At 50.1% G+C, this 66,273-nt stretch overlaps 1 protein-coding gene across 1 annotated transcript; it reads left to right on the top strand.

Moving 5' to 3' along the window:
• The first annotated feature begins 13,950 nt into the window (after window positions 1-13,950).
• SLC6A17 (solute carrier family 6 member 17) lies at window positions 13,951-60,672 on the top strand. The gene is made up of 12 exons (XM_037004837.2): window positions 13,951-14,386; window positions 29,851-30,222; window positions 35,762-35,919; window positions 37,681-37,807; window positions 38,574-38,755; window positions 40,450-40,560; window positions 51,637-51,878; window positions 52,145-52,337; window positions 53,727-53,919; window positions 54,457-54,616; window positions 56,241-56,403; window positions 56,800-60,672. Exons 2-12 carry the CDS (start codon window positions 29,919-29,921, stop codon window positions 57,166-57,168), a joined length of 2,202 nt encoding a protein of 733 aa, XP_036860732.1. The 5' UTR covers window positions 13,951-14,386; window positions 29,851-29,918; the 3' UTR covers window positions 57,169-60,672.
• The last annotated feature ends 5,601 nt before the right edge of the window (window positions 60,673-66,273 follow it).

Here is a 66,273-nt window from a genome sequence, read left to right as displayed (position 1 = left end):
AGGCAACTGCCTTGTAAAATCCTTCCACAAGCCAGGCATTTTTCAATCATGATCTCCATCTTTCACAACTCTTATTTAAAGTAGGTAATGTTATCCCGTTTTACAGGTAAGCAGCCAAGGCCCAGAGAGTCTAAATAAGCTCCACAAAGCCACACAAGTGAGTGACAGAACAGGAGTCAGTTAGGTCTGTCTCCATAGCGGTGTTCTGCCTGCATCACTCTACTAAATGCCAGCCCACACTGAAGGAATTTGTGCCTCCATTCAATGGCCCCTGCTGTGAGCCAGGGGAGGGGTTTGTAGAAATGGGGTGGGCATCATCTCTGGACTCCAGCAGCTGGCAGTCTTGGTAAGGTAAACACACACGGTGTGGGTGCCCAGCTGGTTGGGAAGCACACAGGAAACATGGCTTAGCACATGGCTCTGCACAGCCTCCCTCTGAATTTGAGTGACCTCAGAATAACTGCTCTTACCCTTTGAGGTTGTGGATGGGCTGTTAGGCTGGCTAACAGTTGATGGGGTCGGGGCAGGCGGAGTGCCCTGTCCTCAGCTCCCTGGAGACTGTGCAGGTGAAGAATAGGGGAGACAGAGCCTTGCTCAGGGGCACTCCAGCTGCTGCCAGTCTCCATCCAGCATGGTGGATTTTAACCTCTGTTCCAAGGCTGGATGGCATCAGATGTCTGCTTTTGTTCTCTCTCACCTTCAGGATTATTTCGTGTAAGAGTTTTTCTTCTCTGAATCCATCTCCTCCTGGGCCCTCTGCTGCTGGCTGCTAAGCCCATGTGATGGAACCATCAGCTCTACTTTCTGCGGTGTCCTATCCCAGGACTTGGTCAGTGTTTCTTCCTCAGCCCACCCCAGTAGAGCACTGTCCACCCTGCACAGCCAGGTCCCATCCCAACCAGAATCCCCCAAGAATGCTACTCTCCATCCACCTGTCAAGCTATGCTCTTCTCCTTACCTCCTCCTGGAGGTCTTCCCTGATTTTGGTGTGCCACCCTAACTGGAGCACAGCTGTTGGTTAACAAAATTCTTCTCTATCTGCTTATCCACATGTACCTAAGCCTGGCAGCTCTGCGAGGGCAGGAAGCATTCCTTCCCTGCCTCTTCATCTCAACCCCAGCACGGAGCAAGGAAAGGTGCAGGGTATGGTGATTGAGGGTTTCAGCTGGCTGGGGGCAGATAAGGGACATTCCGATCAAAAAAAGATTTCCATAGATTACTAAGCATACATCTGGCTCTGCCTGGCACTGCAGGACTTCTCATGATTTGTTAGCCTCTGTTTCTGCGTTTATCAGCCATGGGGTTAGGGCAGGTCTTGCCACAGACTAATGAGCTCTGTTCTCACCTTCCTCAGAGGACCTATGACTCCACTGGGTGGGATAACCTGGGAGCAAAGGTACCTAAATTCCTACTCACCAGAGTCACACATACATCTCTGGGCCCCCCACAGCTCCCAGCCAGGAGCTGAGCCCTAGTTAGGTGGAGAAGAGCTTGTTAATAACACACACTGTGGTTCTTGTTCTAGTTTTGCAACTGACTGGCTGTGACCTTGGACAAGTCATGCCACCTTTCTGGGCCTGGTTGTCTTTATCTGACAGCAAGGGTCATAGCCTGGAGGATTGTTAAGGTGACTTCCAGCTCTGAACTTTTGCTTCTCTGACTCATAGGCAAGGATGTCTATGCTTCTGGAATAAAAATGTTTCTCTCCTGACAGCCAGCTTAGGGAGATCAATAATTCTGTCGACGCATCCTTGCAGTAAGGCTGGAGCTCTGCAGTCTCCCCCAAGACTGGACACGTTATCTTTATTCATCATTCACCCCCTGTCTCCCTCTCCTTGGCCCTCTCTCCAGCCCCCCTTCACCACCCTGCCCCCAACCCAGGATGCTGCAACCTGCCATGAATGAAGAGTGACTGGTCACATGGCCTGGTAGCCATGGTGATGGATCCCCGCAGCCGAGGTAGGCATCAAGTCACATGAGAACCCCGGAAAACTGGCTGAGGTATTTATAGAAGCAGGCTGGTGCTTTTATGGAAGTGGGTTTATATTTGACTCTGGTACTGAGAGCTCCATGCTGGCCCTGAGGCCAGAAAGGTTTTGCATCTCATTCCCCTCCCCATGGTTGGTGGGGCAAATGGCCTCCTCCTTTCCTGTCAGGGCCTGGCACATTGCCCTCCACAGCCCACTCTCAGCAGATGCTGCTCTTACTGGAACAGAACCATCCCCCCTTCTGTTTACATTGAATGATGCTTCCTCCCCAGCTGGGAGTTTGGGACCCCAAGATGCTGGGCATGTGGGCAATTTGGAACACCCTCCTTCACCACGCCTCCATGTATAAACAAGAGGAAAATCTTTGCTACTCTCAGTAAATATTAGAAGATACTGTGATTACTCAAATCCTTTGCCACTTCTTTCTTCCTTTAAAATTTGGACTGAGCTCGTAATGGGAGGAAGTATCCATCTGAGCAAGATTTGGAAGGGTTCAGCCACTGGCTCTCCATGTTCCAGAAAAGCAAGTTAATGTTAACAGGAACTATTGTTTATTGATATAACTTGATATATGTTATCTCATTTAATCCTTATATACCTTACAACATAGATAATGCTGTTACCCCCATTTTACAGATGAGGACAAGGAGCTCCCAGTCAGACTGAGAACCTGGATCACCTGATTCCAGTCTGTGCTCTGCCCACTGTGCCTGCTGCAGAGAGCAGTGGAGTGTGCCTGAAGGGAGGGCACAGGAGGGGAGGTAGAGGCCAAGGAGAGAGCAGCAGAAAGGGGCACTGTAGAGGAGCAAGGAGCCATGTATTTTGTTATTTTAATGAACAGGCAATACATGCACATGGTCAAAACAAAGTTAAAACAAAACTGAAGTAAGTCCAATCCTAGGCTTCCCTTCCCAGGATCCTCCAACCCCCTGGCCCCCTCCGTAGAGGAAGCCACTGTGGCCAATTTCAGGTGTTCCCTTTCCAGAGGTCTCATGTGCATGTAGAAGCAGGTGTGGCCATAGCAAATATACATGACACAGACATATGGTATACAATTCAAAAGGTGCATGATGAAAAGTAGGTCTTTCTTCCTAGCCATGCACTTCCTCATGCTAAGAGCAAGCTATTATCAGTTTCTTAATGTATCATTCCAGAAATATGTTATGCCTCTACAAGTACACACAGCATGCACAACTGGTCACACCCTCTCTGCACTAGTCTGCATCTTTTTTTAATTTAACAATAGAGTTTGGAGACATTTCCAAATCAGAACATATAGAGCAGACTTGTTCATTTTAATGGCTGCAAAGCATTTAATTGTGTGGAGGTATCATAAATTATTTAAAGAGTTCCTTGTTGATAGACACCTAAATTGTTTCTATTTTTTAAAATTACAAGCACTGTTGCAAGGAGTATCTTTAAATGAATGTCTTTAAACAAATACATGTGCAAAATGAGTATGTACCTTCAAAATTTTGATATGTCCTAATAGGCAATGGGTATATGACTTCATAATTTTGGTGAATATGATCTAATTATCTTTCACAGAAATTGTACAATTGAACTCTTCTCCCATTAGCAATATGTGTGTTATCAACCTCTTTAAAAAAATTCGTTTGTCAACATAATACATAGGAAATGTTATCTCATTATTTTTCAATTAGCATTTCTCCTATGGTGAATGAAATTGTACATCTTTTTATATGTGTAAGTGCCACTTGTATTTTCTTTCCTATGAACTCTCTATTCATATCCTTCTGTCTTTTTCTTACTGATTTTTAGGAACTCTTTTTATATTAAAGAAATACTTCCCCCACTTTTTGAAGAGTGTCTCAGCAGATATCTCTAAACACCCACTATATGGCAGGACTCTCCTAGGCCCTGGGGATATGGTGATTGTCTAGTTGGGGAGCAGACAACAAGCAAAGAAACAAGAAAGTGAATTGAGTGCCAGATGGTGGCAAGTGATTTGGAGAACAATAATAGAGGAGGAGGTAAAAAGGGTCCAGTGATAATATCATACTTAGGAAGGTCTTCCCCACCCAACATTATAACAGTTTTTTTTCTGTGTTTTCTTTTAGTACTTTTATGGTTTCATTAAAAGTATATATTTTAGACTCTTCAAAGGACAAATGTCTGACTTTGAAGATCTCTCTCTTTTATGTTTGCTTTCCTATTTCATTAATTTCTACATTGTCTTTATCATTTCCTTCCTTCTGTTTTCTTTGGTCTATTTTACAAGTTCTTGAGATGGTTGCTTCACTGATTTTCAATCTTTCTTCTCTAATAAGCTATTTAAGGCTATAATATCCCCCTAAACACTGCTTTTTGTGCATTCCTGTGGTTTACTTTTTTATATTTATTAATCTTGATACATCTACATTTTGGTGTAAGGAGCAAGGAAGGGATTCAAATTTACTTCTTTTCAGGGGTCCAAACCAATATCATTTATTAAAAATCCATCTTTCCCCTACATTCTTGAAATATACTTTTTACTTTTTATCTTATTCTAAATGACTGAATCTGGGTTTATTTCTGGACTTTGTGTTTTGCCTCATGCATTTCTCATGACTAGGACCATACTAATTTAGACTTGTAGCTTTATAATATGCTTTCTCCCCTGGTGGGTGAGTTCCCCACACTGTACCCATGATTCTCCCTTGTCATAATTTGCCTGGCTATTCTTGCTTCTTTCATTTTCCATGTGAATCTTAGAATTAGCTTGTCTGGTCAAAAGGAAAAATGAAAACCCTTTTGTTATTTTCATTGAAGTCAACTTAAAATTATAGATTAATTTAGAGAGAATTAACATTTATTATGTTTTGTCTACCGATCAAAGAACATGTCACTTCTTCTGTTCAAACTTTCTTTTGGACCTCTCAGTAGCATTTGGAGATTTTCTTCATGTAGGTTTTACACACATCATTTAGAGTTTATTTCTAAGTGTTTTTCTTTTTTTATTGTTGCTGTTGTAACTGAAGCATTTCTTGTATCTTACTGGTTGTTTTTTCTGAAGGTTATAGATATTTCACAGGCTAATGTCTCTTCCAGCCACTTTACTGAATCATATTGTTGTTTACGTTTTTTAGTTGTGAATTATTTTTAAATGAAGCTTTCAGCCTTTAAGGGAAGATGCAGATTCTATTTTAAAGCTCTCAGGGTAAGTGGCTATTTAATGAGTCAATGAATTAGTAAGTGGAGGATGCTTAGAGTGGTGCCTGGCATATCTTATGAGCTACCGCTAATAGCAACAATGACAATACTGCCTAGAATTTACATAGTGTTTTATCTCATTTAATCCTTACAATGACCCCATGTGGTTAGAAAACACATAATTATTTCCACTTTGCAGATAAAGAATATGAAGGTCAGAGATATTAAGCGAATTGTCAAAGGTCACCTGGCAAGGTAGTGCTGGCTCAGGACCTGGGTTTATCTGTATACATCACTGTCTCAGGAAAAGAGAAGGAGGCAAGCCTTTCTGTAAAGTGAAGCATTCCTTTAGAATCACCCATCCCCAGAGGTCTGTTTTGATTTGTATTCTGGATGTTCATGCAGGGATGTGTTTGATAAGTCCTGCTTGATAAGGACTCTATGGAGTCAGCTTCCTAGGCCACTAACTTCCAATAAACAAAAGATCGGGGTGCCTTTGGTGTTGGTCCATGTTGATGTGGCCCTGCTCATTCCCGTGGGGAGCTGTCCATTCCTCCCTTCATCACCATGCTCGATGGCCTAGTGTTGTCAGGGGAGAGGAGGCACCAGGTGGCTCAGAGGGTCCCAGCAGAGGAGGGTGAGGTAGTGAGTAGGGGAAAGAATTTGGAGCCCTTCTTGGGTCCTCCAGACACTCTGACCTCTCGCTGCCTCGCTCCCCTCATACCTGTCCTCCTGCACTCCCCTCACCTCCCCCTGACATGGCCCACCACTGGGGTTCTCAGAGCCTGGAGTGAGGCTTCCACTTTACAGACTGAGAGTTGAGGTCAGGAATAAAGAGACTCTTGGAGCTGTTGGGAGATGGAACCTGGGATTAGAAACTGGGGCCCCCTCTCAGAGAAGAGGGATGCTCCTGAAGGCCTCTGGGGTTGCCAGCTCCCATTTAAGTCTAAACAGGGAGTCATCCCCATCGTGCCATCCTCAAGCTCCAACGCTTTCAGTGACTCCTTTGACCTTCTGGCATGAGCAGAGGCTTTCAGGCCTAACACAGGAGGTCTCCATATTAGAGGACCCAGCTCACCTCCTGGCTTCACCTCTCATTTGGCCCCAAAGCCACAGCTTCTAATGGCCCTGCTGGATCCAAACTGAGGTCTGTGAGGCTGGGGACCCGGCAAATTCCTTCACATGCTTTTCCCTGCTAGCTCTCTATTTCTTCACAGTGGTCCTCTAGATGAAGCTAGATGGACTTGCTAGATTCATCCCTTCATTGGAAAACTATAGTTCTATTAAGCAAGCCTAAGCTGATTTAGCAGCCATTTCACATTGTGGCTTTAGGATTGTAGCTTGAAATAAACTGAAAGTCCAGTTATTTTTCATGTAAACTTTGATAGAACTGAAAATGATAAACTTTAAGAAGAAAAGTGAAACAGAAATGTAAAAGGTAATGAACTCATCTGTGTTGTTACTTGAACCAGATTCTTACTTGAACCATACACATATACATATATATACATACATAAGAGAGAAAGAACCTATTTCTTCTTCCAAGCATAATAGAGCAAAAAGTGACTGAATACCAACCCCTTGGTGCTAATGAAGTTCCTTTTCAGTGCTTTAGCAAGCATGCCTTTCTTTTTTTGTCTAGATGGAGTTCATTGTTGCTTCTCACCTCTGGGGCTTTGGGGCTTTTGTTAAGCTCCAGCCTCTACAGAGGAAAGTTGTTTGGGTTCTTAACACCTGCTAATTGTCTTTGGCTGATGGTGTAAATCCTGCCTCTGAGTTCAGCCATGAGCTGACTGAGTTTAGCACAGTGCCTGACACAGAGTAGCTTTCCCCAAATAGGATTCAGCTGGACTTGAAAAGCAGGCCACGGCACGTGGACAGGGGCAGGTGGGCTCAGAATGGGTGGAAGGGCTGCTGTCCCCCACGGTCGGCCCCAGATGGGCCAGGTGAGGAGGGCAGCTGCCTGCTGTCCACTGACCTGCCCTAGGGTAGTCCCTTCCTGGTTCAGGTCCCCACGGCCCCCTCTTTAACACGTGGCTCAGGTTCGGACAGTTGACCTTCTATACATCTGGGTTTGCAAGGCAGAGCTGCTTTCCTTGGCTCAAGTTCTGTTCTACTGACACAGGACTCCTGGACAGAGCACTCTGGTCTCAAGCACCCCCTTCCACGCCTCTGGCCTAGCTCCCCGCTGTGTCATCATCATCGGCCTCACTGTCGCCATCCTCATCATTGCAGCAGCAGGGGTTTACCTGCACTGAGTCCTCTGAGGAAGACACTATTATTATCGCCTAGTATTACCCTGTTATTACTGAGAACTCTGTGGTCCTGAGAGGTCCCAAGCTAGTAGTAAAGGGGTGGAACTGTGAGCCTGGAACCCCACTGCAGGGACGAGTATTTAACCACATGTTCAGGGGTTCCTGCCCTGCCCCACACTGCTCCCTAACGCCTGCCTCTCAGAGCTCACACCTCACTCTCTAGGACTGCATTTCAGCTAAGATGCTTCATTTCTTCTGCTGACTCCAGCTGATTGCTGAGATGATGAAGCCAAGTAGGGTCTCAGTGGAAAAGCAAACCACCATTTGTTAGGGATGCGGCCATGGGCAAGGAAAAGGAAGGAAGGCAACAGGAATACCAAGGACACTGGCAGCCTTAGAGACCCTCAGGGCTCATGCTCTAGGTTCCAGTCACCATTTCCCCCAGGAGTTACATTGACATTGGCCTCTTCTTTCAGGTAAAATTCCACGTGCCCACAGGGATTGGCTTTATCCTCAGAGGCCATAATAGGATACTCATTTCTCACAGAGCCGCAACAAGCCTGGCACTGATTCTAAAGATACACTCATGCAGTATCAGTGGTGTGTGGGGACTCTCTGAGCTGTGTTTCAGATTTTGAACCCTAATCCGGTAAGGTTTGCTCATCTTTGCTGATCAACACAATTACTGTGGGAGGATGGGGTTCCTATGATGGCAACGGGAAGAGGCCCATCTACTGCTTCTAAGTCAGGGGTGAGGGGGCTCTCCACGGTGTGAGCTGCATGATGTCACTGACTTTCTTGCTTCTTCCATACTTACTTGACAATTACATGGCAGTTCTGGTTTTTCATTGCTGTGTAACAAATCACCATAAAACTTGGTGCATTAAGACAACAATTATTTTCCTCTCTTCTGTGTCTTCTGTGGGTCAGGCACTTGGGAAGGACCTAGCTGGGCAGTCTGTCTCTCTTCATGCAGCATCAGCTATGGGGACTTGGTTGGCCTGGATGACCTGCTTCCAAGATGACTCACTCACATGGCTGGCAAGGTGGTGCTGTGAGGGTCAGGAGCTCAGCCAGGCCATGGGCTGGTGGCTGCCTCTCCACACGGGCCTCTGTGGGCTACCTGGGCTTCCTCACAGAATGGTGGTCAGGTTCCAGGAATAAGCATCCTGAGAGAGAGAATGGAAGCTGGAATTTTCTTCCGGTCTGGGTGTAGAAATAGGCACAACATTCCTTCTCCTACTCAAGTGGTCACAGAGCCCAGATTCAAAAAGAGGAGATGTAGACTTCCCTTCATAAAGAAAACATGATCAATGAATTTTGGGGCCATTTAGAAAAACATTCACCCTGGAAAAACTCTAATAATTGTGCCACTCAGAACAGAGTAAAGGTCATATCTTAGCTTCTATGCATTGAAGATACTCAGAAACACAAACAACTTAGGTGAGCTGCAACTTGGGTTTCCCTCTGTGTTCGGAAAAGCTGTGACCAATGCTTCCTGTATCATTTTACTACTTGATGCACCTGGGAGTGGTTCCTAAGATTCCTGTGCATAGAGACAAGAATTAGGAACATTACCTCAGTGTCTTTCTTTTCAGGAAGACAGGCTTGGGTGGAAGGGGGAAAGCTGAGGAGGGGAGGTTAACCAGTAAATGTATTTCCTCCTTCAGGCAGGACAGGTATAGAGAAGAAAGGGCGAGATCATTGTGCTGGACCCGCCGTGTTTGACCAGGCTGATGGCCTGGAAGCTTTGACTGGGTACCTCTCATGTGTAAGTCCCTGTGTTGGGGATGTGAGGTATGGAGAGATGACTAAGAAAAGATCCAGCCCTGTAAGCAGTCATTCTCTAATCTAAGAAGCAAGGCACCAACATATGAGGGGGAACCTACATTCTAAGGCCCTAAAGGTCAAGATTGAGAGCAAGGACGCGATGGAGCTTACTGTATGATGTGGAGATTATTTCACCACACTAAGCTTTCATTCTCCCATTAGTAAAATGGGGATACTGATAGTACTTAACTCATAATATTTACTACCATAATTTACATATATTTCTATAGGTCTGGTAAAAGGAAGGGTCTGTTTCCTAGATGTTCAGAGGAGAGGCAGTCACTGGGAGCGGGAAGGTTCAGGAAGATTTCATGGAGGAAACCTTACTTGCCGTTTCTGCCTGAGGGCCTTCAGTGGGGCTTCCTGCCCACCACCCCACACATAGTGTCACCAAGGATACCTTTCAGGCTTCAGACTTCTTAACTTTGCAGCAGATTTCACTGTGGACTGCCTTGTCCTTCTCAACACACGGTCTTCACACGGTCCTCTCACCTCTTGGCTCTTCCTGTCTGTCTTCTTTCAGGACCTTTCTTGCTCCTCCCACTCCTTAGGGGGAAGCCCTGCCCAGGGTTCCTCTCCACCGCCCTCTGTGCATTTCCTCCGGAGGGGTGTCTTTGCTGTGCGTCATGTCTCCTTCAGGTTTGTGACTTTCTAAGTCTGAGTCTCCAGCCTGCTTTCCTGTGCTCTGTGCCTATATTCCTGACCACACTCTATTTTCTCAGCAGATCTGTATGGAGAGCCCACTCTGTGCTGAAGGTGGACACAGTCTCTGCCCGTGCCTTTGTTTATATATCAGCCAGAGAGGTGGTCACTCAGAGCCAGTCACACCCTGATGTACTTAATTCCAGTCATGCCAGGGGCTACCAAGGAGAAGAAATGCCCACCTGGGAGGCTGACTGAATTCTTCTGCATGGTCAGGAGAGGCATGAATGAGGGCTTGAAGGGAACTCTGTGGGTAGGTGGGCAGGGAAGGAGGGAAGAGGGAGAGGGGGACTTAGAGACTTCCCGGCAGAGAGGACACATGGGCTGAAGGGTGAGTCAGGAAGGAGTGGGCGAGCGGGAGAGCCGAGAGAAGGTCAGTGTGGGCAGTGGGCTGCCAGGAAGGCCATGGGAGAGGGGTGTGAGATGAGGCCAAGGAATGAGGACAGACACGTTCAAGATGTGCACTAAACTCTGAGAGCTTGGGAAGGGTGTGACATATCTGTGCTTCTAGAAACTCACGCTTGCTGCTATGTGTAGAGAATGGGCAAGCCTGGAGGCGGGCTTAGGAGGTGGCTATGAACAAGACAAGAATTAGGAACAGGTGGATAATCATTACAGTTTGGACTAGGGTTGTGAGAGCAGAATGAAGGAGAAGTGGCCAGGTTCTTGAGGTGGGGTTAGGACATAAAGTCTCCAGGACGTCATGATGGATTTTATGAAGGAGTGAGGAAGAGGGAGGCTCAAAGGTGACGGCTGGATTCCTGTGGCTCAGCTGTTCACGGAGTCAGGGGGCCCTGCGGGAGGAGTGAGAGGCAGAATGTCGAATGTTTTACAAGGTAGATATTTGAACGTTGAATTTATTGCTAATACATCTGTGTTGGGGGTGATTCTGAGGGAGCCAAGTGGAAAAGTGGAGGAAGAGGTGGAATATATGGAACTCAGAAGAGTGCCTGAAGGAGCTGTAAATGAGGGAGTTCCTGGTACAGGAGATGGCCTAAGACAGGAGCGTAGAGTGAGAAAAGGGTAAGGTTCTAAGAAGTCCACTTTTAAAGGTTAGCAGGGGAAACTGAGGGGTGGCCAGAAGGGTAGGAGGAAATCAGGCAGTGTACAGTCCTGAGAAAAGAGTGCTAGCAGGAGGGAGAGGGCATCGGAGACAGGTTTTACAGGGAGGCAGGAAGATGAGGACTGGAGGCTGTCCCATGGGCTTAGGGACCGAGAAGTCCCTGGTGACCCTAGTGAGAGGGAGCCATCTTGGCAGCATTATGGGGCAGAAGCAGGTTCAGAGTGAGTGGGGAGTGAGGAAATGGAGGCAGAGGATGTGGAACAAAATGAGAGCCTAGTGACATTTCAAAGGGAAGATACCTGAACATGCTTAAAGCTTCTGGAAGGATCCAGAAGAAAGGGAAAGCTTGACAAGACTGGCAAGATACAGTAACTGATAGCAGTTGAGGTTCTCAGGAAGATGAGGCCAGGGGACCCAGTGGACAGGTAGGGGCTGGTCTCAGGGAGCAGGAGAGACTCTGCCCTGCGGTGTCAGGAGGAGGGGAAAGAGAGGCAGGAGCAAGTGCAGGTGAGATGCGGGCAGGTTTCCTTCTCCTCAGTGGAAACGCCAGGGAGCTTCTTCCCCAAGTAAGGCAGTCCCTAAGTGAGCACGGCCCTCTGGGGTGGGGTGGGGTCAGCAGGTGGTCTGTGAGGGCTGAGTGGCACTCATCAGCCTGGGGAGGCAACTCGATTATAGGAATGCTATGGGGCAGCATGAGGTACCTGCTCGAGTTTGTTGACCGTGAAGGCAAAGGGGCACTCATGGCCCCACAGTGCATTTTTCTCTAGAGAATTTGGGCAGAGAAACCAAGTACTGAGTTCATTTAAGCTTGGAATTTTACTAGGTAGAAGTGATGCAAGGGCAGAAAGGCAAAGACATCTTCTGGTTATTGTCCTCCTATCCCGTGAACACTTCATTCTCAATATGTCCCAAATCTTTTATCTTATTACCTTCATCCCCAGTGCTCCCCAAATCTGCTCTTCCTTCCAGATTCCCTATCTTGGTTAATAACAATATAGTCATCTGATGATACCATGAGTCACAGTATTTTATTAAGCACATGTTCTATCAAATGTCACACCAGATATTTTTAAAAAATCACTTCATCTGATCATCATAACAACCTCATGGGATGTGTCCTATTCATTTTATGGATGTGGAAACTAAGGCTCAGACAGGTTCTGTCACTTGCTCCAGGTCTCTAGTAAATGGCAGTCAGAATGAAAACTAGGTCTGTCAGTTTCCAAAGTCCTTCTCCTCTCCCCCATCTCCTGCGAGTTCCCCTGCCCTAAAATCACCCATCCCTGACTTTCCCTCCTGTCACCTCCCACACCAGCTCAGTTGTCACATTCTGTTAGTTCACCTCTGTCATGTCTCCTGTATCACTTTCCATTTCCTGCCATGTCCCTGCACCCTACTCTATCTCACTGGCTGGGTGCACCAGAAGGTAAGCTCTTGAGGGCAGGAATCATTATCGGTGCTGTTTTCTGTGTATCCTCAGAGCCTAGAACAGAGTCAGACAAACACTAGGCTAACACTAAGAAGTTGTTGAGTGAAAAGATAAATGTCTATTGGGAGATAATTCTCCATGGCTGTCTCACAATTCCACAAGTCTTATGGGCAGAAGCACAGGCAACTTTTTATCCCAGACCATTTATTTACATAGCAAACAGCTATGGAAGATACAGTGTCTCCTGCAGTGGAGGACAGTATAATAATGTTTGTTTGCTGTCCAGTATAATAAGGACAATGTGTCCCTCCAGAGCAAAGGTTGGACAGGCTTCCTTGCAGTCCATTATAAAATATTAGGGTTTCCTAAGCTTGGGGTTCCTCAGCAGGTATAGTATCACCTGGGTCCAGCCCCAGGGAACTTGGGGACTAAGAGAAACTGATTTGAATGTGAAGCTCATGCTGCCTGCCCTACCATGAGTTGTAAAGTCCCTTATCTGTGGGTTGGGAGTATCATGTCTTCTCCCAGAATCCATGAAACTGTGGCAGGCTAACTTCTTAGATTGCAAAGGTAAAATCTCTGTGCCTTTGGAGTTTGTGACAATGGTCCTATATAGCCTTTCAATAGGACAACTGAGAAGCAGCCTCCACCTCCCACCCCTCCCTAACAGCTGTCTCTAATGCCAAAGTCCCCGTAGTGTCCTTTAGAGCAGGGATAATCTATCCTAGACTCCCCAGACCTCCCTCCAACGCCCTGGAGGATGGCTCCTACCTCCCTAAGGTCACCTCCTACCACCCCACCCCTGCTCCAGCTCAGGCAGTCATCCCCCTTGCACACCTTCTCCACTCTTGTGCATCTTTGACCTTGTCCTTATGACAGTTGAAGTCCTGTCCACCCTTTGAGACCAGTATCCTGTCTTGCCTCTTTCATAAGGCCTGCCCTGAGCCTTACGGATTCCCTCTTGGAATTCCCTCTCCCTTCACTGACCCTCACTCTATTGATCTTTGTAGGGTCCTTCAGTCCTTTTGCCTTGCATTGTGGCTGTCTGGGTAAGCCCCACTCTGCCTCTGTGATCTCAACCTCTGAAGCCCATGGCATACAGTAGGAGCTCAGTGGATGAGTGATAGACATACTGAAGAGTTGAACTTCAAAGCACAGGGAATTGCAGGATGGTATATGGTGGAGGGACCCGTGGAAAAGGCATTCCCAGTGAGAAGAGAGTGAACATAGGTAAGGAGATGGGAGTGCCCAGGGCAGGAGGAATAATCACTTGGGGTGGGACTGAGTTCTTGAAGGAGGGCCGAAAGAGATGGGCCAGAAAAGGTAAAGAAATGAGGCCCAGGTCCCAGTCCTCTGCGAGGGCAGAAGCCCTGGTGATGGTGCTCCGTGGTCTGGGTCGCTTGGCCAGGGCCTCAAGAGGCAGCCCCTCTCCCTCTTCCCGCCCACCAGCTCCGCCTGCGTCGGCCATCAGAGCCTCGCTCGCGGCCTCCGAGCCCAGCATTGACGCGGGCCCGCGCGTGAGTCAAGACTGCGTCACGGCGCCCCGCCGCCAGGGTGGCCTTGCGGAAAGCGAGGGAACGGTGCGCGGTGCGCTCCGCCCAGATCCGTTCCGCTCCGCAGAGCCGGCGCGGCCAGAGCGCAGGGAGGGCGGCATTCGGCCTCGGTGCCCGCAGCCCCACGCACTCCCTCTGCCGCGGGACCTGGGTCCCCGGGCCGCTCCCCAGAGGCCTGAGCGCACCGCGGGCGGGAGCTGGGCCGGGAACCGCGGCGAGGGAGGGAGCGAGGAGCGAGCAGAGTCGCGTGCACGGGCGAGCGGCTCCGGGTCCCCTCCCAGCCCCGGCCGGTGACCGTCGCCGCCAGACTCGGGCTGCCGGTGGGAGGGCTGTGCGCCTGCGACCCGTCGGGGGCCGCAGCAGCTCTGCCGAAGCGCAGCGGCTGTGTCCGCGCGACGCCCCACGCGGGACAGGTGAGTCGCTGGCCGCGCCCCGCCTGGCTTTACCCGGTCAGCCACCGCAACTTTGGGTGTTCCGGCCCCGCCCCGGCCGGGAAGGCCTAAGGACCGAGGTGCGAGGCGGCCCTGCCCAGGTATCTGCCCGGCCCTGGGCTCCTCCCGCCGCTCCAGCCGCTGTTGCCTGGCGACGGAGCTCCGGGGCCCGTGCTCTTCGGGCACATCGCGGGTGCCCAGCTCAGCTATCATGGGCTGGCCAATGGGCTCCAGCTTCCGGGGCTCAGGCGGGCCCAAGAACTCCGGAGGTAATAGGGCAGAGCTGCAGAGGCAAGCGCCCGCGGAGCACCCGGGAGGAGGCCCGTCCCGTCCCGCTGCCCGCAGCTGCGCGCCTAGGGCTCAGTCCCCGCGGGGAGGCTCCTGCGCGGCGGGAGACCCCAGCCCCATCCACTGGGCTTCCGGCCCGTGACCTTGAGAATAACATTGGCAGGAGAAGCAGAGTGCTTGCGCAAAGATGAATATTTAATTCCCAGCCCTGGGGCTGGTCTTCGCTGAATTTGGAGCTAGCCGGCAGCCCAGCCATCCTCGAGGGAAGCGCATCTGAGAACCTAATGACGGAGATGGGGGACGTGCGCAGGGTGCGTGTCTGGAGGGGGCACCGTCTCAGGAGAGAGGCCTCTGCCACATTTATACCTGTGAGCACCGAGTTCTATAGCGATGCTCGAAGTACTCCTGGAGGGCGGTTCCCCCAGGAGCGCTGTCGTCTTGTAAGGAGGCCTGGTGTTTCCTTTTAAAGCCCAAACCGCTCTTTCAGGGCTCCAAGTGATTAGAAATACCGAGGCCGCTTAACTTACAGGACTCAGTCACTGTCAAGTGGCTTTAAAAAAATAAATAATAAATTGATCCCATTCCTCTTTACTTCTTTGAGAAATATTTCAAAGGATCTTTGCATTAGGAGATTTCTAACAGACGATTTGTGGCAATTCTGAGTCTGAGGCAGGTGGGGCCAGGTTGGGGAGATAGGGTGGCTGGGTAAAGAAGGAAGATTCTTTTGAAGGCTCTGCCTATGTTAACAGGAACTTGTAAGAAACTAAGAAAATCCTGTAATGGCTCTAAAAAAAATTTAACCAAAACATTAAAGCCCAGCTGTTTGACTGTGTTGGATATGGTGACTGATGTCTGGAGGACAAGGTCAGAGGGTGTTGAGGTTAACAGTGGGGATTTCCTGTGTCCCTCACTGTGCTTACATTACCCCAAGGTCCAGTAAGTGGGCCCATCTCCTGAGCAGGAAGGGCTTTGAGGTCACACCTGACTGTCCTTGGGCTATGGCTCATTCATGGGGCCCATCAGAGGCTCCAGCTCCTCTGCTGACTTTTTCTCTAATAGAGCAGCTGTAATTAAGTAGGTGGTGAGTTTCCTTGAATCTCTGCAGCTCAGCTTGGAGGGTGACTCAGTGCAGGAGGCAAATCGCGCCCACCGGCTCTGATTGGAGTAAGTTTGACCTGAGTCACATGCAGAGTTGTGTGTCAGCTGTTTGGGAGTTGAATGGAGTTCTTTCCCAGGAACTGTGGACAGGAATGGCCAGAGATACCAGTGTCTTAGGGCCACTGAGCAGAGGTGGGCAGGTCCTCATAGTGAGCCATGCAGAGCTCAGGCTGCCTGGCTGTGGGGCAAGGGCCTTAGGCTTCTGACTCCAAGGGAAGGAAAGCAGGGCCAGGGTGGGGGTGCGGGGTTGGAGAAGGCTCCGGGGGAGGGTATGTGATTGTTGTCAGAACTGGGCCCATTGCCCAGCCATGTGCCAGCATGAAGTGACCTTGGGCAAGTCACTTTCCCTCTGGAGTGTTGGTGTCCTCAGAGATGCCTATGCTACCTTTTCCACAGGCTTATTTTGAGCCCATTGCTGGACACATAACAGATGCTCATTAAATGTTAGTTCCCCACCTCTTTCCTTATGGACTATATCCAGAGTTGCTTCTTCCTCTCCCTGCCCTTGCCCCTTGGTGTGAGAGGGGTATGGGAAAAATGAAAGTGGCAGGGCTTCAGTGTGGTTGAGAAGGACCCACAACTCACTTCAAGCTAAACTGTTCTAACCCCCAGGTCTCTTCAGGAGACCCTGAGTGGGGAAGACTGGGTAAGAGCAGGGCTGAGGGGGTAGGGGTGGGGTTGGGCCTGGCTGTGTTGGGTCTGCCGGCACCCTCAGCTGTCTGCAAACAGCTCCAGGATGAGACTCCAGCACACAGTTTAGGATTGTTTTCATGTCTAGGGCCTGGTCTCACGTTATGGCACCAGCAGTATGGACTTCAGGGGTCCCCGCCCTTAAGGCAGGGCTTGCCATCCTCCTCCTCACCTGACCTATCTGTAATGGAGTTGAAAGCCACAAGACAACTGTGCAGGAGAGGCGGGGCTGGCTTTTCCTGGAGAGGAAAGGAGTGTGTCTCTTGCCTTCCCTGATGGGTCCTGGGTCCCTGCTCCCTCATTCTATAATGTGCGTAGTTTTGGTGTGGAGCTAAAATGTTTGTGCCTCAAGAGTGAAGGAAATAAGGGGATCCCCAGTGCAACAGGGAAGGGACCATGCTGACCCAGGGGACTCCAGCCTGCTACTGGGAGTTGTGTGTGTTTGTGTGTGTGTGTGTGTGTGTGCACCCTGGAGGTACATGCACCCTGCAATCAATGTCCTACCCATCGGATCTGGGAGCAAATTCCAAGGATCATTGAGAAAGAGATGAGAGGACTCCTGACTGCTGTGCATCTTCCCTTCCTGCCTGCTCCTTTTTCTGTCCAGGTTTGCTGCAGCAGGACAATTCATCATGAATCCCTTTAAGGCTGCTAAGATGCACAGCAGAGTAGCTTAAACGGAAGATGGATTTGGGCTTTTTTCTTAGAACCAGGTCTGAGTTATCACTTGCTCCTAGGCTGGGCTGCAAAAAGTCCTCACAGCCAAATATCTAGAGCAGCAGAATGAGAAAAAACTCGGTCACTTAGCAACTACAAAGTCCTTTTACATTAACCTCCCTGACTGGTGTTCTGGACTCCAGAGGTCAGAAGCAAAGTGCTATGAGGAGGTCTGCATTAGTGCCCCTTCCCATACTCAGGTGGGACAGTGCTCTATGGGGAAATGCCTACCTGGTGTGCTCTTAAGGGAAGTGAGTGCCATCCTGGCTTCTAGCTGCTCATGCCATGCTTGGCACACAGTGATAATACCCAGATTTTTATTGAGGCTTCTGCATTGTGCTAAGTGCTTTATTCTTATACCATCTTGTTTAATCTCACTACAATCCCATGAGACAGATACTGCTCTCCGCAGTTTGCAGATGTGAGACTGGAGGTTCAGAGCAGTGAAATAATTTGCTCAAGGTCACACACATAGTGAGTGGCAACCTGAGAACTTGAACTCAGGTTTATCAGAATCTAAACTTCATGCTCTTAACAACTATGCGATATGTCTCCATAAGAAGTTCTTAATAAATATTTGCTGACAACCTAGGCATTTACCCAGAGGAGGCTGTCTAAACCTGTGAGTCCAGTTCTTTATGCTACTGCCCTGAGAAAGGGGGAATGAGCTCCCACCAATGGAAAATTGGTAGGAATGAACATACTTAAACTTCCAAAGTTTAGGAATGTGGTATGTGGTTCCAGGTGGATTGGAATCCAGAAGATCCCTGTCTCCATCTTGGTGCTTTATTGTCCTGCCTGTCTTCCATTTCTTGACCTCTACCACTCCTGACCTAATTCACTTCAGTTCTGTCCAAGTCAGGGGTTGCTGATGGAAGCAGGGAGAGGAGAGTCAGAGCAGAGTGGATGTTGCCCTGAGGATTTCTCCATCAGCAGAATCGAGGACAGCCATTTGCTGGTAGGAGCTCTGGTGTGTCAGGTTTCTGTGCTGGAGAGTGCATGCTAGGGACTTGCAGCAGTTTCTGATGAGGCCCCAGACCCCAGGGCAAAACTGCTAACACTCCCGGGTTATTTACAGCTGCGGGCATGGGCTGCTCAGAGCAGCGCTGCTTGCTTCCTGATCTTACCCCATGGAGAGTGCACTCTCCTCACCTTTTGGGCTCTGCCACTTGCATTCTTGGCTGTTCTGGGAAACTTGGCATCTGATTCCTCCTGCTCCTTCATCTCTTCTCTCTGAGAAATCACCATCCCTGGAGGAACAAGCCCATACTAGCCAGCCTGCCTGGCACCTCCAAACCACCCTTGGTCTTGGTGGGGAAGTGTGAGTGAGGGTGGTAACTGGAACGTAAGCATTAATGCTCCCCCACCCCCCAAGGACACAGAGAGGTCTTCCCAGAAACCCTTCCTCCATAGGCAGACATTTTGTGGAGATAGTCCTTTGATAATCCCCCTTCCCCACCCCCATGAGTAATTAAAACAATTAAAACACTGTTCATATGTGGATAAATCCAGTTATGGGAAAATATAATTAGTGAATAATTACATAGTGAATATATAAGTAATGTGTATGTTATATGTGTATAATGCATATATAGGGAATAATTAAAATATTCCTTGTGTATAGAAAACTCACATATGAGGAGATAAGCGCTGATGTAAGATGGATTACCACAATATTCTCACAGTGAGAACCAGGCTATTTTGTTAGAGAATAATTCTTTGTCAGGTGATCCTTGGCAGTCTGAGTCCCCAGCTTGGGAGCTGAGACTTGAGGCCCTGTTTGCTCTGTGGCTTCTTCTGAAGGGAGGGTGGGGCCAGCGTAGGGCCTGAGGAGATGATGTTCCAGCTGTCAGACCCTTGGGGCGTCTTGTTAGCTGCATTCGTCCCACTGAGTTGCCACTCTACCTTCAGAGCCCTCTCACAGATCATCTGAAGATAACAAGTTGCCTCTCGCTGTACTCCATCATTTCTAATTACTGGTTTAATTAGAATTTCTGCTGGATTCTGCACACTGCTGATTTGCCACCTATTCTTTCACTTGCAAATGGAATTCATTGGTCTACACCCAAAATTCCTGCTGGTTGCATTTTCTGTTTAATTATAAGACTCCTGGGCTCCTGTGGTTTAAAATCCCACTCCAGGTCAGCAATGCTGTTTGATAAAGCCTACCTTTTGTGACATGTGTGAACAGTCACCTGGTGGAGTGGCTCAGTCAGGTGACACCAGGTGAATATTCAGTGATGATGTGGACCAGTTCTTGTCTGGGGATATAAAGGGAGGAGGAGGTGCTCCTGTGCTGGGCACCCAGCACTGGCTCCCAGGATGGCCTGTTGGGCGCTGTCCACGGTCCTGGCACACCTGCCAGCCAGTGATTTGGGGCTACTGTAGAACAGCTGGCAGGAACATCATTGACCACTTCCCCAAATTACATTAGTTGTTGACTTTGGGAAAAGAACTGGCCAAGTGAGGAAGCTCCTGACCTCAGGGGGAAATGGTGGTGACTTGTTCACTGTGGCTCAGGTGTATCACTTTGAAATGCAGCATGGTACATGGGTGAACTTCCTAATCAGTGCCACAGGTGGGTAGCAGCTGTCCCAGAAAGAGTGCTGCCTCTATCTCTTGGAATAGCCTGGAGTGGCCTAGGGTGGAGGAACCTCTTCCATTCACCCCAGTGTGCTGTACCAGTATTCTCTTCTCTGCGTGTCATGACATGCAAAAAGTTGGAAAGAACCAGGATATTGGAAAGCATATGGGCTACAGAGTTCAGATGAACACAGTTGGAATCACTACTCCATTTCATGGCTTGGCAATCTTGTACAGGAGAGTTATCTTCCCTTAGCCTAGCCTTCTTTATTTGTAAAGTGAGAATTGCATTTTTATCCCAAGTTTTTGGGAGGATAAATAACACATATAACTATACCAGATCTTTAGATACTTGCTCCCTTTGCTGTGATCTCAGCTGTCCAGCAGATTGTTCCTGACAGTGGTGCTTCCCGCTGTACTGATGGTGGTGAGGAAAGAGACATAATCCTTCTTGTTCCCTGAGAGGAGACAGCATGTTGGGACTGTAATTAAGAGTTTCTGGTCATGATTTCTTCAAGTGCCCTTCAGCAGTTTGGTGGGTAACTCCGGTTATTTGACACCCTTGGTTCCCTCTGTCTCTCTCTGAGACAAGATAAAATAGCAGCTTTAAGAAAATCCAGGTCAGAGGATGAGGGCAGATGCTGTGAGGACCCATCTGTCATGATCATGGGCCTCCAGAGAATGAAGGGAAAGGGGAGTGAGACTTTTACTCTTTGCTCTTGGACTTCATGTTTTCACATCTGATTTACAGTAATTTTTTTTTCCAAATTGGTACAGACTTCTGGGTCTTCTGCCTGTCTGGATCCTGGTGTGTCCTTCAGTCTACCTTCTGGATCCTGGTGGGGCCCTCTTTCTCTCTGTTTGTGAAACCTAAACCTCACTCAACATCCTGGCCCAGGCCACCATCATCTCTTACCCACCCTCTGTTTCTTTGCTTGTCCTATGGTGATCCCCTTTTTAAATGGTTAGGTCACATCATTCCCCTGCTCAAAAACTTCCAGCAGCTTCCTGTTGGCCTTGAAAGGAAACTCAAACTCCTTTCCCTGGCCAATGAGCCCTGCCTCTTCTGGATTCTGGCTGTCCTCCTATCTTAGCACTTTCCACTCTTCTCTTGCTCAGGATGCTCCTGGCATGGGCCTTTCCTTCTGCTCCTTGTACTTGCCAAGCGTGCTGGTCCTGTCATAGGGCCTTTGCACTTCCCTCCGCCCTAAATGCTTTCCAGGATATTCATGTGCCTCATTTTCTCAGTCTATCAGGTCTTTATCAGAGTGTGCTTTCCTCCTTGCCCTGTATGTTGTAGCATCCCTACCTCACTCCATCCCCTCATATTCATTCCATATATTTATATAATACCTTTCTATATATTATAGATATAGTATATATCTATATACACATTATTAATTCAATATTTGTCTGATTTTTATTTGTCTCTCTGTACGAGAAGGTGAATCCCACAGGGTAGAGACATTCTGCTCTATTAGAACAGGGTCTAGTGTATAGCTAGTGTTCAGTAAATATTTGTTAAAGGAAGTAAAGGAAAGGAAGGAAGGAGAGAGGGAGGGAAAACTCTAAAGAGGGATTTAAAAAATCCTGCATTTCAGCAATATCTCTAGTTTACAGGTGTCTCTGGGCTCCACTCTCCTCCCAGCCCAAGAGGCCAGTGGGAAGTCCACTGGAGCCCCAGGCACCTGCATCCCCTGCCAGCCTCCAACCTGCATCCTCAGGCACCCACATGCTTGTTACATGCCTGCTGCAGGGCATTGTAGGACAGTGGGTAGCTGCACTGACTGACCCATTTACCCCATGTTCTCGTGTGAAGGGGCAGCTGACGCTGGTTTATGGTGTGCCCCCTGCATTACATCATTTTACCCTCTTGACAGCTCTGTGAGGTTGGTACCTCCAGCTCCATCTCCTCAGGTGCAGGAGCCGAAACCAAGAGAGATGTGTACTTTTCCCAAACACTCACAGCTAGTAAACGGCAGCAGGACTCAAAACCAGGTTTCCCTGGCTCCCAAACCCGTGATCTTTCTGTCATGGTGTTATGGCTGAGTCAGGTTCCAGAGTCAGACTGTGTTAGTGCAGACCTAAGGCCTCCACTTTCTGATGGTGTGCCCATGGACCAGTTGCCTTATTTCACCAATTCCAAGATGCATATTTTTGTACATTGTCACATCTTAAAATCAGGACATGACGTGTAATCAATGACGTCTAAAAATGGCTGTTGGTCAGGAGGCAGTGGTGACCTAGTTGGGTGAAAACCTTCCATTGACCCTCTCTGGTAAGTTCAAGGAAGTGCCAGCATCAAAGGCCCTTAAGTTCAATGAAATATAGGTAATTAATCCCTCTGAGTCTCTACTTTTTCATTTGTAAAATGGGAATAATAGTGGTACAACCTCTCACAGTCATTGGCAGAGTTAAAGGAGCCAGTCCATAGAGCAGCGGCTGTGGGGTTGGCCTCAGGGAGTGTCATCTGTTTGCTGTTGTTATCATTGTCATCATCACTCCACCCACTCTGCCTTCAGAAGTTCTCAGCACCTAACTTCTAGTGCAAGGTTACAGCATCTGTGGGCGGCCACGCAAGGTTACAGCATCTGTGGGCGGCCAAGGTGCTCTCCTGCTCATGTACCCATTGCACATGCATCTCCCCCCATCTATGAAATGGTAAAACCGAACCAAAAGATTTTGTTTGCACTGGCCCTGCCCACATTTTCCAGTGCCAGTTCTTCCCACTCTGGACCATCTGCCCCTTTTCCTGCTTCCCTTCCTCCTTGACTAAGAAAACAAAATACTGACTGCAGAGAATGCTCTCAGCAAATATAACAGGAAGGTGAGACAAGCTGCAGAAGGTTCTGCTGGTTCCTTTGCCCAACTTGTTTGGAATGGTTACACCCAGCCCTATGGAATGCTCTGGGCCAAGACTGTGCCCATCCTGTGTTTATTTCTCTGTGGTGGGGATGGATCTTGTGTACAAAGTAGAGAAAATGAGGCACAAATAGTGGCTCCTTTATAAGAGGCGAGACGTCAGTGAATGACGGCCAGACTTCTTAGTTTACCTTAGCTTTACACTGCCATTTGGGGCATCCTTGGGGCATTATACTGTTCTTGGGGTCAAAACATCTAATCAGAAAATGGGAAGAACTTGAATCTGGGAAATTATATCATACTAGAAAATTTGGGGAATTCAAAATGCATCAGTTCATTGATTTAATCATTCAGTTCATTCGTATCATATTTATTGAACACACATCATAGTAACATACCAGGGTTTGACTTTGCAGAGACAAAGGTGGTGTTTATTGAGGTATGGATGGGAGATGAAAAAACAAACGTAACAAATCTGTGAAATGGAGTCAGAACTTAACCGTTTGTTTTATCTGACTTCTCAACAAGCTTTTCTTTCTCTTTCTCCTTCCATCCATGTGGTAAGCAGATGCAGTTGGTAGGTAAGTGCTGTTCGCTATTTTACAGATGAATAAGGAACAAGAAAGCTGGCTTCCAAAGCCTGGTCCTCCCCACATGTGCTGCAGGTGTGCACTCCAATAGAGTTCTCCCCCGACCCCCTCTCCGGCTGGGGCATGCCAACATGTAGAAGATTTAAAGGTCCTTCTGGTCATATCTGTTAGTTTTTCACCCCTGCCTCTTTGTTTTGAAGGTGGGGGCAGTGGATAGGATTTCAACATAAGAAGGTTGTTCTTGGAGGGTGGGAAGGCAGGGACCCTGGAGCATTGTAAGTACCTTGTTTTGTCCTATGCGTGCCAGGCACTGGCTGGGCCAGGAGGCAGTGCGGGTGGACACAAAGCTAAATATACCTTGGTTCCTGCCTTCAGGGAGGTTCCTATTTAGAAAAGAAATCAGGCATGTAAACAACTAGCTATACCAGAAAGCCAAATGGTTAAAGTGTAAAATAGTATTACATGGAGTATGCTGAGAAGGGGAAAGAAAGGGACATTAATTTCTCACTTAGAGAATCACAGAAGGTGTCATGGGGGTGAAGCCTTGAGCTGCACCTTCAAAGACTGGGAGCTTGAGTAGGTGGAGGATGGGGAAGATTTATGCTGAAGATTTATGTTAGAAAAACTAACAGTGTGGGGGGAAGAAGTGTAGGCTGAGGCTGGAAGGTGCGGGAGGCCCAGTGCAGGAGCTGCGAATGCCTGGACAACGGCTGGGGGCTCTCTTCTGCAGGCAGTGGGAGTGGGCTGACATAGTATTTCAAGGAGCTGCCTCTGAAGGCCTGGAGGAAGAGGGGTCTTGGAGCCTGCAGCAGGCCTCCCAGATAGGCCCTGAGTGAGAGCACAGGAGTGGGGAAGGGCGAGGGTCAGAGCACCGATCTGACTGTGTGCCCTTTGGAAGGACGGGGAAGGAGGATGGCAAGAATGGTGCTCAGCAGAAAACCCAAGTTGCGCAGCCACCAAGTCAAGGCCAGGGCCTGATGGGAGCATTTTGTCCCAATTGACTGCCAGAGGTTTCAATAAAACAATTAAAAATGATTTGTAGGACAGTTTGGGTCTCTGATAATAGTCAGACCTGTTTTGGGCTCAGCGGAAGCCCAGAGGCTCTGAGGTAATTAGGAGAACTCTTTGGGCTGCATCACTTGTCACATGGAAACCAGGAAGGTGTCAAGTTCTCTGAGAAAAAGGAACCTGTTTCCTTCTCACCACCAGCTGGTCTTGAGTTGGACCTCGGTGTTATGGCCTGGGGGCTGGGTGTTCTCCCATGCTCTCCTCCACTGGGTGGTTTTCATGGGTAGCAGTTTGCATCTAAGAATGTGTAGCACTCTTTCCAGAGCTACGAGGCCCTAGGGTACCATAGCGAGCATGACACTGTGGGGCCTGCAGTTGCCCTGGCGGCCTGCTTTCCCAAAGATGGTGGTGTCTCCACTCAGCTCCCCTGGTGGGGGTTGGACTTGGAAAATATGTGAGTCCCTTGAGTTTGTCCCTTGAGTTACCTGGTACAACCCTCCTCAGCAAGGGACAGCCTGGCCCCAGGAGGAGGATGCTCAGAGGGCCAACTACAGCTCCAGAAGGACCCCCTCCCCATCTCTGACTGCTGTGTGGGCAGGGGCTCCCAGCTTGGCCAGCGAGTAGCTGTCCCCATGTCCCCACTCCACGAGGCAATGGCTGGGTGCTGTGCTTGAAAAGTTGTTGTCAGCTGGCAGCCTTCTGGCAGGAGATATTTTTACCTGCCTGCCTCCTAGTCGCATAATTTTTTTCTCTTCTTAAGAGGATTCACAGCTCACTCACTCAGTCCTGCATCTCTCCTGTGCTTTTTGAGCTGTAAACTGCATCTGTTGCTAAGTGACCGATCTGGCACTGAGGACTTCCTCGGCACTGGCGCCCCTCTGCACTGTGCTTTGAGTCACTGAGGCATGCCTTTTGGAGAGCACCAGGATCCTCATCATCTGATGCGCCGCTCGTGAAAGTGACTTCACCACCCACCCCAGCTACTACAGAGGGATAATCTGACTATAGCTGGGCTGGTTGCCAGAGCTTTCCCAGGATGCCCCAGCAAGCTGTCAACTGATGGAGGGTGGCAGGACAGACAGGCTGAAACCTACAGGATTGGTGCCTGGGCAGGTCACGCCTTGCTCACACCTGCGGGCAAGAGGGGCATTCCCTGGGTATATGCGGAGCTGAGAGGGGCCTCAGAGATCCTCCAGACCAATGCGTTTCACATCCAGGGAAACCAAGGCCTAGTGTGGTCAGGGCAGTGGTGCTGTTTGTATGGGTGGTTGGTGATTGGTCGAGACTAACCAGCACCTAGTCAGCTTCCTGATGCCTGGATTGCGGCTGGCTCCACAGCCTGCAAAGGCAAGGGCAGAGAGGAATCTGCCCCTCCTGGGTCCTTCTCTGAGTCTAGTGCTCATCCCTGGCAATGCTTCCAGACTGCTGGCCAGGTACCCATTGGATTCCCAAGCTCTGCTCTGAAAGCTGACCTTCAGCAGCTCCAGGACTCCAGGCTTCGGGGAACTGGAGGGGCAGGAAGGGGGGTTGTTCCAAGTCACTGCTGCCACCTTCACATTAAAAACATGGAGAAAGCACAGGCATGAGCAGACCTGGTGCTGACAGCTGTGTGATGTGAGTCACGCACGGCCCTGGGCACAGGTGTCCAGCTTACTTCCCAGGCTGCACTGTGAATCCAAAGAGATACCAAGGGGAGGTGACATCTGTGAGCACTTGCTGGGGGTCGTCACCGTTCTGAGGTCTGTACGTCCAACCCTCTCCAGCACTGCGAGGGGCACTGAGATCATTTGCCTCTGACAGCTGAGGAAGCGAAGTGCATGAGGCTAAGAAACTTGCCAGGCCAGGCAGTTGGTAAACTTGGATTTGAACCCAGGCAGCCTGTCCTCTGAGCAGAATCACCTTGCCATAGTGTGCTAGGAGACTGGATAAAAAATGTTTTTAAGTGGTTACACATGCAAACTATAGTTTGATTAATAATATTGTTAGGCTTTAATGTGAGGCCATGCTTTATTAGTAATAATATTGCTGGTCTTTGGACTCAAGACATGGCACTGCCCAGCCTTTGCCGCTTCCCTTTGGCACTGGCGTGAGGTGAGCTGGGTGGACTCCGTGTGGTGCTGCCCCAGTGGCCTCAGGGCGGTGCAGTTCTCACTAACAAAACGGACGTCTCTGAGAGGTAAGTGCTGCAAAATGTTTCTCTCCACCTCTGTCCCCACTCCTGCCACAGACACACTTTGGCTTTTCCTGAGGAGAAGCAGGGCATGTACATGACCAAATATGAACAGGGGCCTTACATATTTTTAAATGAATAAAGGCAAACAAAGCAAGGCTTCCAGGTAGCAGCTGCTCGTGTTTGGGTCCTTCCTGGTGCCAGGCCTTGGGCTGGCCCTTTGTATGAATCAGCTCATTGAATTCTCACTGCGTCACCACTGGGAGGGGGAAGCTGTCATTAAATTGAACCTTTTTACCCATGAGGGGACCAATGCTTCATAACTTCTCACCTCCCTCAGAGCACCAGCCAGGGTCCTTAGATGGCCTGTGGTGGTATAGGGGTGGGGGCTTTGAAGTCAGGCAGGCCTGGACAGCTCCCGTTTCATTCATTCATCCGCTCACCCAGCTGACATACATTTCCTGAGTGCCTGTGCTCAGATGGCCCTTCCTCAGGGCTGCCTTTCCAGACTGTAAGACAGCAGCCCTTAACCCCTGCTCCCCAACCCCCAACCCACCGCCATGTTACTTCTCTTTAGAGCAAGTACCACCACTGGCCATTATGTATGTTTACTTCTTTCTTTAGTATCTGACCCTTCCACAAGAAATATAAACTCCACAAGAGGAAACACTTTGCTTAGTTTATTTGCTGCTGCATCCCTCCCACCTAGAACAGAGCCTGATACAGAGAGGGTACTCAGGAAATGTACATTGAGTAAGTGAAACCTGAGCTCTCAAATCCGGCGATGTCTGACTTCAAAGGGCCTGCCATCTACCACCACAGCCCGTGGTCTCCTTTCTGTGTCCCAGTCCACTGCTGAGTATGACCCAGAGGCTGCGGGAAATTCACCTACTCTCTCTGGGCCTCAGTTTCCTCATAATAAACTGAGAAATATTGATAGACCACTTAATATTCTGAGTGTCAGACTCTATTGCCCTCTGAGTGTATTCACTGGGCACTGAAGGTTCCAGTCATCTTTGCAGCCCAGCCCAGTGCCTCAGTTTGCAAATTTTCACAAGCACTTTGCAAAACCCGGTGGCACAGGAGGCCCTGGGCCCCCATCCTGCAGTGCAGAATGTTCATGCACATCGGTGATGCCCTGGGAAGAGGGAAGAAGCTGGTATTAGAGCCGACTGGTGCCAGTGGTTTCCTTGATGCTGCTGTGGGTATCCTCCTCTGGTTTTACCAAAATGTGTTCATTTTATCCTTGAGGCCTTGAGTTTAAAATGACATTTCCCCCCGCTCAAAGCCCATTCTCATGTTGGTGACCAGAGCTGCTGCTCACTAGGCTGTTTATGGGGAAGTGTACTGTCCAGTCGGTCAGCATCAGGATGAGTTTGGCAGACCTGTGGGAGCCTCCCTGGGTTTTCTCCTGTTGTGGCAGCATGGTCACTACCTCCTACCTAATGCACTGCATATTGTTCTGATCAGATCCTAGACAGAGTACCTGGAGAGAGACTCTGAGGTGAGGGACCCTCGATCGCAGTCTCCAAAGCAGCCCAACCCTTCTCCCCAGCTCTAGTTTTTAGTAAAAATCTTGATGTAAGCTCTTGGGGCAATGGGATAGCTAGACAAGCAGCCACTGTGTGTGCCTGAGGCTTTCTCCATTTGAGTGTTCTGGGGTGAGGGATCTGCTGACTGGGCGGGTGAACCGGGCTCTTCCTGGCAGCCTAGGCAGAAACACAGGCCTCCCCATTGCACAACTCCTGCAGGTGCCGTTCGGTTGTGTAACGTGGGCAATGTAACAGCCTGGGGAGGCTGAGAGCTGAAGGGTCCACAGACTTTGGGCACCTGCTGGGACACAGTGGAATCTTCATCTAACCCACTAGGAAGTGGAGTCCCACCAGAGAGCTGTGCTTCTTATAGGAAATTCTGAGGTTTTTTAGTTAGGCTGGCTCTGTCCCAGTCACCCCAAAGGCCAAGCCCCTGCGTGTGCCCAGGATGGAAGAGGGCAGTCAATAAAGACTCACCATCCTCCTCGGCGGAGGAGGGCAGGGAGGTGTCACTCATGGATGTGGCCCAAGGTCTGACCTGCAGACGAGCATGGACAGTCGTCCCCATTTGTCAGGCCTCCCAGCTTTGTTCTGTGTGTAATGGGATCTGGCTGGTCAGGTGCCTGCTAAGGTTGGGTCTTTGCTGGAGAAAGGGCAGTCACGCATGCTTCTACGTGCAAGGTGCAGCGACCTTGCCCGTGCTGTTCACGTGGTGCCTAAGAGGAGAACAGTGGGAGCCCGGCTTCCAGAGGCAGCTCCTTCCCTTGTGAAGTCATTACAGAGCTGGGTAATTTACACCCTTAGAAAAATGGAGGGCAATTGCAGGCCAGGGTATACATGTGTTTAATTTTAAATCCTCCAATCTCCCCTTAATGAGGAAGCACTTTGAAACATAGCAGAGTGTTGAGATCCTTCAAGGACTCATTTCCTTGGTGTTTTTTTTTCTTTAAGAGAAAGCATGAAAAACATAAGGAATGGCAGGAGCGGGGGAGGGTTGTTCCTCCCCCGCCCTGGCTGTGCAGACATTATCTGCTATAAAACTGTCACTGAAGGATGGAGAACCAGCTCTTGGCTGCAGTGGCTTTCAGGTAATGTCAGCGCTGAGCAATGGACCAGGATGTGTTGGCACCATGGAAGCGCCTCTAGGGCTCTGGAGCCAGAATCCTTCACCAAGCGTGGCCAGTGCGCCTGCTGGGGAGTGAATCGGCCACAGGGGCTGGTGTCCAGGGACCCTACAGTGAGAACTCTAGTCTTTGTGTGCATGTGCAAACATTAATGTCCTTTTGACTCACCTGGGAATCCTGTAAAAATGCAGAGAATGATCCAGTAGGTCTGGGGTGGGCCTGAGATTCTGCATTTCTAACAAGCTCCCTGTGAGGCCACTGGCCCATGAACTGCATTTTGGGGAGAAAGACCCTAGAGAAAGACACTGGCTTTCCTGGGTCTTACCAGGTGGTGTGGCTAAATAGAACACAAGAGGGCTGCACAGTCCTGGGAGAGAAAGGCTGTGGAGACCCCCAGACGATCTTGAACACTCTGCAGTTATGAAAAGGGCCGACATCATGGCAGAGGGCTCTTTATTTGGGTTTGATGTCTGGTTTGGCCTCGCCTGCTTCCTTATGTTTCCCTTTCTAATGGTGCTTAGGTAACACTCATAGGAAAACTGAGTCTGCAGACCTTAAACTCCTCGGTCAGCTCCCCATTATGGGAAGGAAGGCAAGTTCAATATCCAAGGGCACTGACCAGTCCTGAGTGCGTGATGGGGAGTTGATTTGGGTTGGGTCCACTAGAGCTCCCTGCCTGTTTGGGGTGGCCAGCTAATCCTTTCCTGCTCCCCTGGTTCCCCAGGTCCCTGGATGAGAAGGAGCTGACAACAGCTGAGTCCCACCTTCTCTGTGTGCTGGGCGCAGGGCTGCATGGCCCGAGGGGCACCAATGCCGAAGAACAGCAAGGTGACCCAGCGTGAGCAGAGTGGCGAGCATGTCACAGAGTCAGTGGCCGATCTGCTGGCCCTGGAGGAGCCCATGGACTACAAGCAGAGTGTCCTGAACGTGGCCAGTGAGGCGGGAGGCAAGCAGAAGGCGGCGGAGGAGGAGTTGGAGACCGAGGACCGGCCAGCCTGGAACAGCAAGCTGCAGTACATCCTGGCCCAGATTGGGTTCTCTGTGGGTCTGGGAAACATCTGGAGGTTCCCTTACCTGTGCCAGAAAAACGGAGGAGGTAAAAGGCAGCCTTGCTTGTCCCAAGGTTGTCCTATAAATGGTTGGGCTGAGGGGTGAAAAGAACACCCTTTGCTGATGCAGAATTTGAGCTCCTATGGGTTGGAGATCAGGACTCCAGAGTAAGACTGCCCAGGAATAGCTAATGGCTAACAGCAATTGAGAGGCTGTTGGGCATGATGATAAGATCCTGGGCTCTGGCTCAGGACTGCCTGGGTTCAAATCTCAGCACAGCCAGTCAGTGCTGCAACCCTGCATAAGTTGCTTCATCTCTCTGTGCCTCTCTGTTCTTCATCTGTAAAATGGGAATCATAGTAGATCCTACCTCACAGGATAATTGGGAGGATTAAATGAGCTTTACACATAGAACAATTAACACTGAATCTCACACACAGTAAAGAGCAACTGTGGCCATTATCACTAAATGTTTACTGGGTGCCAGGCACTATTGTAAGCATGTATTGGATATTAGGCTGAAATACATGTAATGCTGTTTATTTGAGCATTTTGGGACAAAGAAAGCACCAATTTCATATGGTTAAACCATCGAATTCCCCCAACAACCCTATGAGAGGAAGTAGTTACTATCATCCTCATTTTAGAGACTGTAGAACTGGGGCACAGAGAGGTTGGATAACCTTCTCAAGGTCATACAGCTAGTGATAAAATCAGGATTCAAACCTGGACAGGTTGGCCCCAGAGCCTGAGAACTTAATCAGCACACCTACCACCTTCCAGGTGGGAGGGCTCTCCTACTATCCCCTGAGTTGTAATCCCCTTAGAGGATCTTGCCCCTGGTATCAAACCCCTTATACTTACTACTTCCAGCTCCCCAGGCCTTATCCCCACAGTACCTCTGAGACATACTGGAATGTTCCAAGGGCAACTTGCTTTGGAACCAGGGGAAAGCTAATGGAAAATAAAGAAAAATCCAATGACTGGAAACAATGACGTTTACAAGCTCAGACCTCAGGTCCTGGGAAAGTGATTTGAGCCAGCAGAGAGCTTTTGTGCCTCTGAGTCCCCTGCCCAAGGTTGGCCTCAACTTTGTAGGTATTTTAACCTGACTCTTTCCCTGTCTGCTCCATGGGACTCTTACGACATAACCTCTCCCAGAGGTGCAGCCCCAGTCAGGGGCCCTCCTTGCTTTCCAGGGCGCACTCTCTTTTGTTCAGAAGGCAGAGTCTGGCTGGAAGATTCCCCTCGTTTCCAGTTTCTACTGAAGGGAGTGAGAATGACCAGCTGAGCCCATGTAACTGAGTTAGGCTGGAGGCTCTCATCTTTCCACCTTAGCACAGTCTACAGGCCTACCTCAGGGGGCACCGCACGTTGGGTTCCAGACCACTGGAATAAAACAAATGTCACTATCAAGTGAATATCACCATAAAGTGAGACAAATGAATTTTTTGGTTTCCAGTGCATAAAAAATTTATGTTTACTCTATACTATAGTCTACCAAGTGTGCAACAGCATTATGTCTAAAAAAGCAGTGTACATGCCTTCACTAAAAAAACTTATTGCTAAAAAATGCTAACGGTTGTCTGAGCTCTCAGCAAGTCTTACTCTTTTTGCTGGTGGAAGATCTTGCCTCGATGCTGATGACTGCTGACTGGGCAGGGTGGTGTTTGCTGCCATCTCACATGCGAGCAATGCATGGTGCCCCAAAACAATTACAGTGGTAACATCAAAGATCACTGATCACAGGTCACCATAACAAATATAATAATTGTGAAAAAGTTTGAAGTATTGAGAGAATTACCAAAATGTGACAAAGACACAAAGTGAGCAAACACTGTTGGCAAAATGGCACCAAAAACACTCAAAGCAGGGTTGTCACAAACCTCCAATTTGTAAAAAATGCAGTATCTGTGATGAAGTGCAGTAAAGTGAGGTGTGCCTGTATTCACCACATGCTCTCTTTGCTTTGAAAGATCTTTTTTTTCCCCCAAGAAATGACTGCCAATCAGATCTTTCGGTCTTATGTCATGGCAGGCCCAGTTCCTGAGCTGGTGTAAGATCAGCTAAAAGCAAAGATACAGATAGGACTGTGTGGTTTTCTTATGAGCGGTGAGATGCTGAGAAGAGCTCAGAGGCATTCAGACTTTAGAGGACATGTCGCGTCTGGAGACTCTAGCTGGGAACGTCTAACTTTGTCCTTTGTGGCATAGATCAGTTCTGCCTGGGCAGTTGGTGCTGAATCATAGAGTTCCTCTCCCCCATCCCCAGGGCAATGTTCTTGCCAAAGTCTGCCAGTTCACAGCATTGCCAGACAATTGCCATGGCACCAGACATCGCCAGCAACCCCCAGAAGAAAAGCAGTGTCAACTGTTAGGATTCTGAGCTTGCTGTTCCACATTCCTGCCTTCATTTTTCCATCCTCTCTGATTCCTGGGATCTATTTTTACCTCTACCTTTAACTCTCCTATATTTTACAAGTAAAGTAAATAATCTTAAAGCTTTGGCAGATTATCTCAGGAAGGAGACAGCTGTTTGGTCTGAAATTTGAAGCTCTGTGATTGGAGCCGTGAGTGATCCAGTCAAACATTGGTTAATTCTGGGTGGGAATATTGGAACTCTGCTTAGCTCCACCAGATACTGACAGTTCCTCTATTCTGCATCCTCTTAATTTGCTCTTTTTGTTGTTTATTTTTATGAGAGAGAGACAAATGTTCACCAAGTGCTTACTACAGGTAAGGAACTCATTTAATCTTCACAACAGCCGTGGGCAATGGGTATAGAGTCAAAGTATATGAAATGGCCATTTGTGTAATTCAAAAATGGTCAAATATCAGCAGTTTCATATGGCTCTATCTAATCCTTTTTGTCCTTTTTTATGTAGATGACAAAATAGCAGCACAGAGAGGGTAAGTAATTTGCTCAAAGTCACATAGCTACTAAGTGACAGAGCCAGGATTCAAACCCAGGAGGTCTGGCTCCAGGGTCTTGACCTCAATCTTTGTTCAGAAGGCATCTCAGCAGGCTGAGAACAGGTGACTTTCCAGTCCTAGGAATAACCTTGGGGTTTGCCGGAAGCAAGAGCCAGCGTATGGACTGAGACACAACTTTTAGAGATCCAGGAGACCTCAGAGATCCTGGAGTCCAACTCCCTTTAGCCATGTTCTGCTAAATTTCCTAACTCCCTGAATCGTGCTCCTAGCTGTTCAGGCTGATGACCTGAGGCTTCTGAAAGCTACAGAAACATCAAAGGACATCCAGTTGTGTCCCCAAGTTTTATTTTCTAAGATGGAAGAGGATACACTTTCAAATGATTTCAACAAGGGTTGATATGGAAAAACATCTCTGGTTAACCACTGTGCTCACCCTGACCACAGGCCTTTGTGGCATAGATCAGTTGGATCTATGCAGTGAGGCCCAGGACAGTGAGTTTAATTTATCATCTGGAATCTTTAGCAGGATCCATTCTATCCTTTATGATCCTCCTGGCTATGCTTTCCTGAACTGCTAATTTGTCTCCCATTCCTCTCAATTAGCTATAGATTAATGTCGATTCTGGTCAGACCCTCTCTCCCTGGCGAGCTTCCAAGCTTTGCTTCCCTGGAGCTGGCCAGTCTGCATGTCAGCAGCTGGTGCAGAAGCAGGGAACGCTGTGCCTGGGTTCTGGGCCTCTTGGGGCTGAGTGAGCAGGGCCCACTCCATCTATGCCAAACACTGCACTGTGTTTAGCCAGGCCTGGGCTGCAGGGTGGAGGGACCGGCAGCCGAGTCAGTGCCCTAGGGCCTAGCTGATGCACATGAGCCTCAGTGGCTGGCCTTTTCTGCAGTGTTCTTGGGACAGTGCTTGCTTAGAAGCTTACCCTGGTTTTCTGGGGAGTGAGGAGAAGCATCCACAGAAGATGTCAGCCTTCTTCTCTGACACCCTGAAACCCATCTTCCTGCATATCGTGCCCCGTCCAAGGACGTGTGGGTGAAATATGAAACTGGTGAGGCTGTGTCCCTGTGCTTGCCTGCAAATCACGTCCCTCCTCTTCCATTTCCCCAAGCCCAAGACGGAGAGACAGACAGACTTTCAGGCCCTCCCTCCTCTGAAGTCCTTTTTTATGTAGATGACATAAGGCCCTCCCTCCTCTGAGCACACTGATGGGGCTGCTTGTTAGTGACAAGTTGAATTTATATGTGCATGTGACCATGTGCATGTATGTGTTTAATAAATTAGATGCTGCTATAAAAGGTTCAGTGGGTTGCCTACCCTGGAAGCCTTTCCTGATCAGCTTCCTCCGCATATGTGTGCTTGGTTGGCCCTGGGTGATTAGTCTGTGTGTGTGTGAGTAGTCTGTGTATATGCATGTGTGTGTGTGTGTGTGTGTGTGTGCGTGCGTGTGTGTGTCCACAGGTGCTGACATCGCTCATGTGGATCTGAGGGTCCTGCCTTCCATTGTGAGCTCTCCTGGGATAGTGTCTTTGCCTTCTGTTGCCCCTGTACCCCCTCACTGCACATGCCTGGCACAAAGCAGACCTGCAATAAATAGCTGACTGTTGCCAAGAGCCAGGTCTTGTGCCTAGGAGATACCCGATAGCCCGGGCTTGTTGGAAGACTGGGCACATGTTGGGGAGCATGTGTGAGACGTCATGTTATGGAGGGCAGAGCAGTGTGGCTGGGGGTCTTCTGAGACTCCCAGCTTTCAAGGCTTGGTTTGGGGTGCCGGGTGACCATCAGGGCACAGGTGACCAGGGCTGGCCTGACACCGTTTGACAGACAGGCAGGGCTGTGCTGACAGCTTTGTTAATAGGACTAGGTCATTGGCACAGCTCTCAGTGGGGATCACTCGTCTGTGTCCAGACATGGTTTTAATTCTCCTGCTAAATGCCCTGTCACTTGGAATCGAGATTGTGTCTGCAGTGAGGCCCCGAGCAGTGAGTTTAATTTATCATCTGGAATCTTTAGCAGGATCCATTCTATCCTTTATGATCCTCCTGGCTATGCTTTCCTGAACTGCTAATTTGTCTCCCATTCCTCTCAATTAGCTATAGATTAATGTCGATTCTGGTCAGACCCTCTCTCCCTGGTGAGCTTCCAAGCTTTGCTTCCCTGAAGCTGGCCAGTCTGCATGTCAGCAGCTGGTGCAGAAGCAGGGAATGCTGTGCCTGGGTTTTCTGTGCCTCTTGGGGCTGAGTGAGCAAGGCCCACTCCATCTGGGCTGCTTCTCTGTGGGTGGGAGGGGGTGTGAACAGTATCCACAGAGTACAGCAGGAGGGAAACGTGTCTGCTCGTGACTTGGCTTATGGATCCCTGAGAGGCGGCGCAGTGCCTGTCTTTGAGTCTGACCCTGTGAGCAGGAGGTGTTGACAGGTACCTGGGTCTCCCTTAGTATTTCAGGTCAGGAGATTCAAGGGGAAGAAGGAGGGTCTGTGTGGCCAGTGCCTGGGGAGTCACACATATGATGCAGAACATTCCTGGAAGAGTGTAAGAACTGGTGACAGTTTGAGGATGCTCAGGGTTGTGGGCACTCATCTGTAGGGCCTGGCTGTCACCTCTCCCTTACCCTTGCCCCCCACCCTCTTATGTCCCTCCCTCCTGTCCAGGTGCCTACCTGGTGCCCTACTTGGTGCTGCTGCTCATCATCGGGATCCCCCTCTTCTTCCTGGAGCTGGCTGTGGGCCAGAGGATCCGCCGTGGCAGCATTGGCGTGTGGCACTACGTGTGCCCCCGCCTGGGGGGCATCGGCTTCTCCAGCTGCATAGTGAGTCAGGGGCTGGTTATGGGCCCTAATCTGGAGGCATAGGGGCTGCTCTTGGGTGCGGGTTTACAGACCAGAGTCTGGGGCTGGGTCAAGGGCAGGGAGGGAGACCCTCAGTGTGAGAATTTCTTCCAGCTGGTATATCAGGACCATGTGTTTCCTAAACTGAGAGTTGGCCATACTGCCTGAAGCAGTATGTAAAATTTGGAATGGTCACTAGGGAGGAAAGCCTGGGACATATTCACAAGGGGTGCCTGGAACATCCCAGCTGGAATTCTCTGGGGACGTGTGGACCATCCCAGATCCCTCTCTCTGTGTACCAGCCCATCACCTCCTGTGAGGGAGGCTCTTCCTTTTCTCCTTGCTTAAAGAGTATTTTAATTGGGCAAGTGGGTGGCACAGGAAAATGCGGCCTGGGGCCCAGGTCTCCTTGCCATTTTGCTGTGAACATAAACAGAGCTGAAGAAGGACCCAGACAGGAGCCTGGCTCACCCAGGAGTGGTGAGGCTTTGGAACAGTGGGAGACAGGGAGACCCCACTGGCCTGGACCAGGAACTCCACCAGGCTTAGCCACAGGGCCACAGAGGAGTCTCTGCTTAGTGCTCTAGGGGAGGAAACTGAGACTCTCTTAAGGGCACAGCCTGCAGGTGCCCAGGCTCACACCTGGGGTACAAACTGGGGCCTGCTTCTGGAAGGGACTGAGGAGTGTATCACGCTTGGCAGCAGGGCCAGCCCAAATCTGCCTCAGGCAGAGACTGGAAAAGGTCTGTGCAACTCCTGTGCCATGCTGGGCATCAGCTCTGCACACATGGATGTGGGCAAATACAGCGCACTCTGAGGGGACTGGCCATGTGTATATGCATGAGTAGGAGGGGGTGTCTCTCCCTGGACTGTGAGCACCCAAGGAGAGGAAGGGTCTCTCTCTCCATATTTGCTCCCTGTAAGGTGTGCTGAAGGAGTGTCTGCTCCTCACACCCAGGCTCAGGTGAACCTGATGAAGCAAGGGACCCTCCACTCTCACGCTGACCAGCAGTGTCACTGATGCAAAATATAGTGGGGTGCCTGGAGATAGAAGGGACCTCTCAACATCCAGAGTGGGGCAGTAAACCCCTGCATGTAAAAGCCTTGCTTTCAAAGAAGCCCCTTGGGCCCTCGCTCAGCATGCACTCACTGCTGTTTTAAACACAGTTCCACCAAGGTTAGTTATCATGCTTCCAAGAAATGAGAAGTGGCGTCTTTCTAGAGATATGAAATGATAACTGATGTCCTTCTAGAGGCAAGCTGTTGACATTCCCAAAGGGGGAATAGCACCCTGAGCGAAGAGGGGATGTAGGAAGCCAGTAGGAAGCATCCCCAAAAGCCCCAAACTGTCTGGGGAGATTCACGGCAGACGCAAAAGCCACGCATGTCCCACGGTCCCCCAGGGCAGCCCTGGAACTGTGATCCCGAGTCACCAGAAAATGATGGGGAGGTGCTTCAAGCATCTTAGAATAATTTCTAACTGGAAAGGATTAACATTTTAAGAGTTTATTGCTTAAAGGAGAAAACTTTAATATCTGAGACATTCCTCTGTGGATTCCTCGAATACCGGATGAATGGAGGATTAGGAAGAGGCTGTCGCTGCCCACGTCTGGCCCTCCTCCTCCTTCAAGGCTGGGCCCTGTGATGCGTGCAGCCAGCCTGAGTGGGGGCCTTGGGTGGGGCTGGGGGCTGGGGCGGAGCTGCCTGCAGCCTTCATCCCCCTCCGTGGACCCTCCTCCTCAGGTCTGCCTTTTTGTTGGGCTGTATTATAATGTGATCATCGGGTGGAGCATCTTCTACTTCTTCAAGTCCTTCCAGTACCCGCTGCCCTGGAGTGAATGTCCTGTCATCAGGAATGGGACCTTGGCAGGCAAGTAGGGGACTTTCTGAGTATGACGATCTGGGGACCCTAGCCAGTCTTGTCCCAGCAAGGAGTTAAGCCCAAGAGCTTAGACACAGATTTAGGATTTCATTAACTTGCTGTGTCACCTTGAGTAAGGCACCACCCTCTCTGATTCTCATTTCTCCTTCTGATGATCCTTGTCAGCCTATCCCATACAGTTTTTACAGAGATTGAATCAAATATTGAGTGTAGGTAAAAATATGAAAATTGTGACTTTTGTTTAATTGTTATCAACTACTCTGTGTCACTCCACTGTCCTATCTGGAAACAAGCTTAATTTGCATTCAGTCTTATAAAGGGCTGGATGATTTATCCCACCTCACAGATGGTTAAAATGAGGCCCAGAAGCAACTTCCCCATGGCCGCATGACTGATTTAACCAAGGATCTGAGATGAGAATCCAGATCCTTGGCTCCCAGCTCAGGACCTTTCCCAAGGAACTTGAGGCCAGTTCTGCCTAACCTTCCTGTCCTCCATGGAAGGACGTGGGCAGATGGTGGCACGAGTGGAATTTAGCCAGATGAGTGTGTCCTGAAACTTCCCAGGCCCTGTCGGGAGCCCAGGAGTCCTCAGGGTCAGTCAGATCCTAGTGACCCCAGAAGAAGCACAGCCCTTCCCTGCTACCCACACTCAGCTGTCCCCTCACCCACTGCTGCCCTGGGTGGGGGTCCAGCTGAGGAGGTGGCTGCACAGCCCTGCCCTGGAGGCCCTGTGGTCTTTGCTGCTGTTTCAGTGGTGGAGACAGAGTGTGAAAAGAGCTCAGCCACTACCTACTTCTGGTATCGAGAGGCCTTAGACATCTCCAACTCTATCTCGGAGAGTGGCGGCCTCAACTGGAAGATGACGCTGTGCCTCCTGGTGGCCTGGAGCATCGTGGGCATGGCCGTGGTCAGGGGCATCCAGTCCTCGGGGAAGGTGAGTCTGGAGCGGGCACTCAGGTTCACACGGGGCAGCAGAGAAGCCTGGAGGGCAGGGAGCTGAGAACTCTGGGTCATCTGTGCAGGGGCCTTCAGGGGCTCAGCCTGCGGAGGGCTCCGGATGGCAGCACGGGCCCCCTGAGGTCACTGCCTGTGGGTGGCCCGTGGGAGGGGCTAGGAGTGGGCTTGCAGAGGACCATTGCTTTGACTCCCAACCACCTCTGTGCTCAGATAACTTGGGCTGTTGTTTAATTGTTGTTGGGCTGTATTAGAATGTGATACTTTAAAGAGAAAGAAAACCAGGAGTACTGAGCCAGGGATCTTTGTCTAGATCCTAGTCTCTATGGTTCCCAAGCAAAAGCCCTAGAAGAGCCTGCTCTGAGCAAGTTTTGCTGAAAACCAGTGGCTCACCATGCCTGCAACTAAAGGGCTCTTTGAGCAGGTGGGTGTGGTGAGTGAAGGGGGCTTGGGGGCCTCCTAGGGCAGCCCAACACCAGTCTCAGGGTGCAGACCAGCCAAACGCACAGGCCTTCTCCCGGCAGGTCAGATCCCCTTCAAAAAAGCGTCCTTTCTTCTTTGTCACATATCCGTATTCATGGGCTTCCAGGGCTGGGAAGTACATTAGAAATCCTATAGCCCAATCCACTCATTTCACAGATGAAGAAACTGAGGCCTGGAGAGGGAAAGTGCCTCACCTGAGATCACACAGCCATCCAGTCCCAAAGCTGGAACTAGAGCACTGGACGTCCGTGTGAGGCTCCAGGTTCATTACTGGACCTGATGAGCAAGGAAGCTGAGCCTTGGAAAGGGGGAGTGTTCTCAGCCACCGCGTCTTCCATTTCAAAAGGCAACATTGTAGCTGATACTTCGTGGCACTTACCAGGCCCTGCCACATGGTTCACAAAAACCTTGTGAGCTAAGAATTATTATATTATACCCACTTTATAGATGAGGAGATGGAGGTCCACAGAGGTTAAGTACATAGCCCAAAGTCACATGATTGGTAAAATGGTAGAGTCAGAATAAAAACTCAGGTGGTCTAGCTCTGGACATGCACACTCGTAACCTTTACACCATCCTCCCCTAACAGCCCTCTTGATTTTTTTCAGTGCAGTAAACATTTTGTGAACATCCTCTTTGTGTGAGGCTCTGTGCCGGGCACATGGGGATAATACAGAAATGTACAAGAAACACATATGCTAGAAAATAGCACACGAGTTATAATTATAAGAGGTAGGACTTCTGATGTTTCTGCTTGGGAGTCATGTCTTTACCCTCCTGGATGCCTTCTGTCAGAGGAGCTCTACGGACAGGGGAGATCCTTAGGGGACCCACTGGAGTCAGGGACAGAAGAGCAGGCATGAGATTTGAAAAAATGAGTAGGGAGAGCAAAGGGCTCCTTGCCCCTTGGTGGTTCCTAGGGGTGGGGAGGCTGCAGGGTAGCCCCAGCAGCCCTTGAAGAGAAAACCAGCCCCAGGTACAGCCATGCTGACTCCAGCTTGTCTGTATGCCTGCTTCTGCCTTGGCTCAATGCCAGACATGCGGTGGGTTTGGCCCTGTGCCCAGGGGGTCCCAGGGCTGTGCTTTCTGCTGCCATCAGAGGAGGCTCTTATACCCCAGCTGTGAGCGGGGAGGGGAATGCCAGCTGCAGGAGGGGCTCTGCCCCACGGTGGGTCCCTGTCCTCTCTGCAGGTGATGTATTTCAGCTCCCTCTTCCCCTATGTGGTGCTGGCCTGCTTCCTGGTCCGGGGGCTACTGCTGCGAGGGGCTGTTGATGGCATCCTACACATGTTCACTCCCAAGGTAAGGGTTGCAGGACACTAACAGCTCCATGGGGCCTGCTCATCTTCATGCAATTTAATACTCACTAAGGACCTGCTATGGGTCAGGCATTGTGTTAGGCCCTGGAGGGATGCACTTTGGAAGGAGACATGGGCCCTGCCCTCAAGGTTCCAAGGAAAGTGACATCATCAATTTGGGTGAAATCAGAAGCTTCAGGGAGGAGACAACATATGAAATGAGCTTTAGAGAGCAGATAGGATTTCAGTGAGTGGCAGTCGGACATTGCAGGCACCTACATTACAGGAACCACATGAGCAAGAGCGTGGAAAAGCTCTGGGCATGCTTGGGGCAATGGTGGGAAGTCGGGTTTGGCCAGGGCCTGGAGGCAAGGAGTGGTGGGGATTTCACTGGGTGAGTCTGTGACAATGGGAACCAAGAAGATGCCTGAGAGAAGAAAGCTACCTTGGGAATCTTAGCTTGTACCCAAATCAGGGGAATAATTTTACTATTTTATTAAAGATAATATAGTGATTTTACCCTATACCAAGTCCATCCACATCTCTCATTTCATGAACAGAGCCCCATGAACAGGTTGAGCAGGACCACTGCACAGCTGACAGGGCTGCAGCAGGGCCTAGGCACTCTGAGGATGCACACCCAGGTCTCCTGACGGTGGTCTTTGCACACCATGTGGCCTTTCCTCTCTGCTCTCCTTTGGGCCACTGGGCATAGCCTGCATGAGCCAAGTCACTGAGGAATGAGAGAATTTCAAATGCAGATTGGGGAATAGTTCAAAGTACCCAACCAATGTACACTAGTAACCCCAGCTGGGCAGGCTGGGAAGTCCACCTCTAGTGCCAGCTGATCAGTGAGCAACCAGCAGGGAACTGGCAAGACGCCAGTCCACGGGCATGAGTCAGAACTCTGCCAGCTCGAGGCCCTTAGTATTGGCCTTCACAACTGCCATCTCACACGTGTGCCCCCCACGCACACACACACACACACACACACACACACACACACACACACACACACACACACACACACTAATGCCTACACGTAATGTTCATACAGATGACACATGGAGAAGAATCCAGATTTAGTGGGGTTTAAAATACCCATTCCCTCTTGACTCCCCTGTTAACAGCTCCTGATGTTTGGGAGGTGGCAAGGGCAGGACACACACCACTCCATATTCACCAGACGGCATGAGTTGGCCCTTGGTGTTTTTGGATATAACATTTCTACATGAGCAACCATGGAGGTCCACTTTATGAAGCACTTAGCGAGTGTCCTGAGACATGAGCATGACGCCCAAGCCACGTGGCTGGCATAGGGTTGCTGTGAACACCTGATGATGGACAAGGAAAAAAATGTGAACCTGGTTTCTGTGGGGGAGACAACAGAGGGCCATGAGAAGAGAGCCTGCTGTTTTTATGAATTACTTCAACTGTATTTCAAGAATCATGATCAGTCTAAGGTGTTCACTTGGGTCTTTCAGTTATACTTAAATGAACTTTATGAGACAATTATATACTCTGGTGATGTTCATAAGTGTGGGTGTTCAATCAGGTCTGCAGATGGGCTCATTGGTGGCATCCATGGTTAAGAGAGCTGGGTATGTAACTCCAGGAGCAAGTGGAACCAATTCATGAGATTAGCTATCAGTTCCAGCACACACTATACTGCTCCCCATTTGATTCAGACACTCTGTAAAACATCTTTTTAATTATGAAATGTCTCAGGCATATAACACACATATAATAATAGAATAAATATACTTAAAAAATAAAATATTACAGATGCCATAAAAGTATCTGTATAGCTTGCCTTAATCCCATTCCCTTCCTCCCCAAAGATAACCACTTTCCTGAATTTGGGATTTATCCTGCTAAAATAAATTCCAAAAAAATGTAATTCATATATGTATCCATAAACAACAAATAGAATTTGTGCATTCTTTTAAACTTTACATAAATGACACCATATTATGAACAATCCTTTGAAACTTGTTTTTATTTTTGCTCAACACTGTGTTTTGAGATCTATCTATAATGATATATGTAGCTCTAGTGCATCCATTTTCAATGCTGTATAGTATTCCACTGGAGCACTAAACTAAAATTTGTTTATTTATTCTCTAGTTGATGATCATTTAACTTGCTACCAGTTTCATCATTGCCATTATGCTACAGTAACCATTATTACACAGGTCTTCATGTGGACAAGTTTCTCTAGAGTATATAGGTTTAGGAGTGCAATTACTGTCTCAAAGGGTATGCATATCTTCAGTTTTACTAGATATTGGCCAAATTGCTCTCCAAAGTGGTTGCATCTACTAACACTCCCAATGTTGCTAAGTCTAACATGGGTGGAGTACCAGTTACTCCACCCATGTTAGACTTCAGTTTTTGCCAGATGGATGCAAAATGGTTAATGTGCCCTTTGAACAACAGCAGGTGGAACAGGAAGACCAGCTAGAAGGCTCCATCCAGGTCAATTTATCCAGATGCTAGAATTCATCCAGGTGAGAGGTGACCAGCTAAAAAAGGCTAGTGGATGGCAATGGGGGTGATCAGACTGAAGATACATGTAGGAAGTACAGTCAACAGGATTGCTGTTGGGTTGGAGTGAGGGATAGAAAAAGGGCAAGGTCAAGGATAACTCTTGAGCAGCTAGAAGGATAGTTGGCACTTATGGAGATGGGCCCAGACAGTGGGAGGATCAGCTTGCTGGAGTACATGAAGAATACTGTTTTAGACATGGTGAGTCTAAAATGTCTAATATTCAGGTGGAGATATTGAGAAGGCCATTGGCTTGATGAGTCTGGAGGTCAGGTGGACGTATAAACTGGGAAGTGACTGTTAGTGGGGATAAGCTTGCTTTTTGGGGTGATGAGAAAGTTGTAATATTGATTGTGGTATTGGCTGCATACCTCTGTGATATACTAAAAACCATTGAATTGTACACTTAAAAAATATCCAGTAAGGGGGGACACTGATGTTGTTGGGTGAAAGGAACCGAGGTCCTTCAATAAGCAGGAGAGGTGGAAGCCGGTGACCAAGCAGAGAAGTGGTCTTGGCTGGGAGCACATTCCGTTCCCATGGACAGGAGGGAAGGGCCAGCCCATGGGCACAGTTGTTGGCAACTGAGAAGCTGGGGTGAGGGGCTTCTCATTGCCAGAATTCCCTTTTGATTGTGTCATTTTTCTCTGGGAAGTGGGAAGCAAGGTCATCAGCTGAGAGTACAAATGGTGGAGAAGGGGTTGGAGGCCTAAGGAGGAGTGAGTGTGAAGTAATTGTGCAAGAGATAGGGAGTGCACAAGGCATGAAGGGCACACTGGTGGCTAGCAGTAGGGAGTGTACAATGATGCCAGCCAGCATGGGGGTAGCTAACACATCTCCAGCTCCAAGATGGACAGTTCTTTGCATTTTAACACTTCTGAAAGCAGGCTGTTGCCTCCCATCAGTGAGGCACTTCTAACGATCATGTATTTTTACAATAGACAGCGCTTACTACAGGCCAGGAAGTGCTAAAGGCACTTTCATATGTTAACTCATTTAAGCTCAATGTGCCCCTACCAGTAAGTATTGTTTTTGCTATTTTACACATAGGGAAACTGAGGTGCAGAGCAGTGAAATGACTTGTCCAAGGTCCTGCTTGTCAGGGGACCCAAGGTGTGTGTTGCGTGATTTCTCCAGCTATGTCTAGCTGCTTGGAGGCACGCCCAGAGTAGGTGGAGGGATGGACTTCACCAGTTAGGAGGAAATAACAAGGGATGACAATGGAGAGAGACAGCAGGGGACTGGAGAGTGTAAGTGACCAAAACTGATTAAGCTGGTTAAGGAGGAGGGAAGTGGGAACACAAACAGGGTGAGGGACAGTGAAATGGAGGTAGATCCTGGGGGGGTTGAAGAATTTTTTGGAATCAAGACACTAGAAGGAGTGAGCCAGGAAGACAGGCTGCTTTGGAGTTCAGGATGCTTAGCACTGAGGTTCTAACTGGAGCACTTAGTTATGACAAAGACCACAGCATGACTGTAGGAGAGGGGTGGGGGACAGGATGGTGGAAGGGAGGAGGTAAAGGGACCAAGAGGCATGTGTTGGAAGGGACACTGACATAGTTATTGAATCACCCAGAATCATGACAGCAGCAGTGTTGGAAAGAGACAGTGCACAGTGGAATGAGGCGAGTGACCTGGAAGAACAGGCAGCACCTGTCCACCTCCAAGCCCAACATACCAAGGATGTGTGAGAAAGCACCCAGTCAGGGGGTGAGATGCTGCAGCCTCAGGGCTGTTTGCTCAGCCCCTCCCTGCAAGTCAGGTTCACCTAGAAGGTGTAATGGGGAGAGATACCAGGGCTCAGTCCCACCCTTGACTAACCAGAATCAAGCCCATGGACTAATTAATCAGGATCCCTGGGTGTGGCGTCCAGGTGGTAGTAGCTGTTGAAAGCTCCCCAGGTGATTCTGTTCTGCAGCTGGGCTGGAGGACCGTGAGTCCGAGCAAGAAGGTGAGAGGAATGTCCAGAGAGGGGTCATGGAGATGGAGGAATCTGCTGATGACAGGCTGTGAGCTCCAGGGGCCCTGTGGCAGGGTGTGGGCAGTTAAGGACGGGTGGAGACTTGAGTCAGACCAGGAGCAAATCCAGCCATCTCAGGATGAAGTCCAGATGAAAGACAACCTGGGAGTCATGGGCATCTTGCAGCAGCTACCCTGGGACAGGGGGACCAGGCCTGGTGATCCCTTAGACAGATGGTGGGGCCATGGCTGTGAGTGTGCAGAGGCAGAGGGGGCAGCTTGCCAGGGGCCCTGGAACTTCGTGGCTCCCAACTCAGCATGTTGAGGAAGGGTTGAGGCTGGGGGAAAGGGCAGTGGACATCTCTGGTGTGGGTAGTAGGGAAAAGAAGGAACACACACACTTGTAGATATGTGTGTGTGTGTGTGTGTGTGTGTGTGTAGGTAGGTATATTGCTGTTACATGCACACCAAATATTGCTGGAAAGGGATGCAAGAAACTGATAACCTGCCTTTGTCCAGGAAAGAGGAGCGAGGTGTCCGGGATATGGGGCTGAGAAGAAGGAGACTTTATGTGGAACCTTGCATGCCTTTTGAGTTCTACACACATATAATCAGTCAAGATGAAAACCACATCAGCCTTCCAGGGGCAGGGTCCAGATAGCCCGAGCATCTGCCTTTCACTTTGCTCTCTCTGAGGTCTAGACAACCAAGTGGTCCTGACCAGTGAACCAGGCTGGCTACAGGTGTGTGTTGGCCATTAGACAAGAGAAGTGGGGTTCCTGCAAGTTCTAAAGGCCCAGGAGGAGAGGTTAGTGGTGGAACTTCAGGACTCCCACAGTTAGAGTGAGGCTTCTGAGCAGGAGGAGGGCAGCCCGGCCTTGTTACTAGAACATGGACTCTCCAGCCAGTCTGGTTCAGTCCCACTTACCACTCAGCAGTTGGAGGCAAGTTCCTTGGCCTCAGGGCCTCAGTTTCCTCAGCTACAGGATGGAGTGAGGAAGCATTGTCAGGGGAGCATGGAGGGCCGCTCTTGGTGTGCAGAGAGCACGTGGGAGGCATTTGCTGTTACTCTCGTCCTTCATGAAGGTGACGGTGCTCTTGGGCTCTGGGAAGCTGGTGCTCCAGTGCCATCTGGTGTCTCACTGCCCTGGCTGGCTCACGTACCAGAGGTGCCCAGTGGTGCTGAGAGCTGGGCCGTGTACTCCTGTCAGGCTAGGCGCTCAGCACCTGCTTGTGATTCAAAAAGCATCTTCATGCCATTGGAATACCATGAAACACCTCATTCCCTGTGTGAGGAAGTAACTCAGCCATTGTGTAATTGTGTAAATGGTAGGAAGCTGTTGCAGCAGGCACCTGGAGAAGCATGTGAGCCTTGTCTTTGGTGGGGAAAGTCCACTGCCAACCTCTGCTCTTGCAGTCATGTCCTGATGTCTGGAAAGTACTTTGGCTTCCTGAGGTCTGGCCGTGAGTTCATCCTCTGTTGACACTATGATCAGGATCTTGTTGAAATCATGTACCATCATCTCAGGCATCCTGAAAGAGCCCCTTTAAATTCAGGGAACGAGAGACATTCAGTCCTGACTCACTTTACCCCTAGATGAGCATTGGGCATCTGGTCTTCTCCATCAGGAAAATGCTAGATCAGCTGCAGGCTGGAAGGGGGGACGCCCAGGGACCACTCACACAGGATGCTTTTCTCCTGAAAGGTCAACTTTTCCTGGGGCCTAATCAATTTCAGATTTGAATCCATCAATTTGCTTCAAAATAAATTGAATGGGGGATGTAGAGGAAGCAAGATTGGCTCTGTATTGATAACTGTTGAAGCTGGGTGATGCGTATGTGGGGGTTTATTACACTATCTTCTACACTTTTGTACATTTTACAATAAATGTTCCATAATTTTTAAAAACAGAAAAAGAACAGCATAAAGATACAGTTTTAACATACAAACAAGTAATTTTTGTTTCCATAAAAAAAATGGCTGTATATAAGGCAGAGTCCCACCCTGTCTTCTGAGCAATGTCTCAGGCTGTGGGGCCAGCTGGGATTGTGTGGTTTGGGATTAGGGTGCCCTCCCTGGGATGGCCGCTCTGTTTATAAAACTTGGCCCTGAACAGTAACTGGGCCTAGGAATTTATCCACATCTTAGTTCTTGGTTTAGGGAGTGGTGAAATACCCAAATGATGGCATGTGTTTGGGTCTCACATATGGTCCAGACCTTTCTGTAAAAACTTGAGTAATGACTGGTCAAAAAGGCAATAATTACCAAAAAAAAAAAGAGAGAGAGAGAGAGAAGGACAGGAAAAGAGAGAAAAGGAGCCAGCATTAAAATAGTCATGTTTTACAAAGCAGAATTTTAAAGCCCTTAAGGACCTTCTTGTCCTAGAAGACCCCAGCTGACACAGCTTAGCACACAAAGACTGGCACGACCTCCCAGCCCCTGGTCTGGTCCTCAGCTCACCTCAAGGAAACAAGTCAGTCCTTGCCTGTCTCTTGCTCTCTCTTCTTCTTTTCTCTCCCATGTGCCAGGGACTGTTCATACCAAGAGAAACAGGAGATGGGATCCTCTCTAAAAATACATAAAGTGTTGAAAAGAAGCACACAGAATGTGTGATGTGGATATTGACAAGAGTTGGTGGAGCCCAGGGCCCGAGACTAGCTCTGCCACAGGCAGTCAGGAAAAGCTTCAAAGAGGAGGTGGCATTTGTGTTGAGTGTGAGAAGTAAGTAGGAGTTCACCAGATCTGAGTGGGAGGAAGGGAATCCCAGGCATGGGGAACAGCATGGGCAAAAGCCAGAGATGAGACCAGGGTCCTTTTGAAGAGTAAGTTCCCTGCATTTAGAGTGTTTAGAACGAAGAGTAGAAAAAGTGACTTTTGAGCAGACAGTGAGGAACCAAGTATTTTTCAGCCTGCAAGGGATATGACCAGACTGTGTCCATGTCAACCTGACCCATGTTACAAAATCTTGTGCTTCTTCCTAGTTGGAACTTCCCAAGCCACCCAGAGCCCTCCTACCAGGTCCAGCTTTCCAGCCTGTGGGAAGTGCCCAGCTTCCAGCTGATTGGTAGACTGTCATGACTGACATCTGTGAACAGCAGTAAATGCCAGTATGCCTTCCAGGCATAAGTAACCCCTCCATCCATTTCTAGAACTTTCTGGGACGATCATTAAAAAAAAACCCATCCAGGAGAGAGGAGGTCCAGAAGCCCTTTCTCAGTGGGACAGTGATTATTTTACTCTCCTATTTTTATAATCTTCAAATTTCTATTAGGAGCATGTGTAGGCCCTTCTTGCCTTATCCACAATACCAAAATCCAAATAGCCCTGAAAACAAATTTATTTTGTTTTCTTCCAGAACTCATTTAGGGGCAAAATAACCTGAACAGCTGTGAGGCTATTTAGCCTTTGTTGATTCACTTTGGTGTGAATATTCATACTCTGCTGTGGAAATACTAATGTATTTGATTACAGGGTGCTGCCCAGACCCTGCTGGGGGTGTGTTGCAATTATGTGGCATATGCATGTACTACCTTTCTAAAGTCAAGTTAGCTACAAAAACTTGAATTCCACCACCTGCCTGGCCCCAGGGCTCTTAGATTAGGAAATGTGAGCCTATCTCCCACAAACAAGATGACATTTCAAGCACCCTGGGCCCCCAACAGTGCGGGATAGTCCTACTCCATTTCTCTAGTTGTCTTGCTTCATGATAATACAGGGTGACTATTTTAACCCACCTGTGTGAATATTCTGACCTCCCCTCCCAGCACACCTCACCCCCAGCAGATGACTTTCCCTGCTGCTTTACAGGGAAAACAGAAACCACCCAGCCAGAAACTCCCTCAGACAGAGACAGAACCAGAGCTGTGGCTGTTACCTTGGCATCTCTGTTCAGCATTCCCTGTTTCCAGGTCATCATGAAGCTAGCTCACTGTGGCTCTTCTGGTGAAATCTCTCCATCTGTGCCACCCTGATCCTAGGCAGAGCCACCATTGGCTCCCACCTGGACCCCAAAAGCCTCTTCCTAGCCGGTCTGCTGCATCTTCTGGTTTCTCTTAGAAATGCACATCTGATTGCTTCCTTCCTCCTTCACTTCCCTTAGCAGCTCCCCAGATTAAGTGCTTTCATAGGATCAAGACAAAGATGCTCCCAGGCTTTGATCTAACTCCTCGGGCTCTCCCCGCCTCCCTGTACCCCTCCCGCCTTGTCCCTGCCTCCTCAGCCAGCCTGGCCTGTTCTGTTTCCTTTTATACCTCACTCCCCGTGTGGGGACAGTGTACCCCTCTGTCCTGTCTTACCTGGGGGTCTCTGCCTGTTCCATACTGTTTCCTCTGCCTGACTTCTGTTCTCTCCTCTCTAAGCCTTGCTTCTGTCCTCTCTCAGACATCAGCTCAAGGATCCCTTCCTCTGGGATCCTCTGCTGGTTTCCTCACTCGCTCAGCTCCCCCTTGCAGGCTCTTAGCAGTGCAGCTTTAAGCGTTGCATGTCTGGCCTTTATAGACCTCATCAGTTTTGCAACTTAGCCTCTGTTTGTGGGATCATTTGACCAATGTCCAACTAGAATGTAAATCCAACAAGAGCTGGGGCCTACCTACTATTGCTCCCCATGGGCCCCATCATCTAGCACTGGGCCTGGCCCACAGTAGGTGCCTGGGGTTTGGTAGACAAGAGGCTGAACGTCATATCCCCAGAGAGGCTGCATGTTACAACTGTCGAATGCATAGAGAGGGGTGGAGCTGAGGAGGGTATCACCTTCTCATGGATGCTGGGGGGCTCTTAGCTCCTTAAGGTCTGGGTTCTGGGTTTTTTTCCTGGATGAAAGATGGCTTTACCTGTTTTGTGTGGGGTGGGGGACCTTAATCTCCCCTGGAGATTGCCTGCCAGGTGGTCCTCCTGTGCCCTCATTTCATAAGGCCCTGAGGGCCCTATTGCCACCCCCCTCCTCTTCCTCTTCAGCACAGGGGTGCTTCCCCCAGCCCTCCAGACTTGCCAGTGCCTTCGCACCTGGTATGGTGACTCTAGGTGCTCAGATATGCCTTGGAAGCTGCTCCAATGGTGGGCAGATGGGCCCTCTCTTCTGATGTCAGGGCTGTGACAGTAGAGCTATCACTGGGTGGACCTTCAAGTCCGATGCCTCAGTGCATATATGAGGAACAGACTCACACACAGGTACACAGCAAGTGGCAGCCAGGCCAGGACCCCATGGGGCTGGTGCCCACAGGGCAGTGAACTCTAACTCGCTCCTTGCCTCCTTCGTCTGTCTGCAGTGAGGTCATTTGGGTTCGCCTCAGCACCAGAGGGCCAAGGGGAAGGTGGTCTGAGGAGTAGAGGAAACAGGCTGACTGAGTCAGGAGACAGCACTAGGCTGGTGGGCGCCATGGCCCAGAATGAGGCAGTCAGTGGCTTAGTGACTTCTCTGCCCTAACTGGCTAGCTCCAAGCACTTGGGGCAAGTAATTTTCATCTTTGGGTCTCATTTTATTGCTTCAAACTGTGAATAATAATGCCTGCCTCCCACCAAAAAGCCTGTCCTGACCAGGTCAGAGGCCTTTTGTCAGAATTATATGCTACTATGTGCCAGGCATTGCTCGTTGCTGTACATTTGATCTTCACAAACTCTCTGGGAGAAGGACACTGTTATCATTCCTTTCTTCAGGTAAGAAAAGGGAGGCTTGTAAAACAGGCATATTGCTTGCTTAAGCCTTCCCAGCGATTGAAAGATGAAGTCAGATTTAGATCTGGGTCTGTCTGACTCTAAGGCTCTGTGCCGGGGCCAAGCCATGGTCCGCGCTGAGGAACAAACAGTAAAGGGAAAGTGGATATGAAAAGCGCTTGGGAAATTGTCCCATGCCCTCCAGACACTGTGTGGCTCAGCCTCCTGCTGGCTCGAGGGACAGAGGCAGGGTCTGGCAGGGCCTTGTCTTCTCCAGGAAGTGTCTGGGTTCTGTGCTTCAAATTGGATGGCTGGTGAGGAGTTCTTCTGTGACCTGGAGCACATAGATGTGTCTGATTGAATATTGGGCCTTTTTTTTCTGGGAAAAAGGAGATCAGATGGGCAGGAGAGAAAAACTGGTGTCTTTTTTCATGGTTTGAAGTGAAGAAGGTAACAGAGATATTGGCATTCTCAGTTCTTTTGTACAGCTGCACAGGCTGTACACAGAGTGACTCCAGGGAGAACCATTTACACTATAGTCTAAGTGAATGGCGCTCTCTAGAGTTGTGCACTACACACCATATCTGATGGCCTTGGAAATGCTCCTTAGTATGATAGCTCCATGATAACCAATGCTAGCTGTTAAAATTAACTGAGAAGGTATTATGTAAGCACAGAGAATTTATTTTATTTTAGCAATCCTCTGAAGTTGATACTCTTGTTGTCTGTGTTTTACACATGCAGAAAGTGAGGCTCAGAGGGGTTGGGAGAATTGCCTGAGGTCACACAGCCACGGCTGTTTCCAGCTATGCTGCCTTGGAACTTCACTGAGGCTGAGGAAGGTGGTAGGAACTCTACTGCATGTGAAAAAAACCATTATGTGTGTGTCTCTTTTTCTCCCCTGCTATGGCCCTTCCCCTGAAGCTGGACAAGATGCTGGACCCCCAAGTGTGGCGGGAGGCAGCCACACAGGTCTTCTTCGCTCTGGGGCTGGGCTTTGGGGGTGTCATTGCCTTCTCCAGCTACAACAAGCAGGACAACAACTGCCACTTCGATGCTGCCCTGGTGTCCTTCATCAACTTCTTCACCTCGGTGCTGGCCACGCTCGTGGTGTTTGCTGTGCTGGGCTTCAAGGCCAACATCATGAATGAGAAGTGTGTGGTCGAGTAGGTGGCATCTGTCCTCCTGTCTTCTCCCTGTCCACTCTACCCAGGAGAGGCAGGAGGGCCATGGATGGAGAGTCCAGGTCCCACCAGGCTGAGGGATGGAGTGCAGAGGAGCTCTCTCTGTCCCCAGGCCTGAACCACAGGGGCAGGTTCAGAGATGTTTCTGTTGATGGCCTGTGGGGGTCCTGCCTGGGTGTCTGGGAGGTGCCTGCAGGATTGTGCCCACCCCTGCCTTTTTACCTGGCCCTCTCTCTTTTATGCTGCAGGAATGCTGAGAAAATCCTGGGGTACCTCCACAACAACATCCTGAGCCGGGACCTCATCCCCCCCCACGTCAACTTCTCCCACCTCACCACCAAGGACTACACGGAAATGTACAAGGTCATCAAGGCGGTGAAGGAAGACCGTTTCTCAGCCCTGGGCCTCGATCCCTGCCTTCTGGAGGATGAGCTGGACAAGGTGTGGAGCAGGCTGCCCTCCCCGGGATGGGCAGGAAGGCAGACCTAGGAGTGTAGAACCAGAGACAGGACCCGGGTGGCTGGAGCTTGGGTGCAGGCCTCAGACAGCCACCAGGACTCACTCATTTACTTGATTTAAGTGAGGACCTACTAAATGTCCAGAGAAGAAGAGAGGAAAGGTATCAGCTGAAATCTCTGTCCTGGGTTAGGTTGAGTCTCAACAAAGGGAACAGGCAAACACACACATCACAGAAATCCCAGAAGTGTACAGTATGACCTTTGCACTCATTGAGTAGGTTTCCTGCACAGCAGTCACTGTATTATGTAATGTACTTAGTGCCTTGTACATAGCACACAGAAAATAAGTGTTTATATTAGCATCTGCCCTTTCTCTCTATCCCCTTTCACCCTCATGAGAGCTCTGTGAGTTGAGTATTATTATTGTCCCCTATTTTACAGGTGAGTAGCCTGTAAGGTGGGAGCTTACTCAAGATCAGGGGAGCCAGGGTTCAAATCCCCTTTCTCTGAGTCACCCTTGATGCTTCTGTCCCCTCTCTCTGCTTTCCTCACTCCAATTCCCACTGTCACAATGACCCTTATCCCCTGGAGTAGGGCAGGAGGATGCTGTACCCTTATTAATGCCTAGGCCCAAGTTTAGACACCTTATTTCTGTTCCTGTCCACACAGCTAGAAACTTCCAAAGTGACTGTTCTGTTAGAAAGAGTAATAGGAGAGAGACATACTTGCAGGGTCCTAGCCCAGCTGGGGCCAAGGCGCCTGTGGGGCAGAGCCAGCTCTACTGGCCTGGGCCAACCCTGCCCTTCTCTATGGGGGCAGGGAAGGTGACACCTCTGCACTGATGCCTGAGCTCCACATTAAAAGTCAGCTGCATTCTACTGTCACCGTCCTCAGATGAGGGAGCTGTTCCCTACCCCCAACCTCTTCCCATGTGATCAAGAGCAAAAGGGCCCAGTCTTGGGACCCCTGCACTGGTTTCTTCTCCAGGTCACTGGCAGCATGAAGGACCTCCCCCTTCCCTGAGACCCTGCCCTGTTGTCATGAGTGTGGCCTGGTCCTCTGAATAAAACTAGGATTATAGCAGTTTTCTAAATACCAATCCAACCTTGACAACACCCAGATGACAAGAATTGCACGCTGACACAGTAGGAGGCATCCAGCAGACGTTACAGGACAACATGGAAGTGATGTCAGTGGCTGGGGGTGGTCAGGGGCCCCATGAGCCATAGACTATGATTCTCTCCCTTGGCTGCCCATCAGACCTGCCTATTAGCTTTATTCCTAAACCTCTGCAGGTAGAGATAAGGAATCAGAGGGCTCCTAGGGGCAGGTGTGGGCCCTCTGAGCCCTTGCCCTCCCCCCCCCACCTCAGTCTGTGCAGGGCACAGGCCTGGCCTTCATCGCCTTCACTGAGGCCATGACGCACTTCCCCGCCTCCCCGTTCTGGTCTGTCATGTTCTTCCTGATGCTCATCAACCTGGGTCTGGGCAGCATGATTGGGACCATGGCCGGCATCACCACGCCCATCATTGATACCTTCAAGGTGCCCAAGGAGATGTTCACAGGTAACTCCTTTGGCAGCCCCTGCCAGCCCTGTGGGCTGCCCTCAGAGACAGCAATCAAGTTGTAGCTCTGACTTTACAAAGACCCCATTCCCAGAGGGCTCCCTCCCCACCGTCACCCTGGCACAGTTGGTGTCACCCAGAGAAGAGTGCTCATGCACCAGGAGGAGGAGGCTGCTTGGGAATCAGTGGTACATCTGAGCCGGGAGATAGGCCTCTTCCCGGTTTGTTTGCCCCTTTCCCCGAGGGCCTGTGAGTCATGCTGGGTAAGGGTGGCCTCTGTCCATGCTGGCCTTGCACCCTGTTCCATCTCTGTCACTCCCAGCCCTGGGATGCTCCCTGCCTACCAGAGTGGGAGCTTAGAACCTCAGCATCTGAATCCCCTCCCCAGCCCCATTGCAGGGCTGGGGTCTGCTGGAGGCTGGGCTGCAGGCCTGCTAGGGGGAGCAGTGGGTGGGAGGGGCCTGGGTGCCCCTCAAGACCTCCAGGCCCCACCCACCCTGCACTTTGGCCCCACACCGGCCTCCCTGCTCTCTGCAGTGGGCTGCTGTGTCTTTGCATTCTTCGTGGGGCTGTTGTTTGTCCAGCGCTCCGGAAACTACTTTGTCACCATGTTTGATGACTACTCAGCCACTCTGCCTCTCACCGTCATTGTTATCCTCGAGAACATTGCCGTGGCCTGGGTCTATGGAACCAAGAAGTAAGAGGGGTGTGGAGGAGGGGGGAGTCGAGAGAGGGATCTGTCCCGCCCTGACTCCCTGGAGAGTGCTGTGTTCTTGGGGTGGCTTGTGAGCCTGACAGGAGGCCGTGGAGTCAGAAGCTCAGAGCTGAAAGTGCCAGTTCAGATCATTAGGGAAACTGAAACTCATGGAGAGAGGACGTGACCGCCCAAGGCCTCTAGTCTGCTGAGAGGCAGACCCAGGCTGAGGATGCAAGTCTCCCGAGTCAGGTCTTGACATCATTTAAAGCTGCCTTAAATTTTTAAGAGCACTTTACCTGGGTACCAACTCTTCAGGATTCTGTTAGGTTGAAATACTTATTGGCCATATTAAAGGCCCCTGCCCTCTGAGGACTCATAGACTTCAGCAGCCTGATTCAGCTTTAAGGTGATCTGCATAGGGTGTGGGATGAACCATAGTGTGGAGCCAGGCAAGTAAGAGAATTCAGTAATAGAAAGAATTGGGTCTCGTGGCTTGAGCCTAGGGCAGACCATACTCCCTGTCAATGCCTGGCCTCATTCCTCATTTAAGGACAAGTCCACGTCCCCAGGAGTCTCAGGACTAGTCCCTCCCACATGGCTATGGCTGTGCTGTCCTAGTCCTTAGCAAGGCCTAGGGCCTCCATTAACCCACTCAGCCCGACCCTCCACTGATGTCTGAACCTGGCCTTAGAATCAGGCTCTCTCGTGGGCCCTGCCATAGCCCTCTCCTTCCTAGGGGTCTGCGGAGCAGACAGGATGATGAGACAGAGAGCAGCCCCATGAGCCAGGGTTGGAAGAAGCTACTAGAAGGGGTATGACTCTTTTGCAGTCCAGTGAAGCCCCTGTACCCCGTCTCAGAATATTATTTTTAAATGCATAAAATATGTAGGATTATATAGGAAATAATTTATTGACAAAAAATGCAAAATACTGTTTAAAGTCTGTGATACAGTAATGTATGTGTACTTTCCTTTCCCTGAACTGAGTTACAAGACCCAGCTATGGGTCTAATAGCAACGGTAATGTTGAAGTAGTATTGGTATCTGAAATTACAGTTCCACAGGAAAATAATCTGTGATTTAATCAATTAGCCATTAAAGTCACAGATACTGTTAATACAACTGTGGTTGCTTGCATTTATAATAGAAAGAAATGCAAGATTTAAATTACGTGTTATTGAGGTAAAGATTTTTTTTAAAGCCATTTATGTACACAGCCTGCAATTTCCCTCACAGGTCCTTTGGTTAGAAACCCCCAAGTCAGGGCAGCCTTCTGGCTCTCCACCCCAGGGAGGTGCACTTCTGCCTCTTTTCCAGCAGGGGGAGTCTAGAGCCAGGCCACACAGAAGCCCTCCAGTGTTTGCCTGCCCAGGCTGTGTATGATCATATCTGTAAGTGGGGTGTGACATGATGTATTCAAAGGAGGTTAGAGGAGGGCAGCAGAGTCTTCCCAGAGGCCAGCCAGGCTTCAGATTAATAAACAAGGGAGCACTGTTTGTGAAGAATGGAAGAGCCTGGGAGGGAGAAGACTGGTCAGTGAAGGCTTCCTGGAGGAGGTGGCTGTGGGGAAATGTGCAGGTGTGGTGGGGGTGCCAACTGCTGGACCTTCTTGCTGCACCTGGCAGGTTTATGCAGGAGCTAACGGAAATGCTGGGCTTCCGGCCCTATCGCTTCTATTTCTACATGTGGAAGTTCGTGTCTCCACTGTGTATGGCTGTGCTCACCACAGCCAGTGTCATCCAGCTGGGGGTCACGCCCCCAGGGTACAGCGCCTGGATCAAGGAGGAGGTGAGGGGTGAGACCCTGAAACCCCAGGGACATTGGCATCTTCCCAGGCCTTTAATGCAACAGACAATAGAGATAAACCCTCACAGGTTAATTACTATGTACCAGGCCCTGCCAGGAGCTTGTCTTTCTAACCCTATTCTCTCTCCTTATCTGTGGAGTGGAATTACCCATCCATTTTACAGGTGTAGAAGCTGAGACCCAGAGGAATTCTGGCCTTTAACCAAGGGGACCAGCTAACTCAAATAGCAATGCCTGATGCTCCCCATTTCTGCTAGTGCCTGGCCAGGATGGTGGGTGGGGATGGGGAGAGGGCAAAAGAGATGGTTCTGGAGGTGCTGGGAGGGTGAGGCTGTCAGTGCCAGTGTTAGGCATCAGCCTCCACCCATCTACCCCTAGGCTGCAGAGCGCTACCTATATTTCCCTGACTGGGCCATGGCGCTCCTGATCACCCTCATCCTTGTGGCGACCCTGCCCATCCCTGTGGTGTTCGTCCTGCGGCACTTCCACCTGCTCTCTGACGGCTCCAACACCCTCTCCGTGTCCTACAAAAAGGGCCGCATGATGAAGGACATCTCCAACCTGGAGGAGAATGATGAAACCCGCTTCATCCTCAGCAAGGTGCCCAGCGAGGCGCCCTCCCCAATGCCCACTCACCGCTCCTACCTGGGGCCCGGCAGCACGTCGCCCCTGGAGCCCAGTGGCAATCCCAATGGACGTTATGGGAGCAGCTACCTCCTGGCAGGCACCCCTGAGTCGGAGCTGTGACCGTGCCCCCCACCCTCCCCACCCCTCCCCACATACCCAACCAGCTCACTTGTCCCGGCCTGGCCTCTCCTCCCAGGCCCTCTGCCCAAGGAGTGGGGTTTGCCTTGCCTCATCCCCATAGGCAACTTCTCCCTAGACATGAGTGCAGGCTGGGAGGAGCTCTGGCCCCCATTCCAGGCTCCCAGCCCATCTGAACTTCTGAGATCCTGTCACCAAATTGCAGCTGAATAACTGGAACAATCCAGAAGTCCTCATTCCCTACATAGGGGAGACTGCTGTGGCCATTTTAGGGGTCACCCCACACTACACTCCCTCTTTCCCTGTAAAGTGGCACCTGTAGTTCTTAGGCCTTGGGGATCCCTCTGTGCTGCCAGGTGGTGTTGGTGGTGAGAGGCCCCAGGGTCAGGTGGGGTGGGGTGTCCCAGAGGCTGCCTGATTTAAGGGTAGGGATTTAGGACAGAGGTGCTAGGACTTAGGTTCAGACTTGGGATGGAGTCTGCAAAAGTTGCCAGGTTCTGTTTTGTGAGGCAGATGGTACCCTCTGGCTTGAGCATGAGCCGTAGCAGTGTGTGTGTGGGTGCCCCTCTGCCCCTAGGTCTACTCAGACTCTTCATATACCCTTGGCCCTGCCTCAGGTGGGTGGCGTGGGCTCCTTCATCCTGCCTGGAAGGGCAATGACTGGGCCTGGGAAACTTGCCCACCTCCGTTAGTGCTTAGCCTGCCCTCTCTTCCTGCATCCTGGAGCCAGACTGGTAGCCTCTGCCTCTTTCCTGGACAGAGAAGGGAGAGGTTTCCAGAGCACATGTAGTGGTTCAAAGCACAGTTCAGATGGCTTGGAGCACAATTGTAAAGCACACTCCCTCTCCTCTCACCTGGGGCCTGACTTTCTCACTAGCAGCAGCTCCTCCCCTAGAATGGGGTCCCTGGAGGTCAGGGGCTCACTCCCAGGAATCCTTGAACCTGGGGAAAGACACATAATTTCACTGCCCCTTTGGGCTGCCGCTCACTCTCCTTCTGCAAGCACAGCCACTTGGTGTGCACGCTGTGTGCAGATACCTAGGAAACCTTTCCCAAGATGCCCAGGCCCTGGTAGAGGGGCCACACCCAGTGCTGTGGACACTGGAGAGTGCCAGAGGAAAGGGCCACATCTCTGTCCTGGAGCCCAGCGCCTGCAGCCTCCGTACCCACCCTTAGCTCTGCCCCAGAAGAAGCCTGTCCTCAGAGTGCATGCTGGGACAGTTGGAACCTAACTGGGGAATAAGTGTGGAGCAATGGGTGGGTGGGTGGGTGGATGGCTGGATGACTAGATGTCTGGATGGCAGGTAGGCTGGGACAGCAAACCTCTATCTTTGAGAGCTGTGGTGGGCAGACAGGAGCAGACCACAGTGCTAGGCCTGGGCCCCTTCACAGAGGGTCCCAAGTCACTCTTGTTGCTCTGACTGCAGTCAGCACTGGGAGGGATAGACAAGGCCCAGGGCTTCCCCTTCACCTCTTAATCCCTTGGTTCCCTTACCTGGTGGTCATCCTGGGACCCAACCATCTCCCTAACTTGTCCCTCCCCCATACCTGCTCCCATTGCCAGCCCTCTCGGCCCCACCTCTCCTTCCTGAGTGTGTGAGGGGAGAGCAGACCCACATCTCCCCAAAGACATAAGCCTTTGGGGCCCAGCACCCCGCCTTAGGCCCCCTCACCTGACAACACCTTCTACTTGGCCCCATGCCTAATCCCTGCAGATTTAGCAACAGGAAAAGCAAGGCCCCAGGAGAGACACTACTATATATACTCCTCTATATATTCTATTTCTATTGTATATTCAATCTGTACATGTGGGTGTAAATGCTGTTAAATGACAAACCCAATATTATACTGTGGCTGGTGGACTATTTTCATCCTCAGTGCTATACAGATCTATTTTCATTGTATATTTGATATATTTTTAATTTTGTAGTGTGTGGCTGGGCCAGGCCCCAGCCTGCCAGCCTGTGACAGGGCAGTTGAGCTGGGGCCCTCTGCTTGGTGGCTGTGGGCGTGGTGGAGCTCGTAGCCTTTTGCCATAGGCCAGACCCTGCCCCTGCTGTATCTCAGCTGTGTTAGATGTAGGGCCCAGAGCTTGGCGTGTGTGCACGTGCGTGTATGTGTGGTGTGTGCACATATGTGGGTGTGGGTGTGTGCCAGGAGCCGATTTGTGATTCCCAGTGTTCACCACATTCCTGAAGACCACGCTGCCCTCCGCCTGCCTCCTTCTCCTCCTCTCAGCTCTGTCTGGGTCCTGTGGGAAGCCCCCTGCTGTGGGGAGAGCAGGCACGTCTGTCTGGTAACTCATTGCCTTCACGCATTGCCTTCTGGCTTACTAGAAACAGGGAAGGAGGGGTTTGGGTGGGAAGCCCCCAGATTTATTTTCCAGCCAACCTCTTGCTGCTCTTAAAGTCACAAACTCTTCACCCAAGGGAATATGCTGGGTTTCTTAAGATGGTGAGACCTCAAGAGGACATCTCACAGCACCTCTGTCCTGCATTTGTCCTTGAGACAGACCTGTTCAGAAAGGCACAGCTGGCTGCCCCTCCCCTGTGCTCCCCTGATCTCTACCACTCCTCAGGGAGCTGGGGAGCTGGGAGCAGGGCCAGTCAGTGGGGGAGGTCAGAGCAGGTGGGGCATCTGATGAGGTAAGGTCCAGCCCCAGATTCCCTGGAGGAGCAAGAGATGGCCTAGAGGGGCAGCCTCCATGTCCCTGCATACTGGCTTTGGTTCTGTCCAAGCAGGACCCACAAGAGATAGAGCAGAATCCAGGGCAGGGCAGGGCTGTACCAGCTTGAACCCAATCCCCAGCTTCCGGGCAGGGCAGGGCTGTACCAGCTTGAACCCAATCCCCAGCTTCTTGCTCAGGGAGCCCTCTCTGCTGAGGCAACATGAAGCCCAAGGTCCAGATGGGAGTGGAGGGCATACAAATTGAGGCCAGTGAGGTTGGCTTTTGCCCTCCAGCAATAGATCTGCAGGGACTGCTACTTTCTGAGTGCCAGGAGAAGCCTTCTCAAGTCAGCAGCCTGCGGTAGGCTGTGAAGCTTGGGGCTAGAAGCTGCATGGTCCCAGTCCTAAGCAGGCCTGAGTATTCCGGGCAGAGAGCTGCCCTTCTGCCCTTTCTCATGCCCCGCCTCCCTGCCCCTGGCTCCGCAGAGAACTCCCCACAGAGAAAAAAGATGGAACAGGTTGGAATGCATCTGACTTGCTAAGTGTCCACTAGGTCCTGAAACTGGGGCTGGGGGGAGCCCAGGGTCCTTCCTTATCTCAAGCGCTGCTTTGTACAGACCCGAGCACACATAGCAAGCATCACTTTAAGTTCTGGTGCAAGTTCAGAACAATTCAAGTCCATGTGCTCCATAGCTGGCCAGAGCCCTGGGTCAAGACCACTCAGCCCAGGGGAGGGGATGAGGCATTGTTACCCCCAGAGCCCTTTCCTCTCTACACTCCCCATGGTGTACAATAAAGTGTCTGTCTGTTCTTACTAAACCCATCTTGCCTTTCTGACCACACAGGATTGGGGGTGGGGTGGGGTAGGGGGCAGTCCTTGATCCTGGGGGAAGCTTTGGGGTCAGAGCTTGGAGGGGTGGGTTGGGGAGGACTGCCGTGGGAGTTGTGCTGGCTGATGAGTTTGGGGAGAGTGAGGAGGGACATGTATTTATTTTTCTAGGAATTGTCCTGGATGTTTAACAAGGCTTACACTTGTTTGAGGGCCTTACTGGGGTCCAAGGACTCCACACATCTAATCTCATGATCTTTGAAACATCTCTCTGAGAGGTTAGTCTTTTGTACAGATCTTCCCAGGTGAGGAAAGTGAAGCTCTGTCTGATGTGAGCGTGGTGTTTGGTGTCCACCTACCGGGGCTTGCGGGGTGAGGTCAGGGGGATTCCCTCCCTGCCTTGCTGCCAGGAAGAGCTCTACCTGTCAGCACTGCCGGGCTGAGATGTGTGAAGGCCCACCTCAGAGAAGGGCTGGGGGTCTGGGAACGAGGGGTCTGGGAACGAGGAGGGGGACAGCAGGGGACCTGAGGGTTCACTGGGAGCAGGCCATGTTCTAAGTGCTGAGGGAGCGGCCCTTCTTTTCAAGGCAGCCATCTCTTTTGCAAACTTCAGTAGAAGGTAAGGATATTTTCTCAAATTTCAATCCCAAGTATTTATTAAACACTTACTGAATGCTCCGGTGGTATGTTCTGGGTTGGGGAAGTACATCTTCTTGCCTCACCTCAAGCACTGCGGGCATGGAAAGAGGCAAACAGTCTAGCTCCTGGGAAAGGCTCCACCCTCCCCGCATCCCACTGCAGTCTGCAGCCAAGTTCCCCCAAGGAATCTTCCATTTCCTTCTCCGGCCAGGGAAGAAAGTGTCATTCCAGAAATAACCACCAGATGGCAGGAAAACCTTTCTTTCCAGATCTTGCCCTCCTTTCCACAGCTCCAGCGTTCGTTGAACAAACGTTTATTAAGCCTTCCTGACAGGCTCTGTGCCAGCTATGGGTACACAAAGATACATAAGTCAATCCCTGTTGTCCTGACTTTTGAGAAGGGAATGCCACCCCCACCCACCTGACCCCCAACCCCAAATCTTCCCATGTATCTCTCAAACGGGAATGTCTCGGTACTGGAAACATCACTCCTTGTAAATTCATTTAATCTGTTGGTTGAGGTAATGTTTTTGGCTGAAAAGTCAACATTCCTGCCAGAAGGGACATAGAGACCCACTAAGAAGCAGTAAAAGCAGGGCTTGGGCTCAAGGAAGCTATGGAGTCAGACTTGCCAAGTTCAAATTCAAATGCCAGCTAGGACTTCTGCTTCCTGGGAGACCTAGGACAAGTTACTTAACCCCTCTGAGCTTAAATGCCCTAGTTTATAAAATAGATATAATGAATGGATTAAATGAGATAATGCATATTGCTCTGTGTCAAGTTACCCCAAATCTTAGTGGCTTAAAATAACCATTTCCATATATCTTATGGTTTTTCTGGGTGAGGAATTCAGGCAGAGCTCATCTGAGTGACTCTTCTGGTGGCAGCTGAAGCCACTTAGCCGTATTCACTGGCCGATGAGCTGGTCTGGAGGGTCCTGGGCTGCCCACTCACATTCATTCGAGTGGCTGGCACCTCAGCGAGAATGGCTGGAGAGCAGGGCTTATCTAGGGCTGTCACTAGAGAAGCATCTACAACTGGCCTCTCCAGAGTATTTCATCTCTGGGTGTCCCGACTTCTTATATGATGGCTCAGGGTGCCCAACAGACTTTTGGAAGAGATAGGAAGTAGAAGTTGCCAATTTCTCAAGGCCTGTACCTGGAAAATGGTACAATGTCACTTCTGCCATGTCCCATGGGTCACCCCATCTGCCCAGAGTTTATGGGAGAGAAGATAGACCCTACCTGCTGATGGGAAGGAGGCCAAAGAATGTGTGGCTGCCCATGGAGTGGGCCTGTTCCAAGGTGCTAGGAGTCTTTGGTCATTGGAATCTGAGCGGGGGCTTTCTCCTGAGGGGTTGTCAGCTTCGAGGCACAGAACAGGGACATTCTGATAGGAAAGTGAGTGGCTGAGTTGTGGCCCTAGACAGAGAGAACAGACAGGCAGGAAGGGAGGGCATGCAGGAGGACGGGAGAGATCACTTCTTCTGCCTCCTGTTTGCCCAGGTCAGGTGGTGTAAAGGAGGTTTGAATCATGGCTCTGTCACCAGCTGTGCAACCTTGGACAAATCATTTAATCCTTGAAAAGTCCATGATCTGTAGAAGAGGGACGCTAACAAACTTTACTTGCAGGGATGTTAGGAAAAAACAAACTCCTTCTGGACACCTACTGGAACACAGTATAGAATTCTCTCCATGCTGGAATACAGTAGGTTCTCATTAAATGCTAGCTTCCTCCCTTCTTGCAACTGGACTAAGTCCATGGGACCGGCTTTATTCTGAGAGCCTCATCATCCATGCAATGAGCCATTCTGTCAGAGCTATTTAGAAAGGACAGTTTCAGCCTAAAATCCAAAGAAGCCAAGGAAGGAGGGGAGAGAAGCCACCGTTTCCAGGGAAGGGTATCTCTGATCCTGCATACCGTCCTGCTTCCCCCGCAAAAACAGACAAATCAGCCATACAGCCTCAGCCAGCTCCAGCCACAGGGGCTTGGGCCAGGGTTGAAGGTTGAACTCTACAGACTGCAGGGATGTGGCTTTTTAAAAAAAAAAAGAAAAAAAAGAGTCCCAAATTCTTTAACACCTCAAGGGAGTGGAGTCTATATAAACTTCCCCTTGAAACTGGGCATGCAAATGTCTCCTTTGACCAACAGACTATGGTGATCATTTTGCTATGTGACTTCTGAGGCTGGATTAAAGCCGGTCATGTCATTCCACAGGTGTTCTAGGGATACTGGTCTAGGGGAACCCAGGAGCCATGGAAGAAGTCCAACTACCTGGAGACTGCCCACGCTAGAGAAGCTGAGTGTTTCAGTTGACAGGTTCAGCTGAACTCCCAGCCGACATCCAGCGTCAACTGCCAGCCGTGTGAACAGGCCACAGTGGGCGCTCAGCTCTGCTGAACTTTGGATGTAGGCAGCCCCAGCTGCTCTCTGATTGCAGCTGGAAGAGGGAGGACTGTCCTCCCTAAGCAAGACCTGTCCAACTGAGCCCTTCCTAACATCCTGAGCCAGAAAATTATAAGAATAAAATCTCAAAATAAAATTTTAATTTATTAAATAAATAAATAAGAAAATAAAAACTGCTGGGTTTATACCACTAAATTGTGGGAATGACTTACTTCACAGTGATAGTAACCAGAATATGAACCTTAGTGATTATACGGTCCAACCTCCTCATACAACACTTGGAGAACTGAGGCCCCGGGAAGAAAAGAGATGTACCCAGAATTCATACACCAAGCAGGGGAAAAACTGGGACCAAAGCCTGGGCTTCTTGACTCCCAATCCTCCAGGACAGCCAGGCACTGACTGGGAGGGCTCTCACCCCCATCCCACATGCCTCAGTGATTCCATGCATCAAGCAAGAGCCAGTGTCTGAGTGCCTCGGATTGTCCGAACATTGAGAATGTACAAGGAAGGATCAGGCAGGAGCCCTGCCTCGTAGAGGCAGTCGTGATTTGCCTTGGAACACCCTGCAACTGTCATGCCCACTGGCGCCAGGCACACTGCTGGTTCTTTACTTACATTGTCTTAGGCGGAAAGAATCCCAGGAAGTGGGGGAAGATCGTTCCTCACTTAACAACAAACAAACCATTATTAAGATTACTCCACTCTAGCCACAGTGCCAGGTGTGGAGTAGAAAGACTCAATGGAGATCCACTCTGCGGCCCCCTGGGCCACAGCTGGCTGGCTTCTGGGTCTCTGTTCTTCCCAGGCTTAGCCAAGGAGGGAAGGATCCTTGGGCTTCATGAGCATCCAAGAGAAGTCAGAGTTAGGTCTGTCTAGACAACTACTTCCCATTTCTCCAGGACACTGCTAGAGGGGACTGGGCCCATCAGGACTCATTAACTGCTCTAATAGAATGAACCAGTTTTGCTGGAGTTTAACCCAGGTGGGAGGAATCTACTTTTCTAGATTGAGAAATGCTGAGTTCCAAGGAGTCTTGCCAGCTGGGCCCTAAGCTAATGTGTGTGCAGGTGTGTGTCTACACACTCTCTGGTCCCAGGCTGGGTCTCTACCCCAGCAGCCTTGAGCAAGGGGGGCTCTGGGGGGTCCACTTAGCTGGACTTGTCTTGTGACTCCCATGAATACTGTTCTACATGCAGAGGCCACGTGGGCCCCCATATCATTCTCTGCCCTTGGCCCAACCGCAGGCCCAGCTCAGTCTCCCAGAGCTCACTGCTGCTCCCTAGGCCTGAAATCTCTCAAGTAGAAGGCACTGTGAGCTGCCATTCAGGTCCCTTCCTGCCTTATGACTCCAAATCCATAGTTTATGAGGCTCTGAGCCCTGGCCAGGCCAGAGCTAGTGGACTGCACCCTTCTGATCCTTTCCAGTTAAGAGCTGGGCCATCACAGGCCACCTTTGGAGTTCCCCAGAGCCCCAAATATACCTTCAGGAGGATTTTCACAGCAACCCAACACTGCCTCAGCCTTTATGCAGAGGCGTTCTAGCCGACCTCCACAAGGCCCATGTGCTGTCCTCTATGCCCCAGATCCCTTTCCAGAAGGCTCTCAGCATTTGATTTGGAGCCTGAGAGCCTCTGCAGGCTGCATGGGGGTGGGCGTGGAAGACAGGGTTAAACGAACTGGTAAGCAAATGGAAGGTTTCCAGCCTCCTCTGGCCCTCCCTTCTCTTTTTCCTCCATGAAAGGAAATTCCCTATCACCCTTCTCCCAGTGATGGCAGCTGATAAAGCAATTAAATTAACTGGGTTGGGAACAGGGCAGGCTGGGAAAGGATGCTGGCTCCTTGACCTGGACCTCAGGGAGGAGGGGTTGGTCCCTGGCAGGAGTTGCAATGCTTAAAGGGGAGGTGTGAGTATCAGTGGGTAAGGCCTTGCCTTGGCAGCCACGGGGCCTTCGCCTAAGCCTGGAACCCTTCAAAACAAGTAGAGTCCAAAGAAGGAAGATGGAGAGGAGACTGGATGACTCCTGTCTCCCCAGAGTGGCCGAGCCCCACACCACTCCCCCAGTGGGGAGAGGGAGGGCAGATGGCTTTGATGTCAGGCTCTCAAGCTTCCTTCCTGCCAGCTTGATCAGCCTCAGCTCTCAGAGAGAAGGGTGCTAGAAAGCCACAAGTGTTTGCCAGCCCCCTATTAGTGTCACTCTGGCATCAAACATTGCCCTCATCTATGCTTTTGCTACACATTCACTTCTGGTGAGGGAAACACACTATGCTCACCCGTTAGTGTGAACTAGCACCCAGACAGACATTCTTTCCTGATAGCCAGAAGGAACCTTGGCACTCAGGGGAGGAAGGCAGAGAAAGGCAGTAATGGAGGGAAAGAGGTTTGTGGAATTACGAATTTCCAATGGCAGCTGCTTCACAGTCTTCCCTAAGCCTGTGTTACCAAGATCTTGGAGGAATGGGAAAAGGGAGAGAGCAGACAGTTCCGCTGGGTACTGAGGCTGGGAAAGAAACCTGAGGTCCTGGAATGGACTGGAAGCCCAGAA

The sequence above is a fragment of the Manis javanica genome, chromosome 4 (genome assembly GCF_040802235.1).
Source record: "Manis javanica isolate MJ-LG chromosome 4, MJ_LKY, whole genome shotgun sequence".
Lineage (NCBI taxonomy): Eukaryota > Metazoa > Chordata > Mammalia > Pholidota > Manidae > Manis > Manis javanica.
Note: the sequence above shows the minus strand (reverse complement) of the source record. Positions and strands in the feature narration are given on the sequence as shown.

What these genes read in the sequence shown, in the direction of transcription:
- SLC6A17 (XM_037004837.2), top strand. Translation starts at nt 29,919, where the DNA reads ATGGCCCGAGGGGCACCAATGCCGAAGAACAGCAAGGTGACCCAGCGT. An exon ending in CAGGAATGGGACCTTGGCAG is followed by an intron (nt 37,808 to 38,573) that starts GCAAGTAGGGGA and finishes CTGCTGTTTCAG; the next exon opens with TGGTGGAGACAGAGTGTGAA. An exon ending in AATGAGAAGTGTGTGGTCGA is followed by an intron (nt 51,879 to 52,144) that starts GTAGGTGGCATC and finishes TTTATGCTGCAG; the next exon opens with GAATGCTGAGAAAATCCTGG.